Source organism: Wolffia australiana, chromosome 3 (genome assembly GCF_029677425.1).
Source record: "Wolffia australiana isolate 7733 chromosome 3, ASM2967742v1".
In the NCBI taxonomy this organism is placed as follows: Eukaryota; Viridiplantae; Streptophyta; class Magnoliopsida; order Alismatales; family Araceae; genus Wolffia; species Wolffia australiana.
The window spans coordinates 13345110-13417198 of record NC_135837.1 but is presented as its reverse complement, the minus strand read 5'-3'; the positions used below and the strand labels follow the sequence as shown (position 1 = coordinate 13417198).

At 38.5% G+C, this 72089-nt stretch overlaps 1 protein-coding gene across 1 annotated transcript; it reads left to right on the top strand.

Moving 5' to 3' along the window:
- The first annotated feature begins 31777 nt into the window (after positions 1-31777).
- On the top strand, positions 31778-36183 carry LOC144700964 (peroxidase 43-like). The gene is made up of 4 exons (XM_078572582.1): positions 31778-32362; positions 32439-32624; positions 34046-34208; positions 35653-36183. The coding sequence occupies exons 1-4, from the start codon at positions 32159-32161 to the stop codon at positions 36057-36059; spliced, it is 960 nt and encodes a 319-aa protein (XP_078428708.1). The 5' UTR covers positions 31778-32158; the 3' UTR covers positions 36060-36183.
- The last annotated feature ends 35906 nt before the right edge of the window (positions 36184-72089 follow it).

The window sequence follows — 72089 nt, the reverse complement described above, 5'->3', positions numbered from 1 at the left end:
TAGTTTTCAGCTTCATCGTCAACAAAAATATTGTATCTAAGGAGGGTGTGCTCATGTTTATGGCTATGATGGTACAAAAGACTGGTTCCTTTCATTCAAACCCTTTGAGGATGACAAAATTTAGCTTCTACATGTTCATAGAGGAAGCCAAAATGCGCGAACAATAATCTTTATGTTTTTTTCACCTTGTTACAGGCCGTGGAGCTTGTCTTCCAGCTCTATGATTCTTGACTCTGACCTGGAGCAGAGCTCACAGGCAATTCTAAATGATGTGTCATGTGCAGTAACATAGTATTTCATAATAGGTAAAACTTTGTGTATCATGGATGGAATGATGATGAGCATGAAACCCATGTCCAACTTATCCCATTTGTGATCAAGATGTGAAAACATAGACTTTGAGAAAAGTTTCTTGGAGTCAAATGCTTACTTAGGCCTTGTTTAAAAGTCAAGGCCTATAGAGAAAACATGGATAGACGATGCTTCAGTAATGTAGTTTCACTCCCATTGGAGGAATATGACCTGGATTAGTTTGCACGAATATTTGATCTTTACCTCTGAGTTATTTAAATGAAGACTTCATTTGACTCAGAGGATTGGAAATATTCAAGATGACCAGCTCTAATACCGTGGTAAGAGATGAATGCAGCATCAATATTAGAGGGAAGAGTAATAAACATGGAGGAGAATATGTATTTAGAGAATGGAACAAAGAGGGTGTTTGAGACAGAACCAAGAAAACATGACCAATTTAGTTTCTTTAAGTGTTTACCTATATACTTATTCATGGGGGCAGACTTCACATTGTATTAAAACTGACAATGGTGGTATTGCCGCCATATATGCTTGACAAACCTCGGATGCAATGCCACCTTACTATTGATGATGGTGCGTCAAGCAATTATAGTGCCTTATATACTGAACAACATTGTTCTAGTTGCCCTATCTTTCGAACGATGATGGTGCTTCACCCACTGATGGTAACCACCTTGAAGCATTAAATGTGTTAGGTGGTTAATGCCTAACGGGATCGAAGTGGCCTGTTCTAGCCAACTACGAGGGCCCTCTAAGTGATCCAACTCCAACTACAGAAAAGCTGCCGGAGTAGCTAGTTAGGGCTGGCTATGGGCCCCTAAAGAGCTGAGTCAACCTTAGGGCTGACCGCTTACGCTTTCACCCCCATGAAAGCCATATTTGAGCTGCTTTGGGGCCTTGTAATCCAATATGGGTGGCTATTTTTGTAGCACCCTGCGGCCCTACGAGACCCAATATGGGCACCCCATTTTATGTCTCCCAAGGCTCCTGTGGGACTCATTTTGTACGGGTGACTTTAGGCCACACTAGGACCCACGAGGAACCATCATGGGCATTGCATTTCAAGCTGCCCTCGGACCTCATGGGTTCTAGTATGAGAGGTTCATCTTAGAACTCTTGTGGCCCCTAAAGTGGGAATCTGGGGTCCCAATTTTGGACTGCTCCAAGGACCCTATGTGACCCTGATGGCAGCCAAATTTGGGCTGCTCTCGATCAGCCAAATTTGACCAGTCTATGGGCCATAAAGGTGGACTATTTTTTTTCAAACGGGCCATCCAATGAGGAAAAAATGTTAGATTGGTTCAGTTTGATGACAATGCAGCATGTTGATTTGGAGTCATTTAAAGCACAAATTATTTTTGAAGTTATGATGTTAGCTGAGTTTATAGGTAAAGTTAAAAACAAGATTGCAACCTATGAATAAACATAACGTTAGGAACTCTAGTTAGAAAACAAGTTTTGGAGATGTCAGGTATAGCCAATAAAATCAGACGATTGGGCATGGATGTTCCTTAAAAGATGCACATGTCCTTCAAGATAAATTCACTTCTTGCAATATATAAACGGTTAAAATAAGCACACAAAGTTTAGTGGCCAAAATACAAGTGTTAACAATTTGATTTCACTCTGTCCTCAAAAAGAGCAAGTTAATTATTGTGTGTAGTGAACGCATTTATATGAATGCAACTTCAAAGCAAAAAAATAAAGAAGTGGTCAAAATCAAAGCAAGCTGAAAATATGCGAGATCATAAATAGAAACAAGAGTAGGATAAAGTTCCTACTTGTTTTCAATGTAGGAAAAAATTGTCCCATTAGGAAGATTTGTTGTAACTTTGATTATTAGAGAGCAAATAAAGTTAATTTGATCTCTATAGTTTGTTCAGAAGTTTATTTTGTACACCTAGATAAGTGATGTTGCCACTATAAGGCTATAATTCATGCAGCATGTCTATGTAGGGTTGCCTGAATTGCTGGAAATTGACTGATGCTAAAAGATTCGTTTAACAGAGGAACAACAGTTCAGCAGAAATGGTGGAAATAGAGATATTTAGATTGCACTTGAAGTTTAACTTTCACCTAATTTCATAGACACTTTTGCTGTATTATCTTTTCAAGGAAATTGAGTTTCAGTTTGTATATTGGAAAATTTCAGTTTTACTTGTCTACTGAAAAATCATAAAGTTAACATCTATTATGAAGTTAGCATAATTAGCAGGGCTCTCTATTGAATGACAACAACTTCTATATACTTGATGTAGATGTCCTATCATACAAAATTTTGCACATTAGCACTAAAAGGTGTGAAGAAGAAGTACATGAATAAGAATTCCATTTCATTATGCCATCAGATATTTGGACTTGAATCTCCTTATCGACTTGATCAATTTGCATCCCATGGCATTCTAAGCTCCATTGATGATAAAATTATGAATAGTTGCACAGAGCCTTTTGAGCAAAAAAGAACAAAAAACTAAGAAAAAAAGAGCCATTCAAGCTTCAAGTGTCTTGGACTTGTTACATACATATATATATGGACCAATCCCTTTAGAAGCTAGGAGTAGTCAATGGTAATTTATCACCTTCGTTGATGATTATTCTTAGCACACCAACTAATATCTAATTGTATGAAAATCATAATATCTACACATACTTAAGAAATATAAAGCATAATTTGTAAAACAGCTGAACAATAACATTATTGTCATCAAGTCTGACTGTGAGAAGGAATTCCATAGATCATATGATGGATCATGTGAACAATGTTAAGGATGTTTGGCTGAATGCTGAGAGGAGTGTATTATTGATCTTCAATACACCATTACATGTTCACCACAAATGGCCAGTTTCATTGAGTGACGAAAAAACTCTTGAAGATGTCATGATGAGCACACTTTTAGAACCACCTCTTTTGATGAACCTCTTGAGCGAAAAGCGCAATAGCACAGCTTAATCAAACAAACTCCAAGAATTGCATATTCTGGGTGCTCAAGGAGAAGCACGACCTCATCTGCCTAACGAAAGGAAACTTGATTACATAACTGACATTTTCAAGTTTTTTGCCTATTCTGAACCCATTTTTTCAAATGTGAAATATTCACTTTTTAAAGAGCGTTGAGCTCAAAGGGGTAGATAAATCTCATAATGTTATTTTTAAAGAAGATTTTTAAGATACCTTTTATAATGTTAATCACAAAGAAGATCAATCACTCATACTTGGTATTCCAATAGAAATACACCTAATGCAAAACAGTGCTCTACTATCCCTTACTTTCCTGATTATGTGATCAACCAAGATAACTCTGAATTCTCAAAAGTGGATAGATCCCATGAACAAAGAGAAAACAATTTATGGCTCACAATCACGTTTTGGATATTGTTCCATCGCTTGAAAGTACGAAGCCCATTGGCCAAACTGGATATTTAAAACCATAAAGAATCCAAATGGTAATGCAGAAGTATGCAAAGTAAAGATTATGCTGTAAGGTCATTTTCATAAAATGCTTTAATAGGTGTGTTGATGAATTCTTAAAGTATTGCATGCCTTAATTCCTTAAATGATTTGATAGGAGTTAGTGTTTTTATATTTACTATTCGGGCATAAGTTCAAAATACATCTCAAGTGTTGAGAATAAAAACTAGTCACTATGCCAACATTTTAAGCTTTAAAATAATGTAACGATGTCAGGTATCTATAGTTGATCACTTTACTAAACATACATTTTTTGTATAAATATTATTAATTAAATCATCAATTAGTTCAGCCATAATTATACGAAGGCAGTAATCAGGATTTTAACTGAAGACCAAGTAGTGCCTATAGCTGTATTAAAACACTATTTAGTTTGAACATACAATAAGCAAGTCAAATCAGGGACTTATGACTTTGTGTTTTATGCCAATGAAGATTAAATTACTCCCTAAAAATTTTCAAATATATGTATTGAGTTGGATGTAATATGAATGGTTTAATTAATTCTTCATATTTCTAATTACTGCCTTCGGTATTTAAGATTCCATTTATTGATGATTTAAGAAGATCAATTAAATCAAAATATTACTATCAAATGGTGATATCTGGAGTAAATGATGGGGTAAATATACCAAAAAGTTCCTGATTATTTTAATGTTCAAATTATTGGTAAAATTGCTAGCTTTTACTTTTAACCCTTTATCAGTATGTGTGGCCTATGACAAAATAGTAAATAAAAAAAATGAAACGAAAAGGATTACTGTTTGATAATGTATAATAATAATCAATACATATGATTGTTTGAGTTTTGATAAATTATTATAATCATATTTCATATTTTTTCGTCCCTTTATACAGTTTTGAGCCCTCATTTCATACCTCCCTTATTGCTGTTGGAACATCATAGTCCAAAAGGTTGAGAGATCTTTCACTCCCCTAAGCAATTTTCAAACAGTTTTTCAGCATTTCTTCAAGTGGATATTTTTTTCTGGCAACAATTTGAGTTCTTCAAACTTAAAGTTTCCTATTTTGGTGCAGTGTGAATCAAGATTATAATAAAAGAAGCTGGCCTCGTTGTTTTGCACATCCTCGATCGTGTGATAAGTTTGACCTATTTAACATAAGTTTTTGATTGAATTTAAGATCTCATTCAACTTATGAACAATTTATAATGTATTAAAAAATCTATAGGACTTATAAATCAAATCATAAAATTGTGTTTTGAAAGAGTTTCATGGGTTTGAACCTGGACACCGGGGAATCAGCGGGTTGACTAAGAATGTCAACAGATTGACCTCCACAGATCTATTTGATTTGATTTGAATATTTTGTTTGGGGAAGCAGTTTTCTTTAATCATATTATGAATTGATACAAGTAAAAGTTGTCTCATTTGGTGTAGGGATGTTGAAGGTATTTCATTTAAATCACATAAAGTCAAATATGAATTAATAAATCTCATCCAAAGAGATACAACTAGGAGAAGAGAACTTGAGGAAAGAGAAAATTTGTCTTAGGAGTAATTTCTAATGACTTGAGGTATTGCTCCAGGGAAGTCATAATTACAGTTTCAAATTTTTGTGTTTAAAGTAGTAATTTTTCTGATCTAAAAATATTCATACTGAAACACATGAAATTAAAACTTGTCTTCAGTACTACTTGAGGAGTGATTACATACCAAATGTTGCTGAAAAAAATTACACATTCTTTTAAAAGTATATTGTTCTTGCCAGATCTTATTGGGCAGCCAAGTAAAGGCTTTAGGGGTCAGTTGATGTAGATTAAGCGATGTCATTCCACATATTTTTTTGGGGGTTGAGGATGACAGGGTTTAATCACTTTTTTCGTTAGTTGGTATCCTTGTTCAGACATATTTCCAAGTGATTTGCTTGGGGGGCATTCACATAAACACAGTTAGGGCACATCATCACGTTGAGAGAGACACCCACCAACAAAATTAGGGCACATTATCGCAAGACTTATAGAAACAAAAAATTGCGGCTCTCATTTTTGCTACCTTATTTCTCAATTAGAAACATCATAAGCTAATTAAAATATATATATATCTTGTGTGATGTGCATGTGAGCACGCATCCGGGAACGAGCAGCACCTCGACCCAAAATTTGGGTCTCGTCCCAGCCCTAACATTAAATTTTATTCAGAGAAACAGCGTCTAAAACTCGTTAGAGATCCTAATTCATGTCCCCTCTTAGTTTTTTCTTTAGCCACTCAAAGAAACATAAAGCTCATATTTTTGCAAAGGATTTACTCAATGGGTTATCATGAGACTTTCTCTCTAGTTTTATCAAAAGTCTTCATTAGACTTAAGATGAAGTTGTAGCACACTTTAATATCAAGATACATCAGTTGGATGTTAAGACTATATTTCTGAAGGGAAACATTAATTAGACAATATATATGGTTCAGCCATAAAAGTTTTTCATTGACTGAAGAATTATGTCACAAGTTTGAGACTTGTTGATGGAACAAAAAGACAGTTGAAACTCTAATATGAGTAACAGTCAGCCATCACATTTAGGAATAACAATATGGCCTTAAAAATTTGAATAACATTGATATCAAGTTCCTAGTTGTCAAAGAGAAGTTCAGAATAGCTATATCTTTATTCAGCATACCAGGACAGAGTCCATGGTAGTTTGTCCAATCACGAATGGACTCCCACCATAAATGTTTCTCACACACACTGCTCATATGAATTTAATACATCACGAGGACATGTAAACCAGTGATCATTTTTATTTTGATGCTCATTTAGTAATAGATGCGTTTTGGATTTATTTACATCCGGAAGTCTCCAAATTTTAAGGCAATATGAACAAACTTCAGTTGAATTGCATCAGGAATATGGAGAACTAAGTTGCAAATGTACACATATAAATTATGTGGAGTAATTTGCATGTTACACATGCATACTTGATCTATGTCATTCATTGAACTCGTGCATGTGATCATTGTTCAGGTTTAGCCACAATTACTGTGATGAAAGCCACTTGGTTCCATATCTCATTATTGACATCAGGATTCATTGAAATATGTGACATAATAATAGCATTAATGTTTGGTTTTAAAGTGATGGTATGCAGTCTGTTGTTAACATATATCAATATCTATAATTATTGTCTAGGTGGGAAATTGTGGAATTCATTTCTTACTCAACAGAGACTTATATGGGTTTGTAATAAATTCTATATTATTGAGCAATAAATTACAGATCCCAATTAACATCATTCAAAAATTTTGAATGATGAAATTAAGACATTAATTACAATAATTATGGTGATCAAATATTCAGGGGCTACATATGTCTTAATTATAATGATAATGTTAATTAATATAGACTTAAGAGGATTAAGTGTATATGCTTCCTATAAATACAAGACCAATGTTCTTGCATCATAAGGGTCATTAACTTTCTCCTAAACATCCTATTAGTCCTGGGGACTTTAGAAAGTCATCTCATGCTGATAAAGAAAGCCTATATACATGACTGTTCAATTCAAATGCGCTAAGATGGGATGGATCAAGGTTTGTTTTACATTCATCTTGAAGAATCCGCTTACGCCTCCCACATATCGAACAATAGATAGTGAAAGCGAGATGATAAGCATACTTCATCGCCATTAAAAACATGAAATTATGATTTAACAAAAAACACCCGAGTTACAGTATTTATGATGAAAAATCAAGGTTAGTTGCTCCTTGACGTTGAACCCACCGGAATTAGGGACGAGCCCGATGATTTTACACATTCTAATGCAATTCATTAAATTTTACTAATAATTAAATCAAGAATTATGATTTAAAGGTAGTTTTTGAAAGAGGATGTGACAAACCTTCAAACAAATCTGAACTTGTGCATTTTTAACTGAAATTGCTGGAGAAATGGAACATAGAAACTAGACAAATTACTGCTACCTATAAATGATGAAATGAAACTTGGCTAAGCATCGAGTCGATGAACTAAAGTGCCTCTATCCTATATAGAATAAGAGATGAACTAGAAACTGGGTTCAATACTAATATTTTAAGGCTTATGGTTATACACCACTATTTATAATTTTTGCACAAGCATAAAGCAAGCAAGTGCGGAATGTTGAATAAGCAAACTTTACTTTTAATTTCAAATTTTTAGGTTTGTAACTTTATTTAAAATTTTAATTTAGTTTGAATTAAAAAAACAGGGGAAAAGTAATAAAAATAATCATTTAGAGGTGAGAAAATATGATTATATAAGCTAAACCTAATTTATTCTGATTTTATACAATAACTTGAGCAGTTAATTTTATTTTATAGTGGAAAAAATCTAATCATACTAGAATATATTTTCCGGTGCTCTTGGTGAGTCAGCCATAAGTTAATAATGATGAACGTGAGTGGAGTGAAGTAGATGAAAGTGATATCGTGCTGATTGCAACATAGATGGTGGCGATATGCACTGATGAGCAGTGGACAGGGGGTGAGTGATGACAAATTTATTGACGCTGGTTTGTCAATGATGGAGGTAGACATGTGTCGATGATAAGCGGAGTTTATGGTGATGTGAATAAGATTGGAAACCTAGGTCATCAGTGATGATAACCGAGGAAAAAAGACAAAGATCCGAGTTACAAAGATATGAACATCACACTAACCATGTCATCATGTGCCCAATACGCCGTGTGGTGCTTTTTCTTCAAGTATGGTGAGTTGAATGGCACACATTCAATCTTTACTATTGGAGTGCAATAATAAACTGAAAAAAGGATATTGAATGAGCAAAACTCTCTGCTAATGTTAAGCAGGAACAGAACCAAGGGTATCATCTTTAGAATGAGGGGGGATATGGAACTACCCTCGAAATTTCACCCAAACTCCTTCTCGATCATTAGATTTCAATGCTTCAATAATGAGCGATCTGAATCATATAATGTTCTCTCTCCTCCAAATCACATGAGCGATTTCCAGCTTGACGGGAATTTCAAGGAGATGTAAAGCCAATTAGTTTAAAAACTATTTAAATAATTCAAAATTATATTTGTTGAATTATAAAACTATTTTCTAACTGAATTTAATTTCCCAAACTTCCACAAAAATCAGAATATCAATAAATATTTCTGAGTTCTGAAAAAACTTTATTCATAAATTACTGATAGAAAATTTTGTGAAAATGTCATAAATAAACAGAAATTGCAAGTTCATTATAAAAGTAAAATAAATCATCTTAACTCTAGTGACATTGGTTTATGATAATGTCAAGGAGAATATAAACATAAAGTACATGTAATTAATATAAAGATTAGTATGTGATTTATGATTATCAAATAACCCCCAACTTAATGAAATTTTCATTTGCTTATAAGTTTCTTTATTTTATGAAATTTTAACATAATGAGCATTGTTAGTCCCTTACAAATGCTAATTGTGTTCACCTTGGGGTGTCCATTCACCTTTGAACCAAATGGGGCCGGTGAATAAAGTGTTAAACATATTAATGATATATGTATCATGATTACTCTATATGAAAATTTCAGTACGAACATCTTTCTGGAATGCATGAAAAAGCCCCAATTAGTCTTGGAAGAGCTCACGGCCTTGAGAAGTATAACCTATTTTTTGTGAGATATGATACTATAACCATAGAATTTTCTCACTTCACGCATTTAAAATGATGGCCTCGCACTTCTCACAGCCAACACCTCTCTCTCACAGATTATGACTACTTACTGCTTGAGGCCCAACTTACTTCCTTGTGCCGTAGAATATGTAATACACATTCGTATTCTTATTTATAAGTACGATATCAAATATGAACCAGTAAAACATGAGAGATGAGGTTCCTATCTAACAATAGGTAAAGAAAGAAGTGAATGATGGATGGTTTTAAAACGGTATAACGATAAGTAAATGATAGATTGATAGCTGATTCCCAAGAACAGATGAATGAATAGAATACACTTGAACATTGTAAAGAAAGATGGAGATAGAAGACAACAGAGATATGTGTACACCTACGCAAAGGAGGATAAAAATAAAGAAGCTGGCAGGATGCCACTTCTTCAAAGCTCATGAAGGCACCCTGTTTCCCTGCAAAAAGACAAAAAAGCCTACTGGCATATGCAAATACCTACACTATAGTTAACTATATAATGAGATGGGATCTGCCCATTTAGCTATATTATGCACATGCACCACACGTGTCCACATGTGCACCATGTTTGCACGACAGATTGTTTTCATGTGTATAACCATAAAGCATGTGCTAGCATGGGTGTCTTCCCATGTGTCACCAGCGCATGACTGAAAGTTTCCCCTAATTTTCAAAGCCTACGTCTCTTTGTCTACAACTGGGACTTGGCTGAAAGTATCATTTGGGTCTTTAACTTTCAGTTCTATTCCTTGTCATCCATCTTCGATTTTTAAAAGTTATGACGAGTGCAGTAAAAAGTGATGCAAAGATGGCACTTCAGTTTAGATTTTTTCTGCCCAATAACTCTCTACACCCTTCATTCTTCATTGTTTCACTCACTCCAGCTCCGGAAACATTATTAGATAAAAAATAATGATAAGGTTATGAATATTAACCTTAAATAAGGTCCAACCTGCCAATTACAAATCCAAAACGCAAATATATCAAGGTCAAATCAGCAAAATAACATATGGCTTGTGATAATTCCAAATTGTGTATAACAATTTTTAGCGTGGTTGTAAATTTTATTCACCTACAACCGAATAAATTTGATAAAACTATAAGGCTCACTCAAACTTATAGTGGAGTAAGGTTGTCTCCTCATGGACTAGCCTTTAGAGACGTATTGAATAATTGAGTTTTAGTTAATAACCATTAATAACAAGTCTAGGAAGTATAAAAAGAAATAAGAAGTTAGTAAGTAGAGTAAATAATAGGTAAATATGAAAACTAGATAGGAGAGAATATCAGATATTATATATAGATATTTTAATATATACTAGATATAATAAAAAAGTGAGATACTAGATATTATAGTTAAGGATGATAGTACTACAAGTCATGAAAAATGAGGGTCTAAATGGGTTACTGATTATGGGTAATTACTTTCATAAGAGTAAAGAAGAACAATAAAAGAGAGATAATAATAGTTATATAAATAGAAGAAATAAGGAGTAGATAAGGGCACATATATATATTATAGTTAATTTGTGCCTATTAAATGGGTAATTTAGTCAAACATCCGAGAGGTGTTTGACAAAATACCAGAGAGAGACCAAAACCAGAGATGTATTTTTTATTAATATTCATATGATTTTATGAATGAAAACAGTAAGAAATAGAGATAAAAACATCCCTATCCAAGAGGTGTTCAACAAAATACCTCTGTGATGTCGAGATATGAGTAACTAAATATGTTTATGTATTTATATTGTTGATTAAAATGAACTTATACAAATCGATAAAAGATTGAATGCACACAGCGCACTCCTTAGAGTCCTTCAAATAGGCAACATTGTCAAATCTAGACGAAACTCGATCAATCTCAGATTGTGAACGAAATAATCATCTAGGATAAGTGAAAACATAAATCTCAACTAATGAACTCATAAAATACCCTAAATCTTCCTGACTAAAGGAGAAAGGGTGGCATCATTGATCGCCGTTGCCTAGCTTCGGTGTGTGGTATCCTTGCTCATCTTCTATGTAGTGGTGTTAATCTAGGGTGCTCCAGGCTTTCTACGCCGCTGTGTGGAGCTCTAAGACTGGTCAGAGAGTCACTCTGCTTTCGCCGCCGCTGCATGGGCCCTCCACTACACCTGAATCTTAGTCAAGAAAGTAAGATTAGCGGCCTTCTGGCCCCTTTAACGAATTGGGAGGGACCTCCCAAGGTTGTTAAGGAAGGGGACCGTGCTAAGGGTCCTCTAAGGGAATTAGATGACCCTGCAGTCACACCATGGCCGGCTGAAAATGTCTCTCAGCCGCGATGTTGACAACCAAGGGAAGGATGGACAAAATGGCCACTTGCCATCTGATCCTCCTTATCTATTCATAACCAACCCTTCTTCTAATTATTTTGTTGTACTTGTCTTGTCCATATCAGCATCGCCATCGGCAGCCCCATCAGCTGCCTCGTCACCAACCCTTCTTCTGATTCCTTTGCCGAGGGGTCCTACAATCCTCATCACTCGCAAATAGCCTTGAAAAACAAACATATTCAATAATATGAGATTAATCTCACTGTCTGATCTTTATTGAGAACATGGGATAGGTGAGATCATATTTGCCTATTTAAAGAAAGCCCAAAATGACATTAGCTTTAGGTTGGGTTGGCTCAAATCCCAGTCATAGGTTTCTTTCAAATATTGATAAGATCGCAGCCTGTTCTTGGTTACTTATCAGTTTAATCCAATGCTAAGGTAAAAAGAACATGGGGATGCAATCCCATATTTAAATATTGTAAATCACAAAACACAGTATAAACTTTTTGACATATATCTTAAATCAAATTAAAATTATTTACCTCTATAGGTTCAGACTTCCACCTCGGCCTTTATGGGCCTTATTTCTAGCCACTCTGGTGGCCACTAACTTGTGCTAGGTGTCGCACCTTGCTGGTTGTGGGCATGCTGGAGCGCCTTATGTTTGCTGGACTATGCCCGACTTGGGCACTGCTGCTTTTGGCTCGGCCCCTAACTAAGCCAAGAAACAATATGCTTTTATTTAAAATCCTTCTTTTGATGGGGGACCATCCAGCCTCCAAGACTTATCTTATGCGTTTTGTTTGCACACGTGTGGGCCAGGTATGGTCCTAGATTTTTGTGCATTGGCAAGCCCATGTATGGGCCTGTATCTGTTTTTTTCCCTAATTTGAACCCTCTTTTAAACATTTGGGCCTTCTTCCCTTTTTCCCTAAGAGGGGGAGGCCCCTATTTCCCCTATAAGAAGGGCGGGGGTGCCCGTCTTAAGAAGAAGAGGAAGTGAAAAAAAAGAAAGTAACAATGTAGTTCGTTGGTCATTTTTTAGGTTACTTTATGTCTTTTTTTAGTTTAGCTTTAAAGTTTGAGAGGTTTATGAAAATGCCCCTCGCGAAAAGGAATTAGGACATTTCCATTGTATCTTCATTGGAGTACGGCCATCTCCACCGCCGCCATCACACTGGCCGCCCTCGATGCCCGCGAGTTTGCCACACTACCGCCAAATGCAGCTGAGCAGCTAGCCGTTGCCAAACCAGGCTGCCGCCACGCCCTGCGACCGTAGCTACGAGCCGCGGTCACCATCAGCCGCAGTTGGCAGCAGCGCTGATGGCCAACCGTAGCGGCCACAACCGACTGTATTGGCTGCGACTGGCCGTAACAACCTGCCTAGTAGCTGCAGCCACCGCACCCATTGTAGCACAGCCGTGCACATGTGCAGTCGCGCAGCCACAACCGCACACCCGCATAGCCGCCAGAGCCGTAGTCGCCACTACAGCCGTGCAGCTGTGTAGCCGCCTAGCCATGTGGCAGCCGCGCACCCGCATCCGCAGCTGCAGCCGTTGCCATGGGTGCAACCGCCGCCATGTCATGTCCCCATGCCTGTTGTAATGCTCACAGCCATGCCTACTGGCGTCACTATGCCAATCTGTGCTCATCGTCATTCTCCCCAGCGTGCTCACCTCCGAGCCCATCGCCGCGCCTACGTGCGTCACTGCCATCCACGTCGCCACGCTCACATCTAAGCCCATCATCTTGCCTACATGTGCCACCGCCGTCCTTCACCAACGCGCTCGCCTTTGAGCCCATCATCGTGCCTAGCTGCGCCACTGTCATCCATGCCACCCCGCTCGCCTCTGAGCCCATCGCCACGTTCACTAGCGACGTGGACATCCTCGCCACCGCGCTCGCCTTCGAGCACGTCGTTGCGCCTAGCTTTGCCGATGCTGTCCTCGTCACACTACTTGCCTCCGAGCCCATCACTGTGCCTAGTTGCACCCTCTCCTTGCCACTGCGCTCATCTATCAGCCCGTCATTGCACCAAGTTGTGCCCCTACGTCCTCGTGAGCGCCCTCTACAGCGGCGCCTAGTGTTCTCTATAGTAGTTTCGAGGGAGAGCAATCGCCGAATGGCCCGCCGCCACCAGTTCACTACCGCGAAGAACAGATTGCCGCAGGATGAAGCGCCGCCACTGTCACCGTCGATGCCTACCTCAGTTCGCCGATAGCTAGCTTAGTCACTCACAACCGACGTCATCGTAGCTATGCCTAACCTCATCGTCGCTGTGTTGCCACTCCACTGATCAGCCCTCCTCTCCTTGTGGTGTCACATGAGCTGTTCGATCCTAGCGCGCTATGTTACATCATATTGGTATGAGAGCCTTGATGGGGATTAAGTTGGTTACAAGCTCAACGAGGTCGAGCTTTCCCCACCCTGGGAGGACAATGGGCTACCATCCAGCCTTGAAGACTTATCTTCTATATTTTTTTGCATGCCTGGTGTACATTTGTAATTTTTTTTGGTAATATTAAACTTTTGGGCCTTCTTCCCTTTTTCTAAGGAGGTAGGTCTATATTTTCCCTATAAAATAGTGGGTGTCCATTGTAAAAAAGTAGAGCAAGTGAAAAAAAAAACAAAAATGTACCCCCTTGGATTTCAGGGGTTTTTAATGTTTTTTTTCAGCTTAGTATAAGAGTTTAGCTTCAGTACCATCGAACAGACCTACCTTATTGTTATCTTTTTATATGATACGACATACCTATTTTATGTGAGAGCCGTATATGAGTACTACTTTATTGTAGTACAGTATACCTTAATAAGGTTAATAGAATACCTATCTATCCATCTTTATACGAAAATGCCCTTCAAGAAGAGAAATTAGGGCATCTCCATCGTATCCTCGCCGGAGTGCCACTATTGCCTTTGCTGGCGTCACCGTCTCCTACAAACGCACCCGAGCAGCTAGGCACGGGCGCAGCCACTGTTGCTGGACCAGGCTGAAGTAGCGAGCCGCAGTCGTCGGCGCAGCACTGAGCCTTGGTAGGCGCCACCCCCTGCCAATAGCAATGGCTACGGCCAACTACAGCGCTTGTAGCTGGCTGATGGCAGGGGCCGCGATTGACCGGCTGCAGCGGCCACAGCCGTAGCCAACCGCAAGGGCCACAACACGTGCAGCGGCCGCAGCCAATCGCAGTGGCTGTAGCTGCCGCAGCAGCCGTAGTCAACCGCAGTGGCCTCAACTGACCGTAGTGGCAGCATCCATCATGTTACATCATCTTTCCTCTATATCTCCTTTCATTTATTTTCTTTTTGTTAACCCTTTATTTCACCCCTGCAACAACATACATGTCTTACTAAAAAAACATTAATCTCCTCACAATTAACAATGTTCTTAATATATTTTTACTACGAAATATGTTGGCTTGTCAAATATTTCAAAACGACATTAAAAATGTATTATTTTACCCCTTAATGTATTTTGTGCATGAATTGAAAATCTGTGTACAGCTGAGAAAATATACATCAAATTACTCCATAAATGACTTTGAAATAATTACGATTCCATTGCATATTTTGGGGCTACAAGCATGCGGAACATGGAAAAATCCAAAAATTTTTGAGCGAGATCGAGATTGAGATAGAGAATGATAGAGATCGAGAGATAGAGATAGAGTAAGATCGACAGAGATAAAGCGAGGGAGAAAGAGCTAGAGAGAAAGGGAGAGATAGAGAAAGAGAACATGAGAGAGAGAACACAAGAGAAATATATTTAGAGGGACAGAGAAGCCAAGAGAAAAAGATTGAAACAAAGAGAAATAGCAAGAGAGAGAGAGAGCAATAGAGATAGAGATAGAGCGGGAGAGAGAGCGTGAGAGAAATAGAGAGAGTGAAAGAGCAAGAGAAAGAGAGACTGAAAGAGCAAGAGAAAGAGAGACTGAAAGAGCAAGAGAAAGAGAGGGAGTGAGATAGAAAGAGAGAGAGATAAAGAGCAAGGGAGAGAGAGAGTGAGGAAGAAAGCGTGAGAAAGAGACATAGAGCGAGAAAGAGAGTGACAGATAAAGAGAAAGAGACATAGAGAGATATATATATATAAATAGTGACAGAGAAAGAGAAAGAGAGAGAGAGAGAGAGAGAGAGGGGATGGAGCGAGAGAGAGATAGAGAGGGAGATCAACAGAGAGAGGGTGAGGGAGTGAGATAGAGTGGTAGAGAGAGGGAGATCAAGAGATAGGTAAAGAGAGCCATAGAGAGAGAGAGATAAAAAGATATGTAATTCTGGCTGAAAGGAAATTTCAAGGAACAATTCTATTCAGACGCACACTATAAATAAGAGGAAATATCGTCTGCATTACTTTTAGGGAGAAACTGTCTGGCCGTATGTAGCGCACGTCAATTTGTTTTGAACATCAGTAATGAAACTTATAATTGGTATGGGTAATCAACATCATACGTTGTTGAAATTCTTGTACCACGAAGGCAGATATGGCTTTAATCCATAGAGTGACTTTCTCAATTTTAGATAAGATGTTCTGCTTGCAGTGAGTGAGAGAGTGATCAAGAGAGAATGAGAGCGAAATAAAGAGAGATAGATTGGGGAAGTGAGAGAAAGAGAGATCGACCCATGATCGGGATAAAGAGAAAGAGAGAGATTGATATCAAGATAAAGAGAGAGATATCGAGATATAGAGATCAAGATAGAGAGAAAGAGAGTGAGATCCAGATCGAGATCAATAGAGGGGGACTGAGATCGAGATCAAGGGAGATCAATATCATCAGAGCTCGATGTCAACACTGAGATAGAGATAAAGAGAAAAGAGATAATGAGGTAGCAACAACTTCAACTAAATTTGCAATTACTTACTATGGGAGATTTGGAAAGGGCGAAATTCTTCTTGTTATGCAGGGATCCCTATGTGAGCACTCAATATCCTATGCCATGTCAAGCAATGGATAAAGTGTACCCATCATCTCATATCGCCCCTCGCCCGTAGCTCAGCCCTCACATGCAACCTCCTTCACACTTGGGGCAATCTAGTAACCCTCACCCCATCACCATTCGGCTACAGGTTGTACATTGGCATCCACAGCCAATCAGCATCCTCAAGCTGAAAGTGGATGGGGCGGCCAAAGGGAACCCGAGGCTAGCAGGAGGGGCTGTATTCTCCGTGACCATACAAGGAGCATTCTCTTTGTTTTTTCATCTTTTATGGCATTCAAACAAATATAGTAGACAAGGCTATAGCAATAAGTGATGGTTTACTCCTTTTCGAGGAATGAAACCTTCAGAATATCATCGTAGAACTAGAATCACAGGTGTTAGTCGACATCCTTCATGAAAGTTTATGTTCTCAGTGGCAGCTACACCGCATATGGAAGGACATCATGTGGTGCCGCCCTTGCTTGACTAGTGTTTATCGCCAGTTGTGCAAGGGCAACTATACAGCGTATGCCCTTGCTAACCACGGGATATGCACACAAAGTCCTTTCTCTCTTTTCCTCTCTTGAAAGGAACTCCCTCAGGAGCTTGCGGATGCTATCGCATTGAGTGCCTCGGCTGGCCGGCTCTTTGTTCCTGTCCCACACTCTCCAAGGAGGACCCGTGGGACTGGCGTATTGAATGGAGTGCTAGAGGCGGGAGAGCCCACCCTCTCGCCTGATAGGCTTACCTGCCGTGCACCACAAGTTAACATCTGCAAACATGGGGGCACTATGCACACTCTACGCATTACCACAATGCAGGCTCCAGCATACTAACGATGATAAGAAACCTTCTTTTTGCTACTTATAGGTACTACTCATGTAATTTTCCTTTTTCTTTATCAAGGATATAGGCGAGTAAGGTCCGTGTGGGACATGTAGGCTCGCTCCCGCCTATAAATGTTGCTCAACACTTCATTTAATAAATAAAATATCCCTAGGTGGCATGTCGGGCATGGCTGGGTTGGTCTACAGGCACAACCCTAGGGTTAGGTCATACCTAGCATGGTGTTTTTCGCCAACAAAATAAATAAATTTCAGATGAAATTCTCGTGTAGAAAGGATATACAAAAGTTGCTCATATATACAACAATAGATGGTGGCTGAGTGGTAACTTTGTGGCCATGAAAGAAGGGAAAAAAGTCAAAGAAGAAATCATAAGAGGAAGACTAAACAAAGGCCCTCTTGCTATCTCTCCCACCTATTTTTCAGTTAAGTTTAAATAAGCCAACAATCTCCCCCTCAAGATTGACAGTCAGCTTTAATCAGATTCAGCTTTCTATATAGTACAATAAACTTTGTTTTTCACAAGCACTTGGTTAAGATGTCTGCATTTGTTCATTACAGCTGACATGTGCTGAAACAATCTCCTTCTTCTTAAGACAAATCCCAGTAAAATGATATCGAGTCTCAATGTGCTTTAAGTGGATATGGTACACTAGGTTATTCGAAAAAGCAATAGTAGACTTGTTGTCTATCTTCAAATTTAGAGGAATCTGTTCTATGCTCTTTAGCTTTTCTATCAGTCGAGACAACCACACACCTTGATATGCAGCAATAGTAGCAGCTACATACTCTGCTTCATAAGATGAGAGTACCACAATCTTGTATTTTTATGATCCCCAACAAATCATATTCTGACCATGCAAAAATACCATACAAGTTGTACTCTTCTAGTCATCTTGGACTCCACCAGAATCTTTACCTGAATATTCCATTACAACATGTTATCCTCCTTTCTTATAGACCATACCAAAATCATGAGTTCCCTTAACATACCATAGTATTTATTTGGAAGCTCCCGTATGCTCAAATGTTGGATTCTCCATAAATCTGTGAAAAAACCAACTGATGACATTATGTCAGGTCTAGTATGGGTCAAATACCCAAAGCTCCCAATGAGGCATCTATACTCCATGGAATTCTTTGATGGATGAACGTCTTTTGAGTTGAACTTGCATCGTGCTTCCAAATGAATCTAAGTTTGATTACAATCCACCATGGAATATTGCTAGAGCATCTTCTTAGCATATCCCCTTTGACTCGACTTGTTTTTTCTAGTCTTTTGAGACACCTCAATATTTAAGCATGAAGTAATCCAAGACCACTCATCTCAAACACTTGCTTCATTTGGGCTTTAAACTTCTCAATGTGTTATTTACATGGCCATGTCACAATGAGATCATCACCGTATACACCAGTCAGCAAGTAAAAATTACCAAAACTTTTGTAGTAGACTGCATGTTTCTCTGAACTTCTTGTGAACCCAAGAGAAAATAAGCACTTGTCTAATTTGATGGACCGAGATCTAGGCGCTTGCGTCAAGAAATAAAGAACCTTTTATAACTTCATCATGAGGTGCTCACTTTCTCTCTTCACATAGCCCTCAGGCTGCTTCACGTAAATGTCTTCTTCCAAAAATCAATTAAGAAATGCACACTTAACATCCATATGATGAGTTTGACTTCCACATTGTGTTGTAAGAGAGATTAGTACTCTAATGGTCTGCATGCTGGCAACTCGAGCATATATTTCATCTTAATCAATTCCATGCTTCTGAAAATAACCTTTTTCTACTGGTCTGGCTTTATGCCTAACCACGTCTCCATGTGGGTTCCTATTCACTTTGTAAACCCATTGGAGGCTGAAGGACTGATAACTAGGCGGTAGAGTGATCAGTGCCAAATTGCCATTTTTTTATCGCTTCAAGCTCCTCATCCATGGCACGCCTCCATTCTTCCACTTTTGCAGCTTCAAAATAAGTGGCAAGCTCCTGTTGAGACAAAAATAATTATGTTGGATCGACATGTATTTGATCAGAGTCATTATCGATCTACTCAAGATTTATCAGTCCTCTAGGTGAATCCTCCTCCAAGGTTGAATGCAACGATGTCCATCTGAAGTATGATCAGGACCTTCTTTTTGGATTTGATGTTGATCTTCATGGACCACATAATCATCCTGACCATCATCTGCATTTGAGATTTTAAACATATTTGGAAAAGAGAATGTACCTCTATCTTCATAATCATTAGAGATCTCCCAATCCCAAATGACTGCCTTCTTCAAATGTTACATCTCTACTAATATGGACTTTGTTAGTCAGTGGATCATATGATCTCTATGTTTTTGTGCCAGTCAAGTAGCCAATAAAAAACACAGGCTTACTCCTATCATCCAACTTCTTTAGGCTCTCTAACAAAACTTTCACATGGGCTAGATAACCAAACACTCTCAAGTGCTCCACATTTGACTTTATCTCTGACCACATTACATAAGGAGTAACACCATTTAGGCATCGAGTAGGATTAGAGTTTAAAATATAAACACATGTTTTTACTGCCTCACCCCAAAGTTCATGAGGTAGGTGCGTCCCCTTCAATATACTCCTGATCATGCCTATGATAGTCCTGTTTCTTCTTTCAACCACACCATTCTGTTGTGGGGAATATGACCTTGAAAGATGACGATTAATTTCCCACTCATCACAATAAGAAATAAGTTCTGCGGAGTTAAACTCCCCCCTTCATCAGTTGTGAGAGCTCCAATATTCACACCCTTGTCCTTTTCACCAATCGCTTTTCTCCTTCAGAAATGATACCCAGATAAGTGGAGAATAATCATCAACCAGCTGTTACAAGTATATTCTTCCTCCAAATTTGGCAGGTGATATTGGTTTACAAATATCACCATGGATGAGATCCAAGTGTCTAGAACCCTTAAAAGATACAGCAAGAGGAAATGGATGTCTATGTTGCTTGCTAGCAACACAATCTCTATTGAGACTTTTAGTGACTTCTAGTTGAGAAAGACCAGGGACTATCTCTTGAGATGATAACTTTTTCAAAGAAAAAAAGTTAAATGCCAATAAATCCTACGCCACGTCCAAGTCAAACCTGATTTTCTCTAACAACCATTCAATTCACTATCCGATTCATCTTCAACAAGTAGAGGCGTGATCTAGTTTTCAGCACATTCACTATAAGCCTTCTGTATTCATCATGTATGAAGAGAAAGCCTGTCACCAACACCGTCTTTCATCCGTGATCATCTTACTTCCCAAGACCCACAATATTAGGCTTAAGTCTTGGACATAAAGGACATTACCTAGCTTCATTTGTCCTCCATCTTAACACCATAATAGAATGCTTCCTTTGACACAAATTGCCAAGATAGACTGGTTTCCAAACCGCACAGCATCATATGGAGTTTCATATAGTTCTTGAAACAAGCGTCTTTCACCAGTCATGATTGGTTGCGCTGGTATCAAGATACCACATCCAATCTTCTAAGTGTTGATCGTTGACTCTTTGTAACAGCATGTCAATAGGCTCTTCAGAAACTACCATTAGGAGTGGTGATACTTCTTTGTCATTAGCACACACAAGTGTGAGCCTTTTCCTCCTTGTCTATGTGATCTGTCATCATAAGGCTGAAACATAATAGAACAATAGATAGACAATGATTAGAGGATAGAGAGGGGATGCCATTACTGGCACCCAAAGATACATGATTTTGTAAGAAAAGCCTTGTGGAACTAAGTTCATCAGATAGTTTTGCAAGTCTTTTTGCTTTTGACCGATACATTGCCAACCATTGCATTTAGTTAGACCAATCATTCTTTTCACTGCCATTTCATAATGAGCTCGCTTCACTATTGCTCCAGTTCCTTCAATTATATCAATTGATAGTCATTTCCTCACTTGAACTAGGTGGACCATTGTCTCCTTAATGCCGCCCACAAGACATTGTGGGACCGCTCATTGGGCTTGGTAGAATGGTTGGATTGGCTGTAGCTTCATGAATACTCAAGGCTGGTTGGCTCGGGCTTTGTCATGGTTTGCGTTGGCCCATGTCTCAAAAAGCCTCGTGTACCCTCTGGCAGCTGTTTTGAGAAAACATCTCTTACCATCTTGATCCCAACCAAATTTAGTGTCGACACCCTATATTCTAGTTCATGTGAATAAATTAGTTTTGTATCAATAATAATTATAATAAATAGAAGATGGTGGAATATGTTGACAGTGTTCTATGAAAAGTTCTTGATTATTTTTTTCTGTCATAGTGTTCTGAAAAATAGCTCGATTCTTGCTATTTACGTCAGTACTCCAGTATAAAGCTTGATCATTGCTGCCTACACCATCATTCTATGATAACATAATTATTCTTGCTTCCTCTATTAGTGTTCTCAATAAAATAGCCCCATGCTTTGAGGAATAGTGTAATTTAAAAACAGCTTGATTCTAGCTCCCTGTATTTGCGCTATGGGCAAGTGCCTCGATGTTTCATTTATGGTATGACATATGTGAAATCTATTGTGGTTCGTATTGTGCCATGGTATGGAGATTTTCACAAAATATAGTAGTTTCTTGATCCATGTCATGACCTCCTATGATAACTCTTTACACTTTATGATCTTTTGATACTATTGCTTTAATTTTTGTGGTGAACATTATTCTCTACATTACTTCCTCGTGATCATTTTCTGTCATCTTTCATTGGATTCCTATATTTATGATTGTTCTATGTGAAGTTTCTGTTTACCGTTCTCTAACGTTCATTGTTTTGTTATGCTTCAAGGAAGTTTAGATCCATGATTTCTTAGTGATTCCATTTTAAATATCAGTTTCTTATCTGATACATATTCTAGTAATCCAATTCTAATACCATAATTGTCTATGAATGAGGGAAATATCAAACCATAAAAATATGTTTAATATTTTCTCCATCATGTAACTGATGGTAAGCGTTTTCTGTTACTTTTGGAAAGCATTAAAAAATTCGAGAAAATATCTCTAAAAGTTTTCTCAGCATTGAGAAATAAAATCTATCTGAAAAGTAAAACCCTTCATTAGTTCACACTGAAAAACACTAACCTTTAAATATGTTTCACAGTAGTTGTATACTTCACTTAACAACGTCTTCACTAATTTTCAACAGTAATGAACGTCAAATCTCACTTTCCTTCTTTTTAACAACGGTGAACTTTAATTTTATCTGCAAATTTACACATCTGGCAACATTAACTGTTACCTTTCGTCTTACTTAAACTCCTACACCAGTGAAAATTAAATTACCTTAACTGTATTAAAGTGAATCATTCCCTTCAAAAGTATATACAGTATCAAATCAAATATTACCTACAGATTTCTCCAGCCTTAATCAATAAAATATTTTGGTAAAAATTGTCTACAACATGTTGATATGATGCATAATCAAGTTCATTTAATGAAAACTGACTTGGCAGTCATGGTTTCCAGTCATTGAATTTTGTTTAATCATTTCATTGTCATCACATGTTAGACTATACTTGTTACTGAGTTAAATTTTTTAACTGGAAAAGGAATTCTTTATTCACTTGATTGGATTACGTTTTTGGCACAGAATCATTCTGGACAATTTTTTCACAATGGTCTTACCAATTATTCAATAAACCCTTAAAAAATCCCTGCTTTATAATATTCATAAAACACGAATCTAACCATCTTTCATTGCCTATCATTATTTAGAATGAAATACGAATAGATAAATATAGAAAAAAAACAAAAACTGAGAAGAAATATGTGATGGAATACTATGCGAAATCATGTACTATTGATGTGTGGTAAAAACAATTATACTACTTGAAAATGTTCGTCTTAAAAGTCTGGCGAACAAAGCTGAATTATGTAGAAACAAGGTCTTAGTATTGGATATCTAAATTGCATAAAATTTGGAAACTGTGTACCCTATATTTGCACCACTCTTTGTCATTTACCATGCTGACTTGGTAATAGAAATTCAACTTTCAATTACCAATCTTTCCTAAGAATTTGAACATAATGTATATTTTTCTAAATAAATTTAATTAATTAGATCTATGAATATTAAAATTATTTACAAAATTATCGAGGCCTAATTTTACCCCTCCATTATGTAAAGAAATCATTAAGGAACTTAGATATATTTAGTTGGGATCTACGACTTTGACATGACTATCCATGGTGGCATCATATGAATACTATACCAGTGAAACAGCTTTGTGAAGTCCCAATGTTCACCCATATTAGTTCATATGGAAATCGGAAAAGTATCAAATAATTTTCTCTGGTTTGAATAAACTAATATTTCTGCATTAATTGATTTCTCACTATCCCTGTCGACAATCAAAGCTTCGAGACAATTAGAAATGCCCATTTGTTTTCATCCTATCTGGATGGCCAGCACGTGTTAGAGGTCTCCAAAGACCCTTTGATTCATTATGGTGCTTTGACCAAGTTATTTTTAATCTTCTCCATTAGATATGTTTGTTTATAATAATTTGGGATTTGGCAGTTGAGCCTCTAGTGTGAGTTCTTCTGTTCCTTTGGACGCGGGTTTGTGTGAAGAAACTGTTTCACGGTTTTTTCAATCTCACTTCATATATCTATCATATCTGACGGACTAGACTTGCACGATTCTTTTCACTTGGTATCAGAACCATGTTATTGATCCCAAAAGAGAGAGAGTTGAAGCTATGCCGTCGAGGCGAAGTCAGGCTTCATCCTAGGCAGGTGATTGGTCTCCTGTAGAGAGAGACGTCGTGAGCATTGCTTCTACAACAGACAAGACTCTTGTTGAACCAATAGAAGTTTTCCAATATTCTAGACTACTAACTACTCGTATTGGGCCATGAGGATGGAGGTTCTTCTTGAGGCTCATGGTTTGTGGGATGCCATCGAGCTGGGGATGATGTAAAAGGAAGAAGTTTCAACAAGCACTACAGGTTATGTTTGGAGCGATATCAGAGAGGATATCTAAGCAACTTGATATCAAAAAAAGAACCAAGGAGACGTGGAAGCATTTGCGTAGGAAGAATGCGGGAGTTGATTGTGTGACCAAGGCGAATATTCAATCTCTAAGGAAGCAGTTTGAGACACTTGTAACGGGTGATGAAGAGATGGTGATGAATTTTGAAAGGAACTCAGTTTGAGATACTCATAATGGGCGATGAAGAGACAAGTTGGGAAATTTTGCAGGGAAGCTCTCTGAAATCCTTGACGAGTCGAGAAACTTTGGAGATTTTATTGAAGAATGCGTTGTCAACACAAAATTTGTTCTTGCTACGCCGGCTTAGTTTGATGCTCTCACAACTTACATTGAACAGATCACTGACATCAACAACATGACGTTAGATGAAGTAGTTGAATCGCTTAAGATCCATGAGGACAAGATGAATGATCGACACGTCAAAAGGGAGGAGCAAGTACTTTTGGCCAGGGCTTCTAGAAAAACGTAATAAGTATGTTGAGGAGTGTTCTGATGGCAGAGGTCGAGGTCATGGCAAAAGCAGTTGTATAGGAAGAGCTAGAAGTTTGGGTGGAAGACAATCTCAAAATGATGAGGAAGATAAGCCTTGTGATAAGTCAAAGGTAAAATGTTGTAATTGTGATAAGCTTGAACATTTGCTTATGAATGTCGTAGAGACAAGGAGGAGAGGACCAACATTGCTTATGTTGATGAGAAGGAACCATCAGCACTTCTTACAACGGTTGTTGAAGGTCCTAATGATGTTCTGCTCCAAGGAGTTAAAGAGGAGCAATTAGAAGAATGGATGTGGTATCTAGACACCGAAGCAAGTAATCATTTGACATGTGTTTGAAGTTTCATCAAGGACCTAAATGAATATTCATCTGGTTGTATAAGATTTGGAGATGGGTCTTCAACAGATATTTGTGGAAGAAGAAGCATTCTCTTGAAGTGTCGAGATGGAGGGCAAATGAAGCTGAATTATATCCTCTATAATCCAAGATTAAAATCTAATATTTTGAGTCTTGGACATTTGGATGAGCAAGGATGTAAGATGATGATGGAGGAAGGCTTTCTCTTTATTTATGATCAGCAAGGGTGTCTCTTAATAAAGGTGAAGAAGACTAGGGGGCATCTCTACTTGCTGAAGTTGAATCATGTGATAAACCCCGTATGGTTGTAGTGAGCAAGATAGATTTGACTTGCACATGACATAGGAGGTATCGACATTTGAACATTGAATCCTTGAAGAAGCTCTCATGACAGGAGATTGTGAAGGGGCTTTCTCAGCTTGAAATCCCAGATCATCTCTGTAGATATTGTGTTGCGAGCAAGCAGCACAGCCGTGCATTTCCTACAACTACATCATTCAGGGTTAGCCAACCCTTGGAGCTTTTCCATGCTGACATATGTGGACAAGTATCACCTGCCACTTTTGGAGGAAGAAGGTACTTTTGTTGTTGGTTTATGGTTATTCTAGATTAATGTGGGTTTCAGTTCCACAGGACAAGAGTGAGGCCTTTCAAGATTTTGTAAAATTCAAGAATCTGGGAGAGGCAGATAAAGGTTTGAAGATAAGATGTCTTAGAAGTTATCAAGGGGGGGAATTTACTTACTCTGAATTCTCATCTTTTTGTGTCGAGAACGGAATCAAGAGACAACTCTCAGCTCTGTACTCTCCACAGCAGAATGGCGTACTTGAAAGAAGAAACATAACTATGGGCATTGTAAGAAGCATATTAATGGAGAATCATTTACCTCATGAGCTTTGGGGTGAGGCATTAAGCACTCGTGTTTACATTGTAAATCATTCTCCTACGAAATGTCTAGATGGGTTTACTCCTTATAAAGTTTGGACAGGGATTAAGCCAAACATTGAACCCTTGAGAGTGTTTGGTTCTCTTGTTCATGTGAAGGTGTTGGGAGAAAGATTGAAGAAGCTGGATGACAGAAGCGGACCTATGGTTTTTATTGGCTATGTGACTAGAACTAAAGCTTATAAATTATACGACCCTGAGATAAAGAGGGTTCATGTAAATATAGAGTTATATTTGAAGAAGGTAGCCAATGGGATTGGGTGATGCCGGATGGTCATGAAGACGAAGGTACATTCTCATTCCCACTTTCTACTTATAATTATGATATGGATGATGGTCAGGTCGACCATATGATGCTAGAAAACCAGCCTGAAGTTGAACAAGAAGGTCAAGATCACTCTCTACACCGTAGTCATCTAACCACAGAGGACTCCACAAGAAGACTCAGAGATGTTAAAGACGTATATGAGAATTATGAACAAATTGATATTGATCCTGTTGAGTTACATTTTACTCGGGAGGAGCCTGCCACTTACCATGAAGCTACAAAGCTAGAAGTATAGAGACGTGCTATGAAGGAATAAATGGAAGCTATTGAGAAGAATGACACTTGGGTGATGGTCTCTCGACCCCCTGGTTGTAATCCCATTAGTCTTAAGTGGGTATAGAAGGTGAAGAGGAACCCTCAAAGGGATGTGATCAGGCACAAAGTGAGGTTAGTGGCAAAGCATTATGTTCAGAAGCATTGCATTGACTCTGAGGAAGTATTTGCACAAGTAGCATGGATTGAGACTGTTTGAGTACTAATATCTCTTGCAGTACACACAGGTTGGCCAGTTCATCACTTAGATGTCAAGTGTGTATTTCTGAATGGTGACTTGGAAGAGAAAGTCTATGTGAAGTGACCGAGGGATATGCGAAGACTGGGAAAGGGCATATGCTGATGAAGTTGAAGAAAGCTCTTTATAGCTTGAAGCAAGCACCTATAGCTTTGTACACCAAATTAGGCAATTGTGTGTTCTATCGTGGATTCTCTAGGAGTTTACAAGAACATGCTGTGTATTATAAAATCTGTGAAAACATTAAATTGCTAATTGGCGTATATGTTGATCTCATAGTGACAGGTCTAGTGAAAAGTCTCATTGAGGAATCCAAGTCCCAAATGAAGGAAGGATTTGATATGAGTGATCTTGGACTGCTCACTTTATACTTAGGTATTGAGGTGATCCAGGAAGCCGAAAAGATCAAGTTGGGTCAAAAGGGGTATGCTATTAATAGGCTTGAGCATTATGGCATGATGGATTGTAATCCCTCTCAGATCCATTTAGAAGCTCGTTGTAAGTTCAGCAAATATGAAGTTCATCCACCAGTGAATTCTAAGGAATAGAGGAGCTTGATGGGGAGTCAGATATTTGACCCATACCAGACCTGATATTATGTTCTCACTTGCTTATCTGAGCAGGTTTATGGAGAACACAAGTGCTGAACATATGGGAGCTGCCAACAAAATTTTGAGGTATGTGAAGGGAACCTTGGAGTTTGGTTTGGTCTATGAGAAAGGAGGAGAATATGTTTTGATGGGTTATTCAGTGATTATGCCGAAGATCCTAGAGACAGGAAGAGTACAACTGGCATATTATTTTTTCATTGGCCAAATATGGTTTTCTGGGGATCTCAGAAGTAGAAGATAGTTGCACTCTCATCATGAGAAGCTGAGTATGTTGAATCTACAACTACCACATGTCAAGGTATATGGCTGGCTTGTTGGATTGAGGAGCTAAAGAGCATGGAGCCGATCTCGGTGAAGTTGAAGGTGAACAACAAATCAGCGATTGCCTTATCAAAGAATCCTGTGTTCCATATTCGATCCAAACATTTTGAGACCAGGTATCATTTCATTCGGTCATGCCTTGAAAAGAAGAAGATCATTTTGGATTATGTTGGGATTGAAGACAAGCTAACGGTCATATTCACCAAGTTTCTTGGAAGAATATAGTTCAATGAACTTCGAGGGAAGCTAGGACTATGCAATGTTCATGATGACCATCAAGATTGAGGGGGAGATTGTTGGCATCCTATCTGGATGGCCAGCACGTGTTAGAGATCTCCAAAGACCCCTTGTTTCGTTATTTGTCTTTGTCCAAGTAAATTTAATCTCCTCCATTAGATAAGTTTATTTTTAATGGATAAGATTTGGCAGTTAAGCCTCCAGTATGAGTTCTTCTGTTCCATTGGCATTATAATTGGAAGTGGGTTGTGTGAAGAATCTATCCCATGGTTTTTTCAATCTCTCTTCATATATCTCTTATACCTGAGTGACTAGTGTTGAAATTCATTGTGTCTTGTATGAACATTGAGAAAGAAGAGAAAGAACGAGGAGAAAAGAAATGGAGAAGATGCAAGAGGAAGCTGTACAGATCGTTGTCATTCCGCAATCATCGAAGAGGCTACATTTGTTGTATTTACACTACATGTAGAATAATTAAAAGAATGTCTGTTTCATATACCAGTTGTAACAATTTACGACGGATAGAAGTTTAAAATATAGTTTTAATCTTAACCATTATAACGGGTTGGGTGCACCGATCACAGCCGTAGATCGGTGCTGTAGACCCAGTTGGTTATAACAGATATCTTATGTTTAATCCTAACCATTATAACGAGTTAGGTGCACCAATCACAGCCGTCGATCGGTGCCATAGATCCATCCCTTATAAAGGATATCCTATGATTTAATCTCAGCCGTGATAACTATCTACTGTTTGATCCTAGCCGTCTATGTTTAATCCTAATCTATCTTTGAACCGATATTAAATCCTATTCTCTGAATCTCTAACGAGTATATGTTATTTATCCATTTTTACTCACTAATCTGGATTATCTTCCTAACAGGGGGTCGCTGGCGTTGACCGAGTAAAACTCTCCTTTATCAACTAGAGGTGCGAGATTCATTTAACCATTTTCATGATTATTCATGATGCGCCATAGTATAAGAATAATATCCTCATTAGTAGTCACAATAAACAAGTTTCCATCGACTGCGGTCAAATTTTATATCCTGTAATTCAAATGTCAGTGTTGGATTCAAATTTTATATTCCTCGATCACGTCTGAACTACTTGGAGAATCCAATTTTTATCTTCTTGTATCGATCATAGTTATTCCATTCCTGCTGCACTCAATCACACGACCCAAGTTAAACGAGGCTGGAGCCGAAACAATCTGGAATGGGTGGTATCCTGGGAAGTTCTCACCTGGGCTAGGCGTATGTGGAACAGCCACATCTGGCAGATAGGCGCTACAGCTACACCTCTACGCGGGCCCCCAAAGGAGAGGAAGGGAAAGTGACGCCGAGGCCTTGTTTCTCTCGTACCTCCATGGTTCAGAGAGAAGAGATGGTAGCAGGGAGGTATCCACATACTAATACAACCCTTACATTACCCTAGCACGATAGTAAAACATCATCGTAGATTTGTTTTATTAACATATAATTTTATCTATATTCAACTCCCTTGTATCTTCACTCCTATCTTCATTTAATACAGTATATGTTTAGTCATATCCATCTTTAATCCTGTGCATAATTATTTCTTACCACCAGATGAATCCGATCTAGATTGTAGACTTGGACTCACTATCCTTCCCATTGGGCTCACTAACTTCACAAGTATAGTGGATATTTAATTAAACACAGATATTTTCGCGAATGAGATGATGTCACTGCAGAAGCCCACAGATTTTCTTATGGGATGTATATTATGTACCGGTGGTTTAATTGAAATTTCGTGAGACATTTGTCATTTATTGCAATAAATATTCCTGAAACTTGAGTTTAAACCATGCTTGACTCGTTGCCGAGATCTGGAGGAGAACGGGGAAAGAGACCTATCACTTGCATGGCCTCTACGCCGTCCACCTAGACCATTCACTTGCATGGCCTCTACGCCGTCCACCTAGACCATCGGTAATAGAAAATGGAGCAAGAGGGCAAAGGCCAACGCGGCGGGGCGGTGAAGGACAAGGCGGCGTCTGGGTCCATCTCCATCCACGTTAATGTCCACTGATGAAGCAATTGGTGTTTCTTCCAAGGATATTGAGGCAATGACGCATGGCAGCGCGATGAGGTTCCCCAGTATCGTAACCATTTTTTTAATTCGCTCGACGGGTTTTAAAGTATTATTAAGTATATAACAGCTCGTCTTAGACGGCCGTGGAAGCGCGTTCAGGGCACGGGTTAGAGAAAGGCCACCAGAAACAAATTAGATATGAAGGACAAATCAAGATCATGACTGATCAGTTCGTTCGCCGCGGCTCATTTTGTCATTATCACCTCCGTTTAGTCAATTTCTTGTCGTCCGGAAGAAATTTAAAATGTCGTCCCGAAAGTTGATAACTTTCGTCGTTTCTAGTTTATTCGCAGGGTTTTTGACGACTTTTTGACTTCAATCCTTTACTTTGGACTCCTAGACTTCAATCCTTTAATTTAGACTCCTAGAGTTCAATTTGGACTTCAATCCTTTAGTTTGATGTCTACATCATTCATTTTTTTATCGATAGGTTTCTATAGATCTATATAGGGGTGTACATATATAAACATGTGGTAATGTCATAATCGAATATTGGCAAGAAATTTAGTTCTAACCCTTCGACTCAGTAGTAGAGTAACGCCAGAGTAAGGCATAAGTCATCCGTTCAAATCTGATGAGTGGCTTTGTCGACCAAATTTGAATCTTCATTTTTCAGGGAAGAGTATAGTTCAAGGATATTATTAGTTTATAAAAGATAACCACATAAGAATCCTAAACACCATTTATCACGAGTCGTTTAGTTATAGTTAAAACTAGCTACAAAGTTGTTCAATATATTCTAGATGATAATAACTCTTTATTCTTTAAACCTTTTCGGAGAGGAGAAGTCGATTCTTTATTGACATAATAATTGATTCAAGACTTCACTTTTTGAAGTTCACTTTTCTCTAGTTTCCGAACTATAATTTTCTGTTTTTTTTCCGGAATATGATCCGTTCCAAAAATATAGACATCTCTATCCAATGCCCGCAGAACGTCAAAGCAGTCGCTGTTGTCAACCCGACGCGCTGATCTTTATTTCGAAATATCGCAAATTTTCCAAAGGCTCTTGTTTCTGGACTCAGCAAATCTCGGATTGATCGTTAGACGACCATGGAATGCTGAATTACTGGGTTGAGGGTACTTATGAGTAGTAATGGCGTCTCGTTAACCCTACTGTAACGGCGTTCACTTATCGTAGGAAAGACACGGAGAGTTGTCATGTTGGCCTTACGGACGACCTCCCTTTTGCCATTGATGCCTAGATCTCTTCACTAAAGACGTCTCTATCTCTGTCTGTCCGTTCGGTCAAAGTATTCCTAGCCGCCCTTTTGGTCACAGGTCTCTCTCTCTCTCTCTCTCTCGCTCTCTATATATATCTATCTATTTCTCTCGCTCTCTCTCTCTCTCTATATATATATATCTATCTATTTCTCTCGCTCTCTCTCTCTCTCTATATATATATATCTATCTATTTCTCTCGCTCTCTCTCTCTCTCTCTCTCTCTCTCTCTCTCTCTCTCTTTCTACCTCTCTCCCTCTTGCTCTCTTTCTGTTACATATCTACTCTAGAAGCCTTCCTCGAAGTCTCATCTCGTTCTCTCGTCAATGATGTCTGTTTGTCTGTCTGTCCGCTATAAATAGAATCTTCTATATAAATCTAATCCCGTATAATCGAAGCATCCACTCTGCCAGGAAATCGCAATCTCCCTCTCTCTCACTTTTTAGTCCCGGCCCTCTCTTTTTCTTTATCTATCGGAGAATCGCAGTCTCTCTTCTACTTTACCTTTTCTTACATTACAGGGAACATGAGTCAGCTCACCGTTCTCAGTCTTATTTTTCTACTCAGCTTGGTACGTTCTTGCCAGGGACAACTCAAGGTCGGCTTCTACGATAGCAGCTGCCCCGGCGCGGAGGGCATCGTCAACTCAGCCGTTGCACGCGCCTTCACCTCCAATCCTGCCATCGCCCCGCAACTTCTTCGCCTACAGTTCCACGACTGTATCGTCGATGTCGGTTATTCTGTCTTCTGTCGATTTCTTCCGGCGGCTTCGCGACGGTTGATTTTCATCTGGACGCGACTTGCAGGGCTGCGATGGTTCGATTCTCATCAATTTGCCAAACGGGAAGCAAGAGAACAAGGCCTTCGGCAACCAGGGTCTCGGCGGATTCAACGTTATTGACGAGGCCAAGACTAAATTGGAGTCCCAGTGCCCTGGGGTCGTCTCCTGCGCCGATATCGTTGCCCTTGCGGCAAGGGACTCCGTCGTTCTCGTACTTCTCTGGCTCTCTCTCTAACTCTCTGTCTCTCTTCCTCTCTGTCTCTATCTCTTTCCCCCTCTCTTTCCCTCTCTCTCCTTCTCTCAGTCTCTCACTCTCTCTCTCTCTCTCGCTCACTCCCTCTGTCAGTCTCTCTATCTATCTCTCTCTTCCTCTCTCAGTCTCGCTATCTATTTCTCTCTCTCTCTCTCCCTCTTCTCTCTCTCTATATATATTTCTCCATTTTCTCTTTCTCTTTCTTTGTCTAACTCTTTCTTGATCTCTCTCGTTATCATTCTACTTCCATCTCCTTCACTCTATCTCACTCTATCTTACTTACTATATTCAAAGTTATTAAGGAGGCCAAGGCCTTAACTAGAATCCCAGTGCCCTGGCGTCGTCTCCTGCGCCGATATTGTTGCCCGTGCCGCAAAAGACTCCATCGTTCTCGTTCTTCTCTCTCTCTATATATCTCTCTCCCTCTATCTCTCTATCACACTCTGTCCTTCCAATCTTTTCTGTCTTTCCCTCTCTCTCGCTGTATTGTCTAATGTCTCTCTCTCTCTTTCTCTATATTTCTATCCCTCTCTCTCTCTCTCTCTCTCTCTCTCTCTCTCTCTCTCTCTCTCTCTCTCTCTCTCTCTCTCTCTCTCTCTCTCTCTCTCTCTCTCTCTCTCTCTCTCTCTCTCTCTCTCTCTCTCTCTCTCTCTCTCTCTCTCTCTCTCTCTCTCTCTCTCTCTCTCTCTCTCTCTCTCTCTCTGCATCTATCTTTATCTCTCGCGTTCCGAATCTCTCTCTCTTTCTGTTTTTCTACTTCCATCTCTCTCGATCTCTTCTTCCCTTCTTATATCCCTTTTTCCATCTCTTTCACCCTCTTCCCGATCCCCCTATTGCTCTCGCTCTTTCCTTGTCTCTCCCTTTCTTTCCCTACTCTTTCTCTATATTTTGCCATTTCTCTCTCTCCCCTCTCTCTTTCTCCGCATCTCTCTGTCTTTCTCTGCCTCCATCTTTCACGACTGACCAACGCAACCGTATCTCATTCTGTTTCTCTATATCAAGGTTTGATCCATCCATAAACGTGTCTGTTTCTCGCCATCCATGTCTCCATAAATATCATACAACTATTCTCTGTGTAGATATCTATCATAGCTGTGAGTGCATCGGTGTTTATCGCAGTTAGTCCTGGTATCTGTTCATCCATCATGTATAGGTTTATATGTGTACCTATAGATATGTACGCTCTCTGCTTGTCTGCCTCGCGGTCCTTAGCCGTCTATCATCCTTGGTCAATTTTGTACATCCGTCCATGTGTATTTTCCGATATTTCAAATTATTTATCTATCTCTGAATCTACAAATCTGTCCAAATTAAGATCGAACTATCTTCCACATCGAACGTCCAAACAATAACCTCCATTTCTAAATTTGCATGCACAGACCAAAGGTCCATTCTACGACGTTGAAACAGGCCGGCGGGACGGTTTTTCTTCCTCCATCTCCCATGCCAGCGACCTACCCGGAGAAGATGAACCCATCAACGCCCTCCAAGACAAGTTTGCCGCGAAAGGCCTCTCCGACAAAGATCTCGTCCTTCTCTCTGGTCTCTCTCTCTCTCTCTCTCTCTCTCTCTCTCTCTCTCTCTCTCTCTCTCGCTCTCTCTCTCTCTCGCTCTCTCTCTCTCTCTCTCTCTCTCTCTCTCTCTCTCTCTCTCTCTGTATATCTGTCTATCTATCTCTCTGTGGTCTCTCTATCTCTTTCTCTGTGTTTTCCCTATCTTTTTCCCTGTGGTCTCTCTATCTCTCTCTCCGTGGTCTCCCTACCTTTTTCCCTGTGGTCTCTCTATCTATCTCTCTGTGGACTCCCTATCATTCTCCCTGAGGTCTCTCTGCTCTCTCTCTGATCTCTCTTGTCTCTCGCTCTCGCTGTGTACGGTCACTTTGGTTTCTATTTCTTTCTGTGGTCTCTCTGGTCTCTCTCTCTTTCTCTGGTTTCTCTGGTCTCTCTTTCTCTTTGATCTCTCTAACCTTTCTCTTTATCTGTGGTCTCTGTGGTCTCTCTGGTCTCTCTCTCTCTCTGGTCTCTCTGGTCTCTCTGGTCTCTCTCTCTCTCTGGTCTCTCTGGTCCCGCTCTCTCTCTTTCTGTGGTCTCTCCGGTCACTCTCTCTCTGGTGTCTCTAGTCTCGCTCTCTTCGTGGTCTCCCTGGTTTCTCTCACTGTCTCTGTTGTCTCTCTGGTTTCTCTGGTTTCTCTCTCTATCTCTGTCGTCTCTCTCTTCCTCGCTCTCTCCCTCTCTCTCTCCGGTCTCTCTCTCTCTCTCTCCCTCTGTCTTTCTCCGTGGCCTCTCTGGTTTCTCTCTCTCTCTCTGGTCTCTCTAGTCTCTCTGGTGTCTCCGGCTCTGTTTCTGCGCTCTCTCTTGTCTCTCTCTCTGTTGTCTATTTGCTTTCTTTTTCACTCTGGCCTCTCCGGTCTCGCTCTCTCTCTCCGGTCTCTCTCTCTCCCTCTCTCTCTCTCTTCGTGGTCTCTCTGGTCTCTCTCTCCGTCTGCGGTCTCTCTGGTCTCTCCCTCTGAATGTGGTTTTTCTGGTCTATCTCTCTCGCTTGCTCTCTGTGGTCTATCTGGTCTCTCTCTCTCGCTTGCTCTCTGTGGTCTCTCTGGTCTCTCTCTCTGTCTGTGGTCTGTATGGTTTCTCCCTCTGTCTGTGGTTTTTCTGGTCTCTCTCTCTCTCTCTCTCTCTCTCTCTCTCTCTCTCTCTCTCTCTCTCTCTCTCTCTCTCTCTCTCTCTCTATATATATATATATATATATATATATATATATATCTATATATATTTATCTATCTGGTCTCTCTCTCTCGCTTTCTCTCTGGTCTATGTGGTCTCTCTCTCTCCCATTGTTTCAATTTATCAGCGTTTTAATCTACCGATCGATCAATTTATCCATCTAGACATCCATTTATCCATCAATCCATCTGCCCATAATCTTATATGCGTTTATGACCAAAACTTTGAGCTCAAAAGCTATGTTTTCTTTGAAATTTCTCTGTCAGCGGCACACACGATAGGCACGACAGCGTGCTTCTTCATGGGGGTGCGGCTCAACAATTTTGAAGGAACTGGGCGGCCGGATCCTTCTATAGCTCCAGCCTTCCTGGCAAAACTCCAAGGGATCTGCCCCAAAGGCGGTGACGTGAACGTCAGACTCGCCCTGGACGACGGCAGTGAGAAAGTCTTCGACGCCCACTACCTCGACAACATCCTCACTGGCACCGCCGTTCTTCAGTCCGACGCTGCGCTCTTAAACAATCCCACCACCCGAGCGCTCGTTGAGTTCTACGCTCGCTCCCCCGACGCCTTCAGAAACGATTTCGGCCTCTCCATGGTGAATTTGGGCAGACTTGGCGTGCTCACCGGCTCCAATGGCAACATCCGAAGGGCCTGCTCTGCGTTCAACTGAGCCTATGCAGTTCACTGGCATATGTAAAGTGAATGTTTATTATCTCGACCTGCCTACACTTCCTTGAGGAACTCGAGAATGTTGTGGTCTGAATAATGAATGATATATACTACCCTTACAAGAAGCTGTGAATAAAAATATTATGGGGAGCGTATTAGGACGTGAACAAATCAGAAAGATAGTAATGGTGTGTTACAGTCCCATGAAACAATATTCAAGAAAGAAGACAAAGAACGATAGAAGGAAAATATAGGAGGGGAAGTGTCACGTGTAGCGGCACGTGACAATTAAATAATTAACAACGAACTTTCAGACCTTTAATTCTTTAATTACGAATTCTTTAATTCTCTTATATATTCCCTTCTCCATGCTTGGTTATCGTCGGTGTTCACTAATTAAAGAGTTTTGGACGGGAAGCAGGGACGTGACGGGACAGATGATGATGGTGACATGACGTCAGCATCCTACCACACATCCACGGATTTTGGAAAAATCCATCACAGCACGCGCGTGCCCCGTAGCTGCGTCCCCTCAAGTCCCCGTCGCTGTGTCACTGTCACGTGTGGTGGGAAGAACAACCCTTGTTGAACCGTTTCTCTTGAACACCAGTCTGAGCAATCAGAACAGCTCGATGTCTCTCTATTTCTATTAAACGTTTTCTCTAGGACACCAGCTTGGAGATCAGCTAAGCTCATTCTCTTTCAACTTTTAGACCGTTTCTTCTTGACAATTCTGGGTTCTTCACATTAATTCCAATGGGAGTCATGCGCTCATGATCATTTCTGATTTCTGTTGTACATCGTTTTTTCGAGAGCAAAAAATCAACAGGATCCGATAAAGTCGTACTCTTTTCCCAATTTCTGGTTCTAAGCTTTGATTTAATTGAGTAACCTGTTCCAATTTCTGATCTTAGGGCCTTGTTTTCATAGAACAAACTCCCGATGATCATAAAATCTTGATCTTTCCATTTTCTAGACTGTTTTCTTATCCCGATTTCTGGTTCCTTCAGAAAGATCGCTACATTTCCCGTCCGGTACAGTGATGAAAATATGCGTTTCGCGGCAAGGTCTGTTCTCTTTCCCCTTTTTTTTCCTCATCCCTTGACATTACTCTGCCATTCAAGATCCAACGCTAGGAAACCAATCTCGATGAACAGTTTCGGAATCGAACGGTGCAACCTGATAGACAATACAGACCGTCCGATCGCGTCTCACGAGATGAAAAATTGCAAAACGCAATTCAATTAACTTTGGAAGCTTTTTTGTGATTTTTAAGGAGACTTTTTTGCCATCATCCGTGAGGGCCATCCTGTCACGTCCCCTGTCCAAGGCTCTACCATCACCATCACGACCAGGTCCTCATCCATCGCTATCAGCATCACAGGCCCCTAAATCCATCACCGTCACTGTAACGTAAAAATAAAGGAAAAGATGAATAAAGAAAGGGGGGTTTTCCTGGCTTGAGAGGGTACACGAGGGAGCTAAGCTGCATTCCGTGGGAACTCTGCGCGTGCAATTTTACACAGGATTCATCTGGAAGCATTGGAGGATTATTGTCTGTGCGGAGATATCAATCGGCAAATCAAGTAAAATAATTCTTATTGGACACTATATTTTGATCTTTGAAACGATATCATTGGTTCAGAGCATGATCCTGGCATACAACGGCAGTCAATAATTTATAAGCGAGGGTGAAACTCATGGAGAAGGAGTTCGCAGAGATGAAAAGAGGAATGCAAGGAGTCCAGGACAGGATATAAGACAATGTATAAAAGGCAACGAACGATAACCAACCATGGAGAAATTATTCGGCACCATATAAGAGCAATGATCAGAAATCAAAGCTCAATGAGATGCCAAAGGAAGAGGGAAAATTAATGAACACAGAGGGTAGTTATCAGAAAACATCTAGACGACAAGGACTGATGCAGAGCTGAGACCACCGGTGGTCAAGTGAAGGGAAATGAACGGTGAATACGTGTGGGAAGCAGGAAATACATTAGCAATGATAATCAACAAATTAGAAGCTCCAACCTTTATGGGAGATGACATAAAAAGGTGGTTGAGAGGTAGGTAAAAATACTTTCACATGCATAAGGTATTTATCAATCAAGCTACATTAGATTAAGTGATACAATTTTTGGAAGAAGCAGACTTGCGTTGGTACATTTGGGTCGATGACAGATATGTATTTGATGATTGGAATGACTTCAAGGGTCAGATGGGGCAAATGTTTTCGGAGGATTTATCCTATAATATCCTACATCATTTTTTATATTAACCAAACAGGTTTAGGGAAAGAGTAGCGGAATGAATATGAAAGGTTATCTGTGTATTTACCTCCAATACCCGTTTCGATCAAGCATGGAAGAAATATTTATAAATGGATTGAAACTGAAAATCCCAGTCAAACTGACATGACCGAATCCTCAAAGTTAATAGCGATTAGGAAATATTTGTTTCTAAAAAAGCGTTAAAAAACATGGCTCGTTTCAATACGATTAGGGGGCACTCTAGTATGTCAATATACTTTTTAAGCAGGGAAGAATTCAAAGTTGAACAACAAAAAAAAGAGAGAAAGATAGATGAAGAAATGATATATATAAATATATAAAGAGAGAAAGATAGAGGAATAAATGATATATGTGTAAAAAGAATAAAAACATTATTTTAGGTGGGCAGCTAGAGCTGAGTAGGGCACAACAGCGCCCAAGCCAGCCACAGGTGGGCAAATGTAGGGCATTAAAGCCCACCCTGAGCCAGCACAATGAACCCATAAAGAACCATGCATGTGCACAAGAGGGAGTCTTTATTTATTTTGATCTAAAACATGGGTCTATATTTAGATAGTGTTACGTGTTTTGAAATTTTCTGATATGGGATTAGATTTGGATGTTTCTTTTATCTCTCCATCAGGCCAGCTAAGAAGCAAGAAAGGGATCGCTGCCCTGAAGGGCCACTAATAAAAGACTAAAAGGATTTAAGGCTGGGATTCAGACCAATCTGGCACGAAGCCCATATCACAATGGGCTAACTTAAGAATATTAGTATGATCTCCACTCTTCTTAGGGAATATTGTGGCAAGATCTTCCTATTCTTATGATTTTCTTCATAGTTTCTTTTTCAACCCCTAATTTGCAACAATGGTCGATGAGGACAGCTGGCCCCTTTGCCAAAGCAATCACAATTGAGAAAAGGCAAGTGAAGATGCAGTTAACGTGGCTGACAGGTGCAACTGATTGTTATGGGGCAGTTGTTCCAATTTGTAAAATAGATTGAACAGCTATGGGCAAATCCATCCATCTCCACCCCCGATTATCGATCCCATCGCTGGACAACAGTTTTCAGCCAACGAGGGGGGAGGGGAATACCGCCAAGGCAACTTGACAACCTGGGACGACCCCTAAGGTTGTCCTTGTGCATCAACCACCCTAGGAGGTCCTTCCTAAGTAGCTAATTGGGCTCACAGGCCCCTGATTGTGTGTCTTCCAACAAACAAATTTAGCGGTGGCAAGGGGGCCTTTTGAGGCAGAGCCAAACAAGGATATTTGATTCACACCTGTCCCACTATTGGGAACACCTAGAACGATATCTTAAAAGTGTTAGAGATCATTAGATTCTTCCCATCATGAATCCATATAATATTTCATTTGATGTTTTTCCTCTCATATCTAGTTCTCTCATCCATCTAATATTTCCTCCACTTACTAACTACTACTACGTGCTAACATTCCCTATCCTTAGTACCATCATTACTGGTCCTTAACTATAACTCATTTTTTAGATTGACATTTAAAGGGAAGTTTGTGTGGAGAGGATCTTGCCTTACTATACATCTGTGTGAATTTCTATGTTTTTAGGAATTTAAGTAATTTATGAAAATTAAAATTACAATGACACTACAACTACATACCTAACTTTCTTTTATCACCTGTTTGGCTGGGGATGAGGAAACTTTAGAATGGTCGTGTTGGGTTCTAGAGGCCTTGATTTGCATGAACACAATGGGTGTAGACATCAGAAGGCTCGTAACGGAATCAAATCACCTCATTAAAATTATGATAAAAATAAATTGTACGCAGATCTCATCCTTGGTATATTGGATTCTCAAGCAATACGAGTCTAGCTGCTCATGTGTGCAGCTTCTAAACGTATTCACATACTCCTCTACATGTTAAATCTCCTCCTTTGATTTGACGAGCTCCTTTCAACCTTCGTTGCCATTGTTACTTTGTCGTGATCACATCAAGAATGGATAGGAGCCATGGGGAGATGGCGGAAGAAGGGGAAGGCCATTGAACTAAGTGGGTATGTCATTCAAGGATTTCCCTTTTTTCATAGAAACCCCCAAAACATAAGTATATCTTTTGACATCTAAAGACCATTTGCGTGTGACCCTCTAGGCACATGTATTAGTCTAGTTAGTGACTCCAGCGGCCCAATAACCTTATTGGTCTTTCAGATTTACTAACTATATCAACAAATAAATGAATTCAAGTTTGAATTATTTAACCAGATTGATGAGTTGAGTCTCCTACACGTGGGTACCAAACTACACTTCGTGGATATGATAGAGTGTGTGTCGACTCACTAATGGAACCTATTTCTCATTGGTTACCGTGTATATATTGTCCGTCGTCCACTTAACCCTTCTAGGATGACTTATCCGCCATCAACCCTAATTGGCCATCCGAGTTGGTACTGATGCGTTTGGGAATCATCACATAACTGCATACCAGACCACTCCATTATAGACGTCGTTCAGAGCTGCCATCATCGTCATTGATGGCCCTGCTGGTTCGCATCCAGCTTGACTGACGCCCTAGGGCAAAGGTGAAATACTCATGTTCAAATACCCTAGGTGAAGCAAGTCCGTGTATCTGACTGTTTTGATCTTTGTCGGCACGTGCTTCATATGTTTGTTGCTTTATCATGTTTGTGTATTCGTGTTCGTCAAGTAAGTCTTTGTTGTGCCGTGTTTGTGGTCGTGTCATCATGTGTCGTGTCGTCGAATGTGTGTGAAACATGTGTTTTATTGTGTCAAGGGGGATCCCTATGTATAAGACCCCCTTGGTAATGGCACTTGGGTCCTCACCGAGGGATCATCTGCCCTTAGTAAGGGTCATCGTGTCCATATATAAGGGAGAATAATAGTGCCCTTGTTCCTTAGACCAGGAGTCATCATTTTGAAAGGTTGTGTTTATCGCTAGGTCTTACGTGGGAAGAAGAAGGAGAAGGGAAGGAAGAAGAAGGAAATGGAAAGGGGGACAAAGGGAAAGAAAGGGAAAGGGACTGACGTCTTTCCCACGGTTGTTTGCCCCTAAACAGCCGCTCGTTGCATCTGAGGCATGCGTAAAACTTTAACGCAAATCCCAGTTGGCGACCGCCTAGTGCATGTCCTCTAGCGCATCACGAGTGGGTTGCTTGCGCACGTCCACGCGACACTTTGAGCTCGCAATCCCAACAATCATGGACACCTGAGTATCATGCTTGACGCACGTGCATCATCCTAACCTTCTTGCTCACCCTGATCAGCTGCGGTGGACACATTGATGCTCAATTGTGCATGATCTCCCCGGGTGACCACGTTGTCACTGTCACTCTCTCGCCTGCAACGTACTGAGACGCCACTGATATACCTGCCCACCCATGTTGTTCACTAGTTGCTCAAGCCTCCTGACAGTTGTGCTGCGTTGCCATCATGTCTTAGAGTTCACAAGACCTTTGCACGACCCACACCGAGTCGTCGACCATGAGTGTTGTTAGTACCCTTGTGCCGCTGACGCAAGACCCATCCCATCTCGTGCCACCGGTGTTGCCGGTGCAAGCCACTCAGTCCTTGGCTGCTCTCGCCACCAAGCCCCCTCGTCCCCGCTGCCATGCACATGCTTCCTTAATTGCAGCGATTGATAACGTGGTGTCGTGCATTGTGAACACCAAGCCCATGCGCCATTTCTGCTACATTTGGCAGCGCAAAGTTTACGAGCTGGAGTGAGGAGGTTATGAGGTTTTATCTAGCATTGATTCATCGTAACCTCTGTGACCATAGGTAGGGACAATCAATCCGTAGTATGGGAATAACAGAATGAATTGGGCTCCCAAATGTTACGCTCGTAAATGCTCATAAACTCGCACGGCTCGTTTCGTTATTTCTTCGACAATAGAGTTAGCTATCTCTCTGGCATCGATTGTACAACTTCGTTAAGAAGGCTGGATGAGTAGAATGAGGGTAAGCATGTTGTAGTGCCACATGCATCAGCTCTGCCATGCCATGCCAAACGTGGCACCCGCACTCAAGTCGCCACTGCTGTCGCTGCACCTCTTTCGCCGCACGTGCCCATACTGCCAATGTCGCGACTCGCATCGCCCGCACTCCGCTCGAGCCAATTGACCATTTGGTTCATACCCGTTGAGCCACAACCACTCAGCATGCCACCTTGCCGCTGCACCTCCCTCGTTCGTCCTCGCCTTCTTTTTCCCACATCATTTCTTGTGTCACACTCACCACTAGTTGAACGACACCAATAGGCCTCTAGCATGCCTCCGCCACACCTACCCGCACCAGCGGCAGCATTGAGGATTATACACCGATGACAATCGACACCACTAACGAGGTACGCCATTTCCCTTTCTCATCAGTTATATTATCTTCTATAGTATATCTTTTGGCTGCACTCCATCGCAGTCGGGTGAGTTTAGGTGAGAGTTTAAATATCGAGAACTATGAATTTAGTGAATTCCGAGGTACAGGTCGAGCACATCCGTTACGTGCGAGCACCAATGGAATTATTCTGTTCGACACCGTAACTGTTGTCTTTGCTCTGATGAGGGTCAAGAGGTCAGCATTATCGTCATTGGTTGTCTGTCGTAGAGCTCGGAGCTTGGCGAATCCCTACTAGTCAAACCTGTACATGCACTCCGCCTAGGACATCGCACTCGCGTAGTTATATTTTTCTTAAGGATTTACCCTTCAAACGACGTTGTCAACGACATCTGGCATCATGACGGTTTTAGAGCACACTATCGGTACCCATCGGTTGATGTCCCTAACAATGTTTGGCATCAAGAACTCTTCTCTTATATTTAACTACTTTGGCCAAGGACTTCATTACATCATCTTCCTTGAGTTGTCATCCTTTTTACCGATGGTGGACGATCACATGTTGACAACTCAATCATCTTTGTTAACTTCTTAATGAAGCCAACTGAATACTATTCAAGAATTTTATGATTAGGGACTCGTAAGTCATAGTCAAAGTACAAATGTCTACCCAAAATATGTCTTTGGTGTGTCATGCCTAAAGACCACTTATAAAATAATGACATGAATAAACCAGATTGCTAGTTTGGTATAATACCATTCAAGGATTCGTACGAATCGATTTAGTGAGCTCTTTGCACTTAAGAGCACTCACTATATACCCTTTGTGTATCCTTACGAATGGCTACGGGAATCACCATACTCATGATATGAGTGAGCAAGATAGTGATATTCTATTTGGATACTTCAATAATCTTCTCATGCATCCTTTGAATATGAATATTTAGATCACAAGCTTAATGACAAATGATTTCTATATTAAAATCTAATCATAACTCATTAAGTCAGATCATGCATTGATGGACTTAATTATAAACATCACACGTACACTATAATGAATATGTTCAATTAATGAACATCAAAAAAGATATGGAATGTGTAATTGGCTTGCCAGGCACATACATTGCCAGGAATCATTCACTTGGACAAAAGTCAATCACTCTCAGTGAACAAAACCTTTGGACTCGAGGGATGCTCAAAACACGTTGGGCTAATGTATTCATTTATAGATTCGCAATATTATGGGTCAATGGAGCACCTTCATTATGTTATCTTTTACTAAATATGATCTTCCTACTTAAGTGAACTGTCGTAGGATGTATTTTAACTTCAAATGAGAAGTAGACTCTTTCACTTGTACAATATCACCATTGGTGTCACTGGATAATGGAATAGGGTTTATGATCAAATATGAATCATTGGTTAGTGATGTACATTTCAATCACTCTTTCTGCTATGGAGACTTCATCTATAGTGATGTACTCCTTTTTCTCATCGTCTAGTTTTAAGTTGGCCTACTTGGAAAATTTTCAATAGGATATACTCGCACACTTTATAAGCAAAATTCAAATGCAAACTTTCTATTATTTAAACATCAATAAAAACTCAATTTTATGTAACCCTTGAGTTTCAATCCAACTTCTACATAAATAAAAATATTTCATTTTCTCTTCTCACGACAAAAAGAACATATCTCATATTATTTTAGTTGTCATAAAAATTACATCGTAGTCAACTTTGGGCCGCTTGCACAGAATGTTGTACATGATTAATCTACTTATCGTTGTATAATTAAAGCAATCCTAGAGTGATTTATCCCATAACTCTTTTCGGTGATGATATCTATGTTGATGGATTTGGAGCTTAGTAAAAAATTTCTTGACCTGTTTTATAGATCCGTGCTCTCAATACGTAGGTTACTTCTCCTAAATCCCTTAATGGAGAAGATATTTCAGAATCATTAATTGTGACTCTATTTGTGCTCCCACTTGTCTTCTTGTATATTTGCATGGCTCATTCCTCATTCTCAATGAAGATGTGTCGATCAAAACTCATATTCCAACTTAGGAATGCCTGCTTCAATCCACGATCAGATTTGGTAGCTTGAACACTTGGATGTATAACTTTAGGTTAAACCGTATGCACCTTCATCCATTTCTAGACTCCATAATCGCATTGTGCTTCTATGAAGATAGTGATTCTGGTGAACTTTTTTATGGAAGCCAATGCAAGCCCTTCCTCCATAACTCTTTTTTTAAACTATTTCAAGTTGCCCATGAGCACCAATCTTTCTCTAGAGATCCACTTACTCATAATGTGTACCATACCATTTAGAATGTTGAGAAAGTTCCAAACTTGGTTGAGGTGTGGATCAAGTTTCAGAATCCATATGTTCTTGCCCATTGCAAAATTTAAAATAACCTATTCAATGTTAGAGATCATCATGTCTTAGATAGAGTGTTTTGACATTATGTCAAAATCATGACGTCCAACATTATGATTGAGTTATCTGGTCCTTCTTTCAAACATGTGAACTTCTTGGATATATCTAGTCCTTACTGACTATTCAATGGATTTTTATTCCTCCACATCCATCCATGTTGTCTTATGCATATGAGTACCACATAATTTATGACAAATAGCTCATCAAGTGATTCCTTCAATAAATCATATTCATAAAATTCCAAGGCTATAGGCTCTAGAATCTAGAACCAAAGAAGATAAACAATAATGAATTGTTCCGTGAAATTTTAGGGAAAGATTGAGTAGATATGGAAATATGATGTAGAACAATGAAATTTCAAATCTAGAGAAAGAAGGTGGTAGAGTGACCTGGCAAAAGAAAGAAGACAAAATTGCAGAAAATGAGTTTTAAACATATTCTGAATTGGATCTGTGAATCTATGACAATAGGTGATATGAGAAATACGATAGAGTGATGTTTTTGTATTTTTTTTCTTGAGCTGAATGAAATTTCAATGCTCTTCAGCATTCAAGAAACATCCAAGGGCATCTGTATTTGGCCCATGCCATCATGCTTTGGAAACATTCAACAGAGAGTTCAATGATGAAAAATAAATTTGCAGCATCAACATTAGAATCAATAATGTTTTTTCCCCAAAAGTAGCTCATGTGTCCTTTGTGACCAACTAGATAGGGGAGAACTTCCTGAGTCATTTTTTTCTATCTTCTTGATGTTTCTTCTATAATTCAATTGTATCGATGGAAAGAGAGCCAAAACAAAAAAACTGTCCTTAAACTTTGGATCCAATTCAATGCTTAAATCTCCAGATATTAATATTTTAAAATGACTTTTCACATTTATGCATCTTTGTTCTGCTCCACGCGGGTGCCAGCAAGATAAAAATTTATTTTCTAATTCATTAGTGCTCTTTATCTTACTTTCTATACTAATGAACTACATGTCATAACCTGCACTGAGCACTACACGAAAAGCAATCGTTGATCATTAATTCACTAAGGAAATATACATGATTGAGGCTTGACAGTGTACCATGTATCGGGTGTTGCAGCATTTTCAATTCACAAAAATAAGGTTCCTAATTTTCTCTTAAAAATTGTCGTCATTTTGTACATGCATTTATTGTGCAAAAAAGAAGAGCATTTTCTTCATTTGGTCACATTAGCGTAATGTTTTACTGAAAGATACATGGCTGACATGCCAATCACACATTCCATATTTCATTCCTTTTTTATTAAAATAACATATTCATGATACTGCATGGGTGATGCTTATCATGATATCCATGAATTCATGATCTGATGTAATGAATTGTAATAAGATCATAATGCAGAGATCACTAGTCATTATGCATGTGTTCTATATATTCCTGTTCAAATGATACTCGAGATGCACATCTAAAATCCAGATAGAATATCACTTTCTAGCCTCACTCATGTAATGAGTGTGGCCGTTCATGTAGCCATTAGCGTGGAGACGCTAAGGATAGATAGTGGGTGGTCTTTAGTGGAAAGAGTTCATTAAATTGATTCATATGAATTCCTGACTGGTATTATACCGATGTGTCAATCAAGTTGATTCACGTCACAATTGTGTAAGTGGTCCTTGGACCTGATACACCAAAGATGTCTTGTGGACAAAAAATTGTACTTTGACTACGATGTACATGTCCTTCACTATGAGATTCTAAATAGTCTTAGTTTGGGTGCATCAAGAAGTTCAAGAACATGATTGATTTCTTAGGGTGGATTGTCCACCCTTGGTATAAGAGGTGACAGCTCAAGGAAGGTGATGTGATGAAGTCCTTGGCCAAAGAGTGAAATATTAGAGAAGAGTTCCATAATGATTTTTGAATGCATCAATACTAGCTTGGATGAATAACTAGGTTTTAATAGTTGACCATACCCTGAGTTGTCTTAGAGCATCAAATGGATGAGGGCCTATGCATAGACGGTAATAGATGATGAACATATCCCATGAGTGAGTCGATACACACTCCTAAAGGTTAGTGGGGCGTTGGAGTCATTAAGTAGACTCACACATGAGCTATAAGCGTCACACGCAATCGGTCTTTTGGATGACAGAAGATAAACTTAAGTTTTGAGGGTTTTTGTGAAGGATACTAACTAACTATAAATAGGCAAAGGCCCTGAACAAAACCACCTAGGTCATATTGTTCAAGGGCCTTTCCCTTCTTCTCGCTTCTTCCCACGCCCTGTCTCTACTCCCGATGCAACTAGAATGACGTAATGATGATGGAGAAGATTTAAGGGGGCTCATCAACGAGGAAGAGATCCAATGTGCTAAGGACCGCATGGATAGGTCTATAGACTGCATAGTTGAGCATCTCTACTCATCTTGCCTTAAGACCCAAGAAATTACAAATGAGATATGTGCAAAGGTACTTCATTTCAATGATTTTATCGATGTCTTTCGATTCTGTTATGTGTTTTTTGATGGTTTGAATCATCATCTTCATCCAGATCTAAACCTCATAGTGGTATCAGATCTAGATTTTGCAGACAAATAACGAGATGAAAAATGTCAAAATGGAATGCAAATAGTTGTTATTCGCATTTGCTTCTTTCATCTCTGTACAGATGCATTCCCAATCAAATTCTGAGCTCTCTAGAGCATGAGCATATCCCGTTTAGTGGTGGAATGGAGTCTGCTCAACTCGCATAACATGGCCAAAGGCCTGTTGATAAGTCCAAATTTAGGGCTTTTAGGTCGTTCTTCTGATTCAGAATTAAACAACATAGTTTATGAAAATTTTCCACTTAAATACTCTCTAATTAATATAGGATAAGTAAGGGGTTCATCCACAGAGAGGCAGAAATTTAATTTTAAAATGATTCTGAAGCTTGGAATGAAGGAAGTGAGTTGAAAAATGAAAAATATAATTTCTGCGATTTTTAAGGATTCTTAGTCAATTTATATGAATTCATATGATCTAAATTGAAGAAGAAATACAAAAAAAAACTCTATAAATATGTTTGAATAAGTTTCATAATTTTAACTAAAACTAGAAAATAAAAATTATTATTTTTCTGAATTTTCTTGAATTTTCTAAACACGAAAAAAAAACTTGAAATATTAAAAACAATAGTTAATTTTTTTTAGAATTTTGCTACATATTAAATATACTGAATATTTATTATATCATTTTAGGTATTTTGTTTTATAATTACTTGGAATTTTTTAATGTATAAATTAAGGAAAATACCTTTTCCGGCTATCGCTGGTGGAGGTATGGGTAGTGCGGCGGCAGAGCAACGCTGGCGACGGCTGACTGTATGAGCCGGCGGTCCTTATGGGGCTCGTATACGGCTGGTCTTAGTGGGTCAGCCCACTAAGGTTCAGCCCAAAGCGGCTAAGGCATGACTTATCCAAATGGGATAAGTCCTATTGGGCTTGACCCAATATGGTGAGGACTTAGTCAATTTGACCAAGTCCTCCACTCCACTTTTTTTGCCTTGAATGATGGAATTCAAACACTTCTGTTTTGGAATTTAAAAGGAATAATTAATGATGATCTAGAGGAAGACTGGAATGGATTTTCAAAAGTTGAAAGAAAGGGTTTTAGAGAGAGAAAATGACTTAACCAAATAGATAGGGAGAGAAAATGGAGAGAGAGTGGAGAAGACGTTTGAGATAGAATTTGAAGGTGCAAAATGAAGGATACCTTTTCGGAACTTTCGAGAGTATGAACTAGAGATATGTATCAATATTTAGAGAGAGAACAAACTGATCTAGAAAGAAAAAGCGGGGAAAATTAAATGTTTAGAGTGAGAAAATGATGAATTTTAAGGGTAAATGGATGGACGATGATGGGAAAATGGAAACCTAGATTCCGAAAACCTCAATGCAATTCTGGTGAGCCCTCAATGCTTCCCCTCCTGTCTGGATCCTTATATTTTTCAAGATCAGGCATTTGCAATGCAAACAAGAGAGGAGATTAAATTAAAACTTCAACAAACTTAGATTGAGCAAGTTGAACAACCTGGATTCTGAAATATGCCTTGCCCAACTGCCATCCACTTGCTAGAGCACATCCAGAATGAGGATGAATGAGGGAGAGAAGAGTATTTATGGATTTGAAGAATTACTAAAACACCCCTTTGGGTATTTGTTATTTTCTTGTATTGCCATTTCTGCCTCTTCTTACCATGGGTTGAGAGTTTCACTTTGTCATCCTCAATTTCTTTATTTGGAAGGCTTTTGAGAGACCAATGGACAAGTCAGGTAGTCGCCCATCTTCCCCTGATTTCTCATTTGAAGGTCCAAAATACCATTTTTCTCCTTTCAAGCCCCATATGAGAATCACTAAACTCTAGAAATTCTCCAACTCTTGAAGAATTGTATCTTCTCATTCTTGTGAATTTCTGCAATTGTGAAACTATAGAATACTCATCTGAAATAACATGTCTAGAATTCAAAGAAGTCAAGGAGTTCAGTAAAAAAAAACTACCATAACGTGCAAAAATTAGAACTTATAGCTAGCTTAGGCGTAAATATTTGGGTGATTCAAATAATTACATTGATAAGTTATGAATTAGTAATATCATGGTAATTTAAAATGTATCTAAATATCCATTAATTATTCATGTTATCAACAAACACCAAGTTGATTCATTGCAAGTCCCATTAATGTGCCTTAGGTTCTCCTTTGAGAAGTCCATCCATCCCTTGAAACAAAAGACTCAAGTATAAAGTGTTATGAGTATCAATCACATCTCTAATTGTAATTATGAACTTTAAAATAGCGAGTAATACACAATTGCCGTCAGATAAGACCTTAAACCCGAAAGGATGTTTGAGAGGAAACTAGGAATGCGAAAAGCTCCCAAGGACCATGAATCCTCACGAACATTAAAGGTGTTCAATGAGCAATCACTGCCCATAGATGTTCCAACCCCGTTAGAGACAAATACTAAACCAACACCAAGAAAGAGAATTCTATTTCAAAGTTGAAGTGGCTAATCCTATGTAAAATAAATCTCTCCGGCAGAGGAGTGATGTCGTCAGCATTGCAGAAAGTAATTATGCTGAAAATAAAGGGGAGTTCCAAGGTAGAAATAACCTGTTTGGTTGTCCTGATTGCAGACGAAATATATTTCTCACGATGGTTCTGAGAGTATGCTTTAGTAAGCAGACCAAGGTGCGTGTGAGAACGGGTCCCATTGAAGGAACATAAACGAACCTGATCTGATGAGTAGGAGCCTTTGTGATTGAATTCAAGCCTTTCTGATTGAATCAAAGGAGAAGAAGCTTTTTGAGGTTGAATGAAGTAGAATGGTTGATGTAGATTCGATAGGTCACTTGACAAAGGTTGTATCACCTCTCAAATGAAGGTTACCCACTGGACAATGAACGATCATCAATGACACTGAAGAAATTCTGTCGTGGATTGACGAAAGGAGGGGTCAAACGTAACCACTAAGTAGTATGTCAGAGCTCTAACATGCAATCAGATCCTCTTGACCTTCTATCTAATCGTGTCCTAGTTCTCCATGCAGGAGCATGAGAATCCCAGGACAAGGAACAAACAATACAACTTTTCCAAAATGATGTTCTTTCACAAGCAGTCCTAGTGGATATTAACGAATGCAGCTTCTTCTTTGATGGAGGTTCTCAACGGTAAATGCTCTCCTACGACAGAACTATTGTGGACCCTCTAAATGGAATGGAAGAGAACAAACAACAAGATAGTTTGACTTTTTAAAAAATGCCACTTCTGTACTTACATTAAGGCATACCCCTCCTTTATGTAGGTAGATGCCTTAGTCGGTCATTATGGGAATGGTCCAAGTGAGAGACCTTCCCCTAATGGGCTAATTCAAACAAATACCTCTGAATTAAAACTAGTCATAAACAGGTGGCCCATTTAAAAGTCCATACATATAAATAAATGCATAAAATAAACTGCATAAATTACCAATTCTATCGTCAAGCCGTGTACTCAAATATGGGATTCTTCGTGTCGGGTCAGGCGTCACATTGCGGTTTATGGCAGGCTTGAATAGGAGCTTCCCGATGGACCTACATCAATCCACATAAGCAAGGGTAATAACAATGACCAAGAAAATCATGGGGAAAGATAAATCTTAATGAAGAAGTAAACAAACAGAACCCCATAATAGATTTTTTGTTTTTTGTGTTCTTTCTTTTCCCTTTTTTCTCCACTTTTTATTTTTTCTTTTCTTCTTTTCTTCTTCTTTTTATTCTTATTATTCTTCTTCTTCTTCTTTTCTTTTTTTCTTCTGCTTTGTTTTTGTTGTTATTCTTCTTTTTTTAAAGGGGTGATTGACCAATAACAATACATATGAAATCATATTCTCTAGAGAATAAATCCAATGTTGATCTGGCTAAATGCTCTTGATATTTATGGGGCATGAGCAACAATTCTATAGATTAGGACTCTTAAATTTCTCTTTCATTGCTAATTTGATTCTCCACACAAGAACGGAAGTGAAGCAACTCAACCCCATAGGATGAACTTCTTGTCATTGAAAGTAAAGCAAGTCATACCACGTTAGCAAGATAGAGACGAAATAAGATGAGACGATGTAGAAGAAACAAAGAGGAATATAACAATCAGAATATAACATCAAAAGATGATCTTACAAAGGGGAAGCCGAGACTAATAATTTGGGAGTTGGGCATCTTTTAAGTAAGATGAAAAATAGCTAAAAAGGTAAAATCTATGTTCACAAATACATAGGTGGGGAAAGTAGTAAACATAGTTTTCAAATTGGCTTTCAGTGGTTCAAGGGCAGGTGATTCTGTGCTTAAGACTTGAAGAAATGAAAATCTCTCCCTCTATATGAAATTCTTTGTGATGCATATCCTTGACCAAAGAGTGGGATCCAATTAATTTGCTCATCACTCATTTCCACAATGATAGTACTTCTACCCTTTGATTTTCATGTCTGCTCCTCACCCTACTAGATATCCTAACCACTTAGGAACTGACCAAGAGTGTCCCGATTCATGTGTTATACCATCAAGAGATGCTTTTGATCTGCAACAAGAGCTTAACTTCTCTACTCATGCCTTTGTGATCATGGTTTTGACAACTTCTCAAGGTGGGTTTGATTATATATGATGTATGCACTCAAGACTAATGACATTAAAAATATTAAAAAAACATGATCCATTCATGCATAAAGTTCTAATGAGTTTTCAGTTGCACACCTAAATCAACCCCCTCCCCCTCCACTGCTATATGCATTGACCCAATGAAAATAATAACAAAACAAAAAAAGGAAGATGACAAAAAAATGCAAACTTAAGTGGACTAGGTGCTAATCATCCCATGAGAGTTGGCTCTCATTGGACTAGTTGATGATGCTTTAGCTGTCATCCTGCTTTATGAAAAACCTAAAAGATTAGAAAATAAAGCAAGAAGAAAAACAAGTGGCGACCGTGGCCTTAGTTGTTCAAGTAAAACACACAAAATTAAAATGTCTTAGGATGAAATTAAACTAATAATAGGAGAGCTCGTAAAAATTTAAAAACTAGGAGATGGTGGTAGAGCTGGGATGTCTTCAAGGATGGTGACCATAGGTTGCTGTATTTGATCTGCTTCGAGATATGGGTTCAACCTTTGACCATTGGCTGTAGAGGACTTCCCGCTCTTTGGATCTGTAATAATGACTACACCAGAATCAAAAATTTCATTAATAACATAAGGTCCATCCATCGAGATTTTGATTTCCTTGAAAATAACTTCAAATGAGAGTTATAAAGCCGAACTCTTTGATTCTCATGCCAATTCCTCCTCTTCAACACTTTGTCATGAAATTGCTTCATCTTGGACTTGTAGATGAGATAATTCTCAGAGGCTTCATTCCTCAATACTTGAAGTTCATGTAGCTGCAAAAGTTGATTCTTTCCTGCATCATCTAGAGTGAGATTAAGTTTCTTAATAATCCAATATACCTTATGTTCAATTTCAACAGGAAGGTGAAAAGCTTTCCCTTAGACTACTGTATAGGGGGACATTCCTAAGGGTGTTTGTTATGCAGTACTATAAGCCCTTAAACCATCATAGAGTCTACTTGCCCAATCTTTCCCATTTGTCCTTACAATTTTCTTCAAAATATTTGTAATCTCTCTACGACTAACTTCTACTTGCCCATTTGATGGAGGGTGGTATGGGCTATTAATCTTATGATAGACTCCATATATTTTCAAAAACTTCCTAAAGTGTGTCATGTGGTGGCGGGCATGCCACGTGGTGGCACCTCCTATGATGACTACTAGCAGGGCCAGCGACACCACAGTGGGTGGACGACGTGGCAGGTGCTACCTAGGCTGGTGCCTAAGACAGAGGTCCACATGGGGGGTGCCACATAGGTGGGCGCTAGTGGGGCCCCTGCCACCTTAGGGGGCAGCCCACATGGCGGGTACCACCTAAGGGGACAGCCCACATGGTGGGTTCCACCAAGGTCGGCGGCCAGTAGGGCTGCTTAAGCATGGTGCAAAATAACCATCGGTTTATTTTTGCCCAGGTGTGATTCGATACCAAGACCTCATGGTCAACAGTCAGACCCATTACTGCCATGCTATAAAGCTTATCATGGATGAGTTATAGTTTGACTATATTTATTGACTTCAAAAATTGGAACGTTTATTCAGACTAAACTAGTTTACAAATTAATTAATTTAAGTATGAAATAAATTATGAAAATTTATAAAAAATAAGGAAATTATATTATTGATTTCATATCATGAAAATTTTGAAATGTTAAATTTAAATGGCAAATAAATAATAAATATAATTTTTAAATATGTATTTCCCTTTATTTAAATTGAATAATTTAAAATATAAATTATTTAATGTCAAATAGATTCCAGAAAATGGAAGAATATGTATTTTTTTATTCATCAAAATAAATTAAGAGTTTATTTGTTTTATGTCAATAAAATGCCTTAACTTAGGAAATAAATATATATTTGAAAGAACTGAATGGAGTTAAAGAGTTAAATATTAAATTCAATAAACTTCCTATAATTATTTAAAATTTTTTAAATGGCTGTTTGTTGGCCTGTTGTACGAGATTTTTGTGAATTTTAGTTTTTGGAGTGAATTAATGTGATTAAATATTGCTTTGACTTTATATGATTGAATTTCTCTTTAATATTGTATTTACTTAATTGATTTTAAATGTGCAATATTATATTACAGAATTGTGGACGGAATGAGAACCTATAAAAATCAAGATGGACCTACTATATGATCCCTAGGATATGGTGGGGCAATATAGAGAAATATCAGACTTAGAATTTTAGCTATACTTGATAGTCAAGATGCATTCAGATGATTGGACCATACAAAAGACATGTGTGACTCATAAGCCTTGGATGAAGACACATGTGATATGAGACATCACATTGTGCTCCTCATGAGAGTTGAGGCCAAACCTAAAACCACTCAAATTAAACTCTGAGTCGTAATGCGAGAGCGATGAACTCAAGCATGGTCCTCTTCGTTATATTCTCATGATTCAGTTCCCTTTAAGTTTGGTGATTGCAGTTTACTCTAGGCTCACTTATTTGGGAGGCGGGACTAAGTACTAGTGTAGGGCACAGCCCCAGGGAAGAGGAACCGTGTAGTTTGGTGAAGGTATACTTCAGGATTACACACAAATCTACTTCAATCAAGTAATCAAGGTATTGCTCAGACCAAACAGAGTGGTTGGTGTGGGTATACTTCAGGATGCATCAGCGTTGGGGATCAAACTATGATCAGATATTGCAATTGGTTGTAAGTCCCATGAGAGGGGTGCTCAATGATATGTATTATGATTGGTGGGGGTACAATCCGAGTCATAGTATGAATAGAACATCTGCTAAAACTTTCTAGGTCTTTTATTGAACTAAACTCTTGAAAACACTTGCCAGTAAGTAGCCCGTACATTACATGTTTGATGCAAGTCATTAATAAGTAGATAACTTATGATTTGCTCACGAACTTGATGAAATTGCAGTCTAAAAGGTTAGCTTATGCCCTTAAACGAATGATGCTGATATTGAGTTGACATTGGAGGTCGGTGATGGGATACGAGTAAGAAGTTAGAAATGAAGAGTTCACTATGACATGATTCAATTTTAATGCATCATCAAAAAGCTGTTAGCTATTGAGGAAGCATGAAGCCATAGAACCTAAGAACATGTAACGCTAAATGATAGCTGTTTGAAGAGTAGAATAGGACTTATGGATGTGTAATCTCAAGTTTCTATTCAAGGCCGTCATGGTCGAGGAATCTTATGCATATGAGGATGTGCTGAAGATGATTGAATTCCAGAGAAAGTTAGATATACTCTAAGAATGGCATTTCGTTCAATTTAACGTTGATATCATCAATCAGTTCCTTCATGACTCGCACTTAACTTACTTAATAACGTCAAAGGTGAACCCTTATAAGGTAACATCCAGAGACAACTTTTTTGGTATGACCAATGGGAAAGTGTTCCATATCATTGAGAAGTATAAATGAACAATGCATATTTAAAATATCCCTATCACATTAGGATATAAGCAACAATAGATATTTACACTATAGTCTAAAAGGTAACTAGAAGAGGATCTATGTGTAGTACAATTGTAAAATTGCTCAGAGAAAGTTGGAACATATGGCTGTTTTAATTGCTTTAAATGTGGAAGAAAGTTGAGGAAAATAAAACATGAAGTTGAGGCTAGGATGTATCGCAAACATTGTAATGATCACGATATGACAGTCAACCTCAAATTTCACTTGGGAGATATGATATCTTTGGAATATAATCACGTTCCTTGCATGAAGATGAACATCACACCTGTTATGAGCAGATTTTCATATTCCCTAACTATTGAGAACAATAGTTGTTCCATTTATTTGAGAAATAAGTTGATTGCTTTTTCATGAATAGAAGGGGAATAATTCTATTGGATGACTCTTATCACGATCTCAAAATGATATTGCTCCTAACAAGAGCAAGAACTATGTGGAGAAAGATCACCTTTATGAGCATGCATAGCATTGGCAAAAGGTAGAAAACTTAAGATTCATGGGACTTTGAACTATATGCTAGATGCTAATCATAACTTTTGGGTAATGTACATGTGCCTCCAAATGTATGAAGTGGAGTACATGCCAATGATCTATTGTAACCGACACATGAGAATGCATGCTTCTACATATCTGAAAGAGTATAAAATATTTTTGATGAGATCGAAAATAATAACACTTTAGTACGGAGTTCACATAGTTAATACATTATAATGTTACCCTATCTCAACTTAGTCATCCACTTATTTATAAGATGAATAGTTCATCAAAGATATGGAGTCACACTTTGTTCGACATAGTAGAATCCATGACGATCAGCTTAATACTTTTAGTGAACCCATGGTACACGCATTTAGTGCAGTTGAATGAACGCTGAACTTGTTACCCTTTAAATTTGAGAATTCTAACCCATAATAGTTGTGGAATGAGAATGAAGCCCACCTTTATGATAGGAAAGTCTAACCCATCAGATGATGCTTGACTCAGATAAGATGGAATTGATGACTATGATATATGGAATGTTGGATATCTAACTTAAAATTTGGTTACTACTTTTATCATGCTAAGGAAAAAACTGTTTTGTTAGCTAAGGATTGTCTTGCTAGAAGCCACGTACTTTTTATGAGAAGAAAGTGGGTGCTAAAGTAATCTCCGAAGGAATTCCAGATCCAAAAATATCATAAACTCATTTGATTATGACTTAGTGTGAAACTTGTTCAGAAATACGTTGAGTACAAATGACTAGATAACTAGATCATAACGTTAGGCATCTTGGTTTTTAGTTATGTCAAAATACTCAATCTAAGAGATGGCAATCTCTAACATATGAAGAGGTTATTCTCTTTGTCTCAATGAGCCAGAGCATATGGATTATGAATTTTAGTCCACATATCTCAACCAAGTTTTGAACTTGGTCGACACTCTGAATGGTATGGTATTCATTATGAGTAAGTGAATCTTTTGATTAAGATTAGGTGCTGATGGAAAAACTGGAATTTTTGAAAGGAAAAGTTCATGGGGAAGGGTTCACACTAGCTGCCATGATAAAGTGGAACATAATCGTTCTCGCTAGAGAAGCACAATATGGTTATGAAATCTAGGAATGGATGAAGGTGTATACTATACAATCTAGAATTCTACATCCTAGTGCACAAGTGAGAGAATCCAATTATGGATTAAAAATTGCATTTCTGAGTTAGAATATGAGACTTGATAGAGTAATCAAATCTCATATCTTTATTGGGAATGAAGAACAGGTCATGTGAGTATACATGAAGAGCAGTGGGAGCACAAATACAATCAGAATTATCATATTCTTTACATATGATACATTCTACTCATTGTGAATGATGTAGGAATGTTATCTTTGATAAAATAATGACTGTCAGATATATTTTCCATGGGGGATTTAAAAGAAGTAACCTATGTATTGAGAATACGGATCTATAGAGATACGTAAAAAATATTATCACTATTTTCCAAATCGATAATTATAGATATCATCAACAAAAAGAGTTTTGGGATGAAGAACTCTGAGAGAGATTCGTTGTGCCATGATAATAAGATTAACCATGTACACCATTCTATGTGTGAGGACAACTGCGGCCTAAGCTCTACTTGTAATGAGTACTAACAAAATATGAGCTATGTTCTTATTGTCTTGAGAAGAGAATGAAATATTTTAGTTCACGGAAAAAATAGATTGAAACTCAAGGGCTGCGTTAAATTAAGTTTTCAATGATATTCAAATGATTGAAAGTCTACATTTGAAGTTATGCTTGTACTATATGGAAATATAACCTATTGAAAGTTCCCAAGTAGGTCAAATTAAAACTTGACGATGATAGTGGATTACATCATTGTAGTTGCTGTTTTCAAAGGACAAAGGTGATTGAAATGTTTGTCACCAATCCTGAATTCACATTTGATCATACACCATATTTCATTGTTGTATGATATCATTGGTGCTATTGCATAAATGGGAGAGTCAAGGTCTCGTTAGAAGTTAGAGAACTTCTTAACATACTTCACTTGATTAGGAATATCAACTTAAAAAAGGAGAAAAGATGGAAGTGTTTCATTGACAAACAATATATCACATCCATAGACGAAGCCATTAGCTCAATGTATTATAAGCATCACTCGAAAAAAAACTAAAAACGATTAGCTTTTGTCTGAGTGGGAGATTGATAAAAGTATATATAATCAGCAAGCCAATCACACATTCCACATCTCCTTCTACATTCATTATAATGCACGTGTGATGCTTATAATGAAATCCATGAATACATAATATGACTTAGTTAATTATGATAGGATCACAATACATAGATCACTAGTGATACCGGACGTCGTCCGATCGACACCGAGTATGATGGCTCGATACCGATAATAGATGGTGGTATCAAACATCAACGGTGTCGTCGTCTGACAGATGAAACCCTGATGGGTTGATGTACCTACGATGCAAAGAATGAACGTCCTACGGGTCGTACATGAAGGCCCCAACTCGAGATTGGCGCCGAGCTCCGAGCTTGGGCGGGATCACCGGGTGACAGCGACGATGGTCTCTCGAACCTCCTCTAAGTGACGAAGATGCCTACGACTGAACAGAATTACTCCTTAGGGCTCGCACGTAGCGGACGGACTTGGCCGTACTGGTAAGATGCATAAACTGTTGTAGTTGCTCATCTCTCACCTACCTAGCCCGACCGCGATGGAGTCAATACAAAATTATACAGCAAGAGATAATTCAACAAGCGACGGGAAAGGACGGCATACCTTGTCAGCGTGCGACTCGTGACGTAGAATTTGTCAACTATTGCAGTAGTCCAAGTGGAAGAGGCGGAGATGCATCGGAGAAGAAACTACGACTCAACTCTCGATTGGGCATATGAGCGGTGGAAGGGGAAGAGAGCGAGGACGAGCAGTGGTGAAGAGCTCAAGCAACTATCCAAGTGAGGCGGGCATGACCTTGAGAGGAGGTTGATGCTTCTAGGTAGATCGGCGACAAGGCACACGAGGTTAGCGAGGTCGTCAACGTCTTGTGCTAGGCGGGTACACAAACAATGGTCATTCACAGTGGCGTCGACCAGGTGTGGCGCAAACATTACTAGGGTCCGGGCCCACAGGTATGAGGAGCCAAGATCCGAACAAAGGTGACTGGTCAACTGACTGCCACCAAGGGTAGAGCATTCGTCAAACAGAAAGGGGTCTCGACCGTCTCAATTGGTTCCAGCATCCATAGGAATGGGACGATTTATAAGGGCCACTAAGAGGTAGGGTAGGTCGTCGAGATGTGGAAGCACCCAGGTCAGGACCTCAATGAGATCAGCCTTCCATGATACGTGGTGGGCGTGTGAACTCCCACAAGTGAATCCTCCTACAACTAGGAAGATGTTGGGTGTGGAACTCCGCAATCGGAGGGCATTCGGTGGAGACAGTAGGGGAAGTCGGCAGTACTGCCCCCAATCTCTTGCGTTTCTTCTGATTTTTCACCTTCCTCCACTTTTTCCCCTTCGATATTTGTTTTTTTCTCTCTAAGAGGGGGAGATAAGAAAGAACAACAACACTTCACGATTTTCTTTTCTTCCTTGTCTGAGAGGGTCCCCATAGTGGGTCCCCCAAAGAGAAATCTGGGTCCATTAGGGGATCCTTATATAATGGACCCCCGCAATACAAAATAAAAAAAAAACATTAAAACATGAAGAAAAGAAAAGGGGGAAGGACTAGGGGCCCCTTCCCATGACGACAAAAAGGGACATATGGGACGCGTCACATTCCTACAAAAAAAAACTGTTGAATATGAAAAGAAACACAAAATACCACTCACGAAAATGGTGAAAATCAAAACGTTATAATGAGCATACTTTCACCCGGTTGTTGACGACAGTGGTGGTGGTGCAGACGATGTCGTAGGCGATTTGAAATGGCTTGTGCTATCAACTAGTCATCATGCACGTGTTCTAAATTTTCCTGTTCAAATGACACTTGAGATGCAGATCTATGTATCCAAATAGAATATCAGTGTCTAGCCTCACTCATACGATGAGTGTGGCTGTTTCTGTACCCATTAGTGCGGAGACGCTAAGGATATATAGTGGGTGCCCTTTAGTGGAAATAGTTCACTGAATTGATCCGTATGTTCCTGTCAATTAAGTCGATTCATGTAACAGTTGTGTAAGTGGTCCTTGTACCTGAGACACCAAAGACATCTTGTGAACGAAATGTTGTAATTTGAATAATCGTGATATTCTCTATAGTCTTAGTTCAAGTGCATCAAGAAGTTCAGGTACACGATTGATTAGTCATGAGGGGATCCTCCACCCTCGGTAGAAAACGTAACCTATCAATTGGGTTAAATCAATTTGATATTAATTAATCTACATGATGATATAGTTAATTAATTTGGAATACCAATAAAGGTTATGGGGATGCTGGAGTAACTAAAAATGCTAACAAATGGGCCTAGAGGGTCGCACATAATGTTTCTTATGGACATCGGAAGATATGCTTAAGTTTGAGGATTTTTTGTCAAAAATACCAACTAGTATAAAAAGGTGAAGGCCTTGAATAAAATTCACCAAGGCCAGAATTGTTCAGGCGCCTTTCCCTTCTTTTCTCTTCTCCCACACCCTGACTCCACTCTTGATGTAATTGGGACAACGTAATGACGATGATGGAGATTGAAGGGGGATCATCAATGAGGAGGAGATCCAATGTGCTGAGGACCGCATGGATATGTCTATAGGCTGCATACTTGAGCAGCTCTACTCGTCTTGCCTTGGGACCCAAGAAATTACAGACGAGATATGTGCAAAGGTACTTCATTTCAATGATTTTATTGATGTTGTTCAATTCTGTTACGTGTCTTATGCTGGGTAAAATCCTCATCATCATCCAGATCTGGGCCTATAGAACCAAAAATGATTGCATTTAATAATATTTAAAAAGGCATATCTTATGTTACGCACTGCATCAACAAAACGGTCAGCATTTATTCACTAATTATGACATCTCAAATCATAATGCAGTAGTTATTCTTTTCCCAAAGATTGGCTCAGCCAATTGTTGGCCCAAGAATTTGTGAAGTTATGCATCACATATGACAGGCGATATTCACACTCCTAAAGAGACTTACTTAATGTATTTCATAAATGTAAAATATATTTTTGGACATCTAAAAAGTATTTTCTTAAAAAAATACTTGTCAGAAAAAAGTAAATATACGGGACGATAAAAAAATAGTAAATGCCTTGATAATTTCTAGATCAATATTTTCGGACTTACAAATTTTATTTCATCATGAAACTAGAGGAAACAAAAATTTTGAAAAATTCTGAATTAACAGCAAATGCAATTTTAATCTATTTAAACCATGATAATAGGTAAGACATAATAGATACGGGCAAATTTGATAATAGATATGGGTATTTTGTAAAATTTATTGATTTTGGAGGTGAGGATAATTAAATTGATTTGCGTATATTATATTTTAAATGGAGATTATGTGCAGGTATGGGTGCAGAAAGGAGATTGATATGAAAGGATGTGATGATATAAAATTATGTAAAGGATGTGTTGAAGAACTATCATGCTACACCAAGATACTAACCTCATATTCCTATGTTCTGGCATGATAAAGCCAATTTCCTAAAGTAATGCCATAATTTCCCTTTTTCGCAATTATTAATTGCAGTAACCAGTACATAAACCATTCATTTGTGATCATAGGATAAATCGAACGGAGACTTGTAGCAAGGAAGCAGACTAAACCCAAAAGTCCTTTATATGGTTATAATAAATAAATAGTATGAGTTAAAACTATTAAACACCTGTTTCTGAGTTTTTAAAAATAAATATTTGCATTTTGTGTCAGAAACATTGGACGATTTGATTATGATACGAGCAATTATTCTATTGGCATGAGAAAAAAATCTTTAAAATTACCTAATAAATAGTGAAACTCAAAACATCATCTTAAAACTAAATTTCATCATTTTAGACTTCATAAAAGCAATAAATAATCAAGTCAAGCTACATAAAGTACTAATATCATCATATTAACATATTACGGTTTGTTTAAGCCTGAAATTTCTTACTTTCAACCATTCAAGACCACATAGATGTTGATCGAAACAGATCATGTGGTCCTTTTCACATGTGATTGATAGATCATAAAAAACTCTAAAATTACTAACTTTCCATACACAAATATGATAAAAGGTAGAGGTCAAATCCACATAGATGAGGGGTTGAACCTTATTCTTTCAAATGGTTTACTCGATATAGATAGGTCAAAATGGATCAAAAAGGATAGCACACCTATGTCAGATTTTATTCCATAAATTTAAGAAGTATTCTAATTTAATTAATAATAAAATTATGAAACAAACCTAAAATCAATTTCGGCCAGTGCTTTAAGTCAAAAATATTGAATTTGAATTAAAAATATAATTAAAATTCAATGATAAAGGCATTTCTTGCTAGTGCAGTTAAGTCAAATGATTAGTTTTTATGCATATTTCTTAATTTTGTATTTTCATAAAGTTATTATACCGATTTGGAGAAATAATTTTCAGTAATTTTATAATTTTAAGTAAGAAAAAGCAATAGAGAGTTCAGAACATTGACTTCGACCTGCCCATTGACTGTACAAAACCTGAGAGTCAAAATACTAATATAAATCAATGAAAATGTTACGTCCAGAAACTATAGGGATATGTCCATATTTGGGAATTGGTTTGAGAATCTATTAAAATAAATCAAAATTTGAAAGTTAAGTCTTCACAACGACCTGATTAATGATATCAAATGAAAGTAAAGAAATCAACAAATAATTTGATGTCAGAGTTGGATAAATGAGTTATGGCTGTAAGGATGGTGAATATAGGACTGAAAATATATAAAAATAGTGCAATTTGGAGATTTGAGTGCTGAGATATGGATTCAGCAATTCCACACCCAAAGATTGTGACTCACATTAGGATATCACAGTTAACTAGGTATGTGAATCTCAAACAAATTAGAATCATAATGCAGTAATAGAGAGAAAACTCAAATGGAAATATATTGCTACCAAATGAACGAGATTTGGATTACTAACAAGTGAGAGAAAAAGAGTCAAAAGCACTGATTAAGCTTTTTGGAACCCCCAGAGCTTAGGCCTTAAATCAAACTCGAATGTGATTAAGCACTGATTTTCACTTCTAAGGTATTCAGGCACGTAGACAACAATTCTTCCTCTTCGTTTTATGGGTTAACAAGGGTTATGGACCAGGAAGAGTCATCAAGTGAATAATGCAAATTGAACTATTCTTGACCAAAGGAGTAAGACCACATGCTCAATCAAACAAGGATTTCTTATGCATATCCTTTGTCATCAATGTTATTTTCAATGTCATTAACTTGAATAACATTGATGGCTAAGACGATGCTCCTACTGCAGATGTCATGTCCTGTATGCTGGGAGGTTCATAGCACGACCCAAGTCTTGATCGTTTGATATTCATCCAATGATTCGCATGCTTCCACATGTACTTTCATAGAACATCAAAATAATAATGCCACATTGAAATTTTACATTTCTCCAATGGTATAAAAGACTTTTTTTTATGTTAGTGTAAATTAAACATCTTGGGTTTGTATGGACCATGTTTTGTCATGTAGGTAATTTTTTGAACCCCTGTATGTCTGGTTGTTGTGTGGAATACCTCCAATTGGCTCCACCGTTTGAGCTCCCAGCCCATGCGTAAGCATTTAATTCTTTTTATTTTTTTACCTTAAGAAATAGTAAAAACAAGAACTATTTAATATAAATTTTAAAATTAATATTTTCATTTTATATGTTATTTTTTAGTGAAAGTTTCATTGGTTTTTAATGTTCATCATATTTAAACTCATGCCACCAGAAATAAATAGAAAGGCAGAAAAAGTATTTCATAGGATTCATTAGTTTAATTTAAAAAGTCAAAGTAGGACAATATTGATGCTTCAAATCTTTGGAGTTGTCACTTGCTTTGTTCTTCATACGCATCAGACTGGAAATAACAGACCTCAATAGATGTACTTTATTTCAACTGGCTTGAGGGTAGAACGATGAAATATGAGTAAACTCTATAATTAACCTTTGTGAAACGTAAAACTTAATGATAGAATGCATCATAACCATGAAAGTTAGGCATTAAGTATTATAAAATATGATATAAATGAATGCAAAGATGGATGGTATCAAGTTTCACTTAGTATGTCCTTACTCATAGACATCTTCCTTGCACTTTATGTAGCTAAAGGTTTTCTTAGCTGGGTCATCTATCATATTAGTGTACTTTATTAACATGTCTCCAATGTAAATATTTGATAGCTTTAGGTTTCTACTCATCTCGTGCCTTAATAACATCTCTTTGAATCAAAATATTGTTCATCTGCAGCAACTAGCTGTTGAAGTTGACTAAAATGCCCAAAATCCTTTTTCCTCAACATTTTGGAAACTGACATACGCCTAAACAAAACGTTGTATGTGTCGCTTTTTCAGGAGAAGACACTAGTCAAGGTGTAATTGGATGAGAAAAAATTGAAGAATACAAAGATTGTGTTTAAGAAACTGGGTGCTGCCATTAGCCTTATCATATCTCCCTATCACCAGCCATGGAGAACACCTATGGCACCAAAGGAATAACTGTTGGGTTCTAGAGGCCTTGACATGGATGACAAAATGAAAATGATTCGCAGCGAAAGAGTTGAACGAATCGAATGGCACAAACAAAAACATTGAAACGAAGTACCTTTGCACGGATCACATCTGTGATTTGTTCAATCCCGAAGAGAGACGAGTCGAGCTGCTCAAGTTGCAGCCTCTAGATGTATCCACACAATCTTCCTCACATTGAATCTCTTCCTTCTCGTTGACGAGCCCCATTCAACCTCCATCGTCGTCATTACGTCATGCCGATCGTATCGGGCATGGAGAGGGGTGTGGGGAGAGTGGAGAATAAGGGGAAGGCCCCCTGAACAGTTCTGGCCTAGGTGAATTTCGTTCAGGGCCTTCCCTTATTTATACTAAGTAGGTATTTTTTATAAAACCCCCAAAACATAAATATATCTTCCGAAGTCCAAAAGACCATTTGCGTTTAACCCTCTAGACCCATGTATCAGTCAAGTTAATGAGTCCAGCTTCTTAATAACCTTTATTGGCCTTCCAAATTAATTAACTATATCATCATATAGATTAATTAATATTGGATTGATTTAACCCCACCGATAGGTCAAGTCTCTGACACGTGGGGTGCCAAGCTACACCTCGTGTCCTAGAAGATATAAAGGAGTGTGTATCGACTCACTCATGGAACCTGTTCGTCATCTGTTACCGTGTATGTATAGTCCCTCATCCACCTGACGCTCCTTAGATGACTTAGGGTATGGTCAACTGTCAAACCCTAATCGATCATCCGAGTAAGTACTAATGCATTTGGAAATCATCGGAGAACTCTTCTTCGATATTTCACTGCCTTGTCGAAGGACTTTGTTGCATCATCTTCCTTGAGCTTTCACCTCTTATACCAAGGGTGGACAATACCATCTTTACCACTCAATCGCCTTCGTGAACTTCTTGATGTACCCAAACTAAGAGCGTTTAGAATCCCATGATTAGAGATTGACTAGCCATAGTCAAAGTACAACGGTCCATCCACAAGACATCTTTGGTGTCTCAGGTCTAAGGACCACTTACACAACCGTGACATGAGTCAACCTGTATAACACTTCGGTATACTACCATTAAGGGATTCGTACGGATCAATTTAGTGAACTCTTTCTGCTAAAGAGCACCCACTATCTATCCTTAGTGTCTCCACACTAATGGCTACGTGACTGGCCATACTCATCCTATGAGTGAGGCTAGATAGTGCTATTCTATCCAAATACTTCGATGTCCTTCTCGCGTATCCTTTGAATAGAAATGTTTATAACACATGCTTAAAGACTAGTGATCTCCGTATTACGATTTCATCATAATTCACTAAGTTCGATCATTTATTCATGGACTTCATTATAAGCATCACATGTGCACTATAATGAATATGTTCTATTAATGAACATGAAACAATATGTGGATTGTGTGATTGGCTTGCTGGCCACATATATTTCAATCAATCTCCCACTTGGACAAAATTCAATCACTCTTAGTGCACAAAACTTTTGTATACAACTCTTAGTGCACAAACCCTTTGTGCACAATAGGATGAGATTCTAGTTTTTCCAATCTACTCATCAAGTGTTCCTTAATATTGCTGATTAACGTCAATTGATCCATCATCTTCATCATCATATCTTTCATAGATTGCCCAGTGGGGGATGAATCGGGTTCCTCCAGTATATTTGTGTCGTCTTCACTAAGAAGATAATGGTATTGTTTCAGGTTCCTTTCATGCTCGAAGGATAGAAAACTATGTCCATGAGGTGAATTATGATGTCCACATGTCTCATGTTGATGTCTCTCAAATAGAGCAAGGTGATTGGCATGCCCCTGATCTTGGATTGTTATACTATGTCCATGGGGAGAGAACTCATCATAGTCATCCTCAAGGTATGATCAAGGAATGTTTGTTCCTATATTTCCCTGAACATTCATATTATATCTCATCCCATGTACATAAGCCTTTAGCTATCTCTCTAAACCACTCATGAGCTGGATCATTGATGGAGGGAAATAGCTTCATTCTAACCATCTCAAGTAGGATATTGTAAAAATGATTATTGTCACATACATGGAAGAAATCTTCAGCATGCTCATAAGGTCTTTCAGTGGGATATCAATGAAAACCTGGTAAGAGATTAATCATATAAGGCTCTAACCTGATGATTCTGCTTCCAACAAAGTATGAATGACTCCTGGTTTCATGCCTATGAGGCATCAACCTAGGATGGTCTTAAGGGCCTATTCCGCCATGGATTTCATAGTTCGAGGCCATAGTATATGCTTTTACAAAAACTTCATGGTAGGGTGCACAGTGGAAGACCTCTCCATAAGCATGATCGTGGTCAACATAATGACTAAAACCAAGGCGGAAATGATTTTCTCTAGCGCAATAATCCTTATCTTTTTTCTTTTTATTCTTTTTTCCCCTTTTTTTCCTTTTTTTCCCTTTTTAATCTAGTTGTCCCTAGTCCACCTATCTAGTACAGTACTAGTCCTTAAAAATCACAAGCTGAACATCGTAACCAATGCAGTGTAATCCAATAAGCATCAAAATATTACTCAAGAAGTACTCAACATAAATTCTCGAGTCAAATATACCTGATCTCACCCCAATTGTCATTATCAAGCACAATATTATTATCATCAAAATAATTTAAAAACAAATAGACTAAAATACCCAAATGAAATTAAATTTACCTTGATTTTTGCCAACTCTTTTCCAGCATAAATGGAATACCACAACCTCATGCTAAGCATAGTTATCACTCAAGTATTTGAACTCTAGTTAATCTTTGGCTTCTTCATTTTTTGACTAAGTAAGCTACAATAGTTTTATAAAGTGAAAAAAATATAAAGAAAAGAAATCCCACTTAATTTTAATCTAGTAAATGGGATGCCAATTTGATAAATAAAAAATGGGTATACTAATGTCTTTGTTATTACTTTCGTATCTATCAAATAAAATTTACGAATTTCTCATCTTACTTAAAAACATTTAGCAGAGAATAAGGTCATCTCTTCAGGGATTGGATCTTAGAGATATTATTAATTATTTATTTAGAATCTAGAGATAAGGGAGTCTAGCGTAATAATACTAATAAGTAGTTTTATAATTATTCATATTTGAATTCTAGAAATGAAAATGTGGAGGAATATGAGAAGGAACTTAAGGATTCAAAATAAGCCAGAGAGAGTAGAATCAAGGTAGCAATTAGGGAGGAAACAAACCTCACTAGATGTTTGTGTAAATGACTAGTAGAAATGACTATCAATGTTTTTACAAAGACAATTTTATCATTTTTTTTTTCATCTTAAAATTATACTGAAACTAAGTGTAGATTGGAAAATTTAGGAAGGTTTTTTAGAAATTTCAATAGTAGATTTAGCATAAAACGTAAGTGTTTGGGAAGTGTATGCATATGAAGTGTTTGACGAAATGCCTGAAATAAAGAGGGAAATTGTATTCTGTTTTTTTATTCTGAACGCAAATAAATTTAGTGCCTTAAGAATCAGGGGAACAAAAAAATTAGATGTCTAAATTAATAAAGCTATTAGGTATTTTCTGAGATTTTTAATTTGTTTAGAAGTATTAAGAAAATCAATTATAGTTTGTTTAACAAAAATCAAGATCATTTGTTCAAAGAAATGCTTTCAAAAAATAATTTTGTTTATGGAAATGTTAGAGCTTTGGGCTATTGAATTAATAATCAATCCTCTAAATTTGTTCAAAAACTTAATGAGTATGAACTATTTCTAAATGAAATTAGGGGACTTACCAGAATTCTCCTCCATTTGAAGTTGTAGTGGGATTTTGACCCCACTCCCTGCTGAAGTCTCCTCTATGTAATCCTTCTTAATATATTTCATTTTCTACCAAGCCCTCACCAATCACTGTTCAGGTCACAGGCCTGTCATACCCATTGACTGAGATAAAAAATAAATAAAATGAAATGAAAAAGTGGATCATCCTTGTTTTTCATTTCAAAATTCAGATTGGAATGTAGTGGAAAACATGAGACTTTGGCGAGATAATTATGGGTTTATGTGGTGGGAATGCTCCAATCAGATGCCTGACCAATACGGAATCAATCCTCACTCTTTTTTCCCATTGTGAATGGGCAGAGATCCACCCACTCGTTGCCAGAATCTGGTTGTATGCAATGGAGCTAGTGACCAGAGGTAGAAGAAGACAATTTTTTTCTCAACCGTCCGATCTAGATTTTAGAGGGTTCAATGGCTATGATTAAATTGTAGCCGTGGACCCTCATATTACTGGGTGGTCCATGCACAGGGTCATTACCTCTAGACTGCAGTCTTCATTGGTCTGTGTCAACCACCATAGCTAATTTGGTGCATGTAATAAAAAAGGAATCTATTAAAAATATGTTAATTTATTCTGACCATTTTCAGAGAAGATTAACGGTTTGGATTGATTTATTCTTTTTAATAAAACCATATTCACACTTTGGCTTTGATCTGGGTCAAGGTAAACCCTGAAATTGGCTTCCTGATGTCAGACATCGTCTAAGACGCCGTCCAGTCGACACTACGCATGATGGCTCGGTGTTGATAATGGATAATGGTATCAAACGTTGACGGCGTCATTGTCTGATGGATACAACGCTAACAGGTTATGTAACTACAATGTAATGAATGGGTGACCTCAGTGTCATACGTGCAGGCTCTAACTCGAGGGAGGCACCGAGCTCCAAGCTTGGACGGGGTCGCCGAGTGATGGCAATGGTGGCCTCTCGAACCTCGTCAGAGCGACGTAGGCATCTACAACTGAATGGAATCAATCCGTTGGGCTCGCATGTAACACACATACTCGTCCATACCTGTAAGATACTTTAATGTTGTAGTTTCTCTCAATACCTCCCTCACCTACCTAGATCCAGCGCGATGGAGTTGAGACGAAAGTATACTGCATAAGGTAAGTAAATGAGCGATGGGAGAGGACGGCGTACCTCAGCGACGGGGCTTATGGTGCAGAATTCGTCGACAGTTGTAAGATAACATGATAAATGAACCTATATTTACATACATTTTAGATGTTTTAGTATTATTAATTTATAATTTATCATGTTATTGTTTGAATTAACCAAATATTTATGCATTAGCTAATAATTCCAACTTTTGCACATTATGATTATTTTTCACTAACTTCATTGACTTCTATGAAGTCAATCAGTTTTATTTCTGATGACTATTTTATAGTTCCAAATGTGCAGAAATGTACAGGAATTAGAAGATATCATTATGAGAAAAATTGAAGGATTTTGGGAGCTTAGTGGTTATCAAAATGGGCTGCAAATGATGAAACAAAATTGTGGGATTTTAAAGGAGAGACCAGAGGGGCTTGGACCACGACCTGACCTACATATTGGGCCTGCAAACACATTACAAAAGAAACAAACTGGAAATCACAAGGCAAAGCTCTCAACCCATGGAGAAAAAGAGGCAAAATGGCAAGAAAAGAGAATAGATAATGCCCAAAGGGGTATTTTAGTAATTCTCACAATGTATAAATAGACTTTTTCTCCCTCATTTTCCCTCATTCTGGACGTGCTCTAGGAAGTGGCTGGCCAGCAGGACAAGGCATTTTTCAGAATCCAGGTTGTTCAACCTGCTTAATGTAAGTTTATTGAAGTTTTCTCTTAATTTCGTCTCTTGTTTGCATTGAAAAACGCCTGATCCTGGAAAAATATAAGGATCCATACTTGAGAGGAAGCATTGAGGGCTCAGTAAACTTGCATTGAGGCTTTAGGATCTTAGATTTCTACCTTCTCCATCATTTCACATCCATTTACCCTTAAAATCCATCACTTTCTCGCTCTAAACACTAATTTTCTCCACTTTATCTCTCTAAAATAGGTTTTTTCTCTCACTCGACCTTCATCTATATCCATAGTTACTCCCCTAAAAATTTCATAAAAAATCTTCTTCATTTGCTCATCCAAATTCTATCTCAAACTCCTTCTACACTCTCTCTTAATTTTCTCTCTCTATCTCCTCATTTCGGCCCTTTCTCTCTGTAGAATATGTTATTTCTCTCTCTAGACGTCCATCCATATCCACAGTTCATCACCACAAAATTTCAAAAAAAATCTCCTTCATCTACACCTTCAAATTCCCTCTCAAATTCTCTCTACACTATCTCTTCATTTTCTCTCTCTATCTCTTCATTTTCTCTCTCTATCCTCTTATTTCGACCTTTTATCTCTCTAGAAACATTTGTCTCTCACTATAAAATTTCTCCCTTTATCTCTCTAGATCCTCCTGCATTCCCTACTTCGAATCCCAAAAAAATTGCATTGAAATATCATTTCTTATCCTCTCAAAGCACTTATTTCTTGTCCTCTAGCCGCCATCGTGCGGTGCCGTGCGGCGCCGTGCAGTGCCTGTGCGGCAGAGACCGCCCTCTGCCTGCCGGTGCGCGCGCAGCCAGCGCACAAGACCGCAGGGCACAGGGTTGTCCTGTGCAGGACTTAGCCAAATTCGGCTAAGTCCTGGCCATTGGGTTAAGCCCAATAAGCTTAAGCCCAATTTGGCAAAGTCTTGACTTAGCCAAATTGGGCTAACCTTAGTGGGCTGACCCACTAAGGAGGCCAGCCCTCTACGGGCCAATCCAGGCCCGCCGGCCCATTCTGCCGCTTTGCTGCCGCCGCCGCCGCCGCTCAGCCGCCACCGCCACCGCCGCCGCCGCCGCTGCTCCGCCGCCGCTGCCGTTCCGGCGATTGCCGGAGTAGGTAAATTTCACATTTTTCATATTTAAAATTAATTACAAAATCGGAAATTTTTTTTTCTACGTAAAAAAAATCCGAAAAAATTTGAAAAAAATCTAGAAAATTAATATAAGCTATTTAAAGTCATTTTAACACCAAAAACATTTCAAAAAAATCTCTATTTCTCATTTTCAATGCTAATAGTTGTGTTTTTTATGTGAATTAATCCCAGAAAATTCTAAAATTTTTATTTCTGATTAATTTGCTAAGATAAAATAGAAAACTTAGTTTAGAAATTTGAATTTTGTATTTCTCCTTGTACTTTGGCTTAATTAAAAACATAGGGAATTCTGAAAATTACCAACAAATCTAGAAACATCTCTTAATCTAAAAAAAAATATAGTATTTTTTACGTTTAAAATCATTTTCTTCATCCCAAGCTTGAGAAAGAATTCTGAAATTAAATTTCTG

Excerpts from the sequence above, each read along its gene's own strand:
- LOC144700964 (XM_078572582.1), top strand. The coding sequence starts at position 32,159 with ATGAGTCAGCTCACCGTTCTCAGTCTTATTTTTCTACTCAGCTTGGTA. Across the intron at positions 32,363-32,438 it reads TCCACGACTGTATCGTCGAT|GGCTGCGATGGTTCGATTCT; the intron begins GTCGGTTATTCT and ends CGCGACTTGCAG. Across the intron at positions 32,625-34,045 it reads CAAGGGACTCCGTCGTTCTC|ACCAAAGGTCCATTCTACGA; the intron begins GTACTTCTCTGG and ends TTGCATGCACAG.